This window comes from Polistes canadensis, unplaced genomic scaffold, assembly GCF_001313835.1.
Source record: "Polistes canadensis isolate GaletaPanama2010 unplaced genomic scaffold, ASM131383v1 scaffold_100, whole genome shotgun sequence".
In the NCBI taxonomy this organism is placed as follows: Eukaryota; Metazoa; Arthropoda; class Insecta; order Hymenoptera; family Vespidae; genus Polistes; species Polistes canadensis.
Window position 1 is genome coordinate 291,307 of NW_014569647.1, and position 72,089 is coordinate 363,395.

Genomic DNA, 72,089 nt, shown 5'->3' on the forward strand with positions numbered 1-72,089 from the left:
TTATTATTCTCCCTTTTAGATTTTCATTTTACTCCAAAGAGGATTATCTTCTAAGGTGTTAGAAAATAGGAAAAGAGAGAAAGAGAGAAAGAGAAAGTCAAGTTATCATACTTTTCTTAAAGGATTCTATATACCATAACTCAAGGATATACTGCGTGGAGTCTCGTTTAAGCAAATACCAGCTTGGGTCAAACAGTGAAAAAAGAGAAAGAGAGAGAGAGACACACTAGTACCATCTCGAAAGCGGATTCTTCACAAGGACTTCGTAAAATACTCCTCGGGAGACAATAAAATAAGATGACGAGATGATCGCCTAGATGCGCGACAGCTTTCTTTTATTATCTCCATATGACTTCTGAATATTATGTATATGTATTCTTTAGAAGACGTATACGGTGGATAAGTTTAACTTAGAATTTATTCGTAATATTTGTATATTTAATAATGTTTCATTTTAATTCAATAATTTTACTTGAGATATATAATATTATATTTACAACAGTAAAATAGGATAATCAACTTAAAAAGAAAAATATAATTACGCTATTAACATTTTATTTATATATATCACTATTATAAATAATATTATATTACATATATATATAAATGATTTTTGTATGATTATAAGGGATCAGCATTAGAAATAATTATTTTTAATCAATTACGAGAATAATTTCAAATTTAAAAAATGCGTAAGAAACTAACAAAAAAACGGTGATGTTATATTAAATAAAATCGATAATAATAATTAGTTACGAGGAGAGATAAAATTTCAACGTTAAACGATACGTTTCAGGTGCCGGTGATCGTTCTTATCGTACTGGTTCGGACACGGAGGGTGCTGCAACGACGGACAACCCTACGACGCCGTTTCCAACACCACCACCAACGTTGACGCCAAATCATCGACAAGCCTCACCGTTTCCTCTCGAAAGCACCAACTCTCGGCGGCATCATTACAACGGGAGCGTATCCTCGGACAGATCTCGCAATGGAAACGGTAGGGAGTTAATTAGATTCAACGAATGACGTTCACATGCACGCGAAACTATAATTACGGGATCACTAATGTTAGACTTGCTTATATTTTTCTTTTTTACGTTTATTTTCTCTTCTGACTTTTATTAACATATTTAACACGTTCAACGAATTATATTAACCAATCTATATTTGACTTTGTGTAATTTTAAATCATTTATTCAAGTTTACGTATCGAATTTTTGAATTTCTTTTTTTATCTTTTCTTTCAAGAATGCGGATAATTAATGAAGTTCGATGAAATTCCACGAATAATTTTAAAAATGAATGAACGATCAATTTAATAGATATTAAATACCTTATAGAAAATAATACAATTATATACTCTTCAATTATTTCATTATTCAATGGCAATCACGTTAATATATGAATTTTATTTTAAGATCGTATTTGAAAAAATTCGAGAACTTCCTTTTTTTTCTAATTTTTTTTTCTAATTTTTTTTTCTCACCATGAAACTATTCGAAATCGATCACGATATAGGCTATAGAAGAAAAGGCAATGGCCTGGTTGAGAATTCGAAACGTTTCGAGGTTTAGAAGCGATAGCGTCTGATCGAGAATCTTGGTATCGTGCAGGTGAAACGGTGTATGCGGCACCAAGCAAAAAGACGAATACCGGAGGAGGAGGAGGAGGAGGTGGAGGTGGAGGTGGAGGAGGTGGAGGAGGAGGAGGTGGTGGTACCTTAGGTCGAAGAACACGTCGAGGTCACGCAAGCGCCTTGAGTAGTAGCTCAACTGCAAGCGACCGCTCAGAGACCGTCGTTTTTCCTGACGAGCATTCACGTATCCATCTTGGCAATGGTGAGCCAAAACCGATAAATAATCATTTAAATTCGAACAAAATGTATTATTGTATACACCTATATCATCGATTGATCGTACTATTCACGCATGTATCGATCATCATCACTCCTGCATTATTATATCATCATGCATTTCACAAACGTTTCCAATAATCGTATTATTTATTTCTTATTACGTTCACACACACACACATACAACTATTCATATTTATTTTGAATACTCGATCTTATGATTGTCATATTATAATGACGATAATTATTAAAATTACGTTTCCCAACGATGACGATAATAATAAAAATGATTGAAGATTTATATTTAAGGGTTTATCGATTGAGATGAATATGAAATAGAGAGAGAGAGAGAGAGATGAATGCAGGCCAGTTGAAGGAATCGCAACGTAAAACTTGGCGCGATAAGTTAACGATCCATGCCTCAAACGCGATTACGGTGCTAACGTTATTATCGGCTGGTATCGAGCCCCTGGTCGAAGTTAAATCGGGTTTCGCGTAAACGTGTTTCTCGTTAAAGGCTTAATATTAATAGTCTTCCGTGTTACGAAACGTAAAGATACGATCGATTTTGGTATCTTTGATGTGTGATACTTCGATGAGATTTACGAAGATAAAGATGAGAGAGAGAGAGAGAGAAAGAGGGATTGTTGTTAAACAGATAAAATAATGTATAATAATTATCCTATTATTTACAATCTTATATTATATATAAAGTAATAGGTACTCAATATCCTCGGTAAAATAAATTACGCTTATTGATTCATTTATTTTATCGTATTTCTAAAAATCAGATATTCTATATTAAATATTATTGTTCCTGAAGATATATCTGACATATTTTATAATTAAATTATATACATAATACAATCGAAAATATTCTTTTGTACGAGAAACTTCGAAGCTTGAGATTTATTAGAAATTTAAGGGAGGGGGGGGCTCGGAGAGGGGGTGAAACACAATGAGCGTTGGAAATTTCAAGAAACTTCATGACTCGAATCTTGGATTCTAGAAATAGACTAGGGAGTGGAGGGGGGCAGGTTGCTTTCTAGGTCTACCAACACAATGCGCTAATCGACGAACTACTACATACGTTGGCTCATTAAATAACTAAGGGACTTTCCGTTTCGAAGTTGGCTCCGTTGTTGTTTCAGAGAAGTCACCGGTACTACTCCCTGGTAACTAACGGTAGCCAAGCTCTTTGCTTATAAGGAAAGAGAGAGAGAGAGAATGAGGGAAAGATAAAGAGAAAGAGAGAACATTTGAGTGGGGTATAGAAAGGACAAAGTGAGAGAGAATGAGCGTTTCTCTCTTCAAGAGAGAATGAGAGAGAGAGAGTAGGTTTCGAGGAGAGGTAACCGAGTTAGTAGTTAACAGAGAAAGAGAGAGAGAGAGAGAGCTGGCTAGTTAGAGCATAGCTCACTAGCCAAGTTAACGTGGCTTCGTCTACTATATTGTTTTGGAATGCCAGGAGGATTTAGGCCTAGCCCACCTTGGTGCTACCAACCGACTCACACAACATTATATCCCGTGTATATGTGTAAAACAGTTTTAGCAGTAAGGCTTGCTACTAAAGTATATATATATATGTGTATGTGTGTGTGTGTGTGTAAAGTACGTGTGTGAGATATAGAGAGATGAGAAAGTAGCTTTGCGGCTTTGAACCCACTGTCGAGTAGTGACCACCACGGCAATGGCCACCGACTACACTTCACCCCCCATCCTTCCTTATACCCCACCTACTTCACTCAGCCACCTACTACTATTACTACTACTACTACTACTACTACTACCTGACTTAACTTTTAAACGAAATTTCGCGGGCATCTCGTTTTCGAGGATGGCTCTTATTCTAAAGAGAAAGAGAGAGAGATAGAGAGAGATAGAACAGGAAAAGCTCGTCTAGCTTTCTAACGTTGTTAGGAAATTCTTTCGTGATAATTATAATGATAACAGATCGAATGTTTTCGTTAATATATTATACTTATTATTTACTTATTTATTATCGAGATATATTATAAGAAATAGAAAATATTATAGTTTGGTCACAAAACGTTTAACTACGTAGATGAGAGATTTCTCGTAACGTTTCCGAATAACACGGGACACTTTTGGAAAGCGAGGAATCGACAGCGGGCATCGAAGTTTCGGACGTTGATGTATCAGTAACATGGGAACTAGCGATGTTACCATGGATCTTACAACTGGTATCGCGTGCGCGGAAACGTTGTTACAACGGTTGACACGAGTTGACGGCGACTCCGGCGTATGCCGATAAATTCGCCGCTTTTGTTACGAACTCTCAACGGCGTCGTAAAACCGTATATTATCCTGTTGGAAAAAGGATCTCCTTCAAAACCATTCGTATATTATAAACGTATGTATTAACCATAACGGGTCTGATTCTATATACAATGTTATTACACGTAATACCAATCGGTTAGAGATTGACATTATCGATTAATATTTTTCGTAATATACGATTTATTTCATGAAATTATTCGCTATTATATTATCAACAATTTTTAAACGCGTTTATTACAAATTTTCTTTTTATCGATGAGAAGAAAAAGAAAATCATTTTCCTGTGTTATAATATCAATTAAACATTTTCTAAAAATCTCGTGTGTATACGTGTTGTAATAAATCTATTAAATGAAAAATATAAGATACATATATACTTAAACGCAGAGTTAGGGTATATTACTACATTTATGTCTGACTGATTTTAAGAATACTCTACTTAGGTGCACGTAAGGTGATGTTATTATAAGTTTCTTAGTCGTGATTACCGGTATATCGTAAGCAGTAATTCGAGTCTGAATCTCCAATGGGGGGATATTGCTCGGAGGAATGTCCCTGCGGTCTAATGGAGGCATGTCGCGGCATCTATTAGCAAATGGCTCCCAACGGTCAGGGCTTACCCACGTTAACCTCTTGTACACCGCCAGCAGAAAGACGATTGATATTACATTAGACCGTCGGAGTCTAATGTAGGCCAGTCGAGTAGCACGTTATTGAATTGCCGAGCTAGCGAGTGTGCGCGCGAACACACGAACTCACACGAACATACGTACATACACATACATACACATACACCGTGTTCTCTCACCGGGAACTCGGCACAGTTGCGGTAATTTGTCACCGTAAATCTGTTCGGCCAGTAACGTATAGCTGAGTAATACGTGTGGACGTGAACCGCGCGTATTACGTACCACTGCTTTGAACTACTACCATTATATTATTATACTATGCTAGAAAAAATTTGTTTAACGTGTCCGAGGATTTTAGATGATAAAATCTAATTCATTTCGTTTGGAACATTTACGATGATGATTTATGATATATCAGTAATGTTATTGAATCGATTATATGATTACAAATGTTTTATTTTTTTTTTTACGTTGTTTCATTAAATATGAAAGATAAATTGTAATTGTGGGGGCGGGGGGAAAGGATAGTTGAAATTCATTTTTATTCTTTTTGTTTTTTATTTCTGAAATATTATTATGCGAAGAATCTTATTCATTTTCTCACGTTCTCTCGTAGAAGTAAGTCACGTTAGTTAATCGCTTTTCCAGACTATTTTTTTCCCCTTTTTTCACGATCTTGGCAAAAGATTCTCAACTTCGTTCTTCTTTCGAGCGACAACGAATCTCATTTTCTCCGAGGTAAGAGTTAGGAAACGAAGAGGAAGAAGAAGAAGAAGAAGTAGTAGTATAAGAAGAAGAAGAAGAAGAAGAAGAAAACTCGGTTATCAATTTTGAGCAAGGCGAAACGTTTTAACCGGCAAGCGTATTCGACGAAAATGTTGAGAAGCAAGGGGTGGAATGGGGAAGGTTGGCTGGATTAGTGCCAGGCTCGATCCGAGTAGGAATAATTTTAAGTACCACTCGGAAACTATGCCAATAGTCCGTGTTCGCCATTATCGTTACCAGTGTTCCTTCTTCCGGTTTCACTATTCTAACCGAGGATCTATGAAGATTTTATTGCTCTATAGAAAATTCTTTTTCCGTTTAGCAAGCTCTACTGACACACTTTTGAAAAAGTTAACTAACCGATTGGGTCTTTACGGAAATAGTATTATTTTCTTTTCTTTTCTTCTTTTTATCTCTCTCTCTCTCTCTCTCTCTCTTTCACATTCTCTCTCTCTCTCTCTCTCTTTCTTTCTAGATTTAATTATTTCTTCGTATAGTAACGTCAAACGACGAAAATCCATTTATAGAAAATAGAAAGAGAAAGATACAGAATAGAGTAAGGAAAGGTGAAAACGAAAATGGCTGACTATCGTACGAAATAATTCGTATTTACATGAATATGTATTCCCCGACGTGGAGAAGGCGTTAGAGCATCAAATCGAATTAACGGGGCGATCCGCTAACCGCATCAAGTCACTGTCGGCCACCTTGCACTCCCTTGCAATGTCTGACTACTACCCTTCCTACCAACTACTACCACCATTACTACCATCACCATTAATACTACTACTACTACTATCATCCCACCGATGAAGGTGGTATCACCCGTTCGAATCAAATGTCAGTGATATGCCGCAACGTACGATCCGTAATTGGCTTCCACGGTTCTCTCCTACCTACCTACCTATCTACCTACCTACCTACCTACCTACCTACCTACCTACCTACCTACCTTCATTCCTTCCTTCCTATCTACCTACCTACGCGTCGTCTCATGCTCCTTGATGTTTCTGATTAAATTTGGAGAAACGAATCTCTCTCCACGATCGGTGGTGCATCGACATTACTTCGACTTTAATATCAACGTTAGTGTTCATCGATACACGTCATGCCCTTTATATTCATGTTCGACCACGAGATTATTTAAGATTTGAAATTTGCATCGTAAATCCTATTAGAAATTGTCAATATTTTATTAAATAATTCTCTGATATGTTATATATATGTGTGTGTATATATATATATATATATATATATGCAAAGTTGATATTTCGAGTATTTAAATATTATCTCTAGGACGAGAATCCTGGGTTATAATTGCCGGTAGAATGTAATTTAGTAGAACTCAATGATCTATCGGCGTTCTAACGCGAATAATACACCCTTCCCGTTTAATGAGAAATTTATATAGTTCGAATGTATACACATAACAGGAATATGACGATATAACGGTTAATTGATACTTCGCTTACAGATTGACGAAGCTTTCAACTGCAATAGAATCTCATTACCTCATTTCCACGTAATTTGATATCGGTTATATACTGATCTATAGAAGATTATACACATGAACATTGGTGCTTGATTTTAACGATTATACAAAATATATATATATATTAATATCACGTATAAAAATAATTATAAAATTACATTTCCATCATCTTTAGAACTATCACGTATACTAAATTTAATCGTATTATTAATAGTAAAGGAAAGTATCTTATATTTCTCGTGTTTAATAAATCCTTATTCGAAAAGCGAAAGTTTTGATCTTAAAATAATCTAACGAGCAAAAAAATAAATCAAACATTGAAACAGTAAAACTTTGGTATCCAACATTTTTCATAAAAATACATTCTTTCCTAGATATATACATATTGGAATTTCTCACAAATGAATACGCTTTATATAGTAAATAATACATATATAAATATACGTGTATAAAGATCATCGAGAAATAAATATTTTTATCCAATTTCTTTTCCTGTTTGCGAGAGAGATTTTTAACGAGCAATAATAAAACAAAGAAAAAAGAAAAAAAGAAAACCAAAAAGAAGAAAAAGAAGAAGAAGAATAAAACAAAGAGGGAAAAAAAAGGAAACGAAAACGTAAAAAAAAGAAAAAGAAAGAAAAAAAAAAGAAATATAGAATGAATTTATACGCGTCGTATATAAGCGAGTGCTTCTCGAATGGCTCTCTAGCAATCCAAAGGAATTCGTTACGATTGGCTCCCGATAATCGACTCTCGAAAGAGAAATGGATAAAAATAATGGATCGTTCGTCGACTCTCGAACGATGAAGCTCACGATAAACCGGTAGAAATTGTCCTCCGAGTATCCGTAGATGGGTTATCGATTTTCTAATTGAGCGTTACAGGTGTTTGCAGAGTCCAAGAGGCTACGTAGCGAATGGTTGAGGAGGAGGGCTGGGGTTGGTTTAGGTAGGTCGGTAGAAAAGGGGAAAGAAGAGGGGATGGGTTAAGAGGGGTGAAGAGAATTGTTCAATAACTAGAACGAATGTACGTATGTATTCCGAGAGAAAGAGAGAGAGAGAGAGTAAAGTTGTCCGAGAAACGCGATTGTCCCCGGCTGTAGCTGACAGAAACGCATTGCGCATTTCACGGTCCGCTTTAATTAAGCAATTATTACTGCTTATTGCAGTAGGTATCGACCTTGCGCTTTTGTGTCATCTCCGTCGTCGCAACATAACGTAGTTTGTTTTATCTATTTAATACGAACGTGCCAAAAGTCAAATAATTTGATAATTTTCTTTCGTTCTTTTCATATTTAATCAAATAAATTTGAGTAACGATCCATCATTCGTCGTCATTTTTCATCTATTCATCATCTACCACGTGGTCAATCATGTTTTAAACGTTTAACTATCGATATAGAAAATAATACTAATTTTTGCATGGTCGTTGTTGATTCAACATCAAACATTGAAAACATTTTCATATTTTTCATCAACACGATATGTATATTTGCACGATCTTTCATCGTTGTCATCATCATCATCATCATCATCATCGGATTCATCATATCGATCATAACTATTATCACACGCACGCAGGCACAATATCGAATTTTCTACTAGCACTAATGCACTTTTGTCTCTCTGCACATTCACCCATGGATCTGCACAGGTCTCTCCAGGCCTATTTACTTCACAGGTATGTAAATCGCTATTGGTGATACGCGTATACAAACCACGTTTTCTCGTTTCTCTTCTATTGTGTTCCTTTTAATTTGTCTTTACATCATTGTCTTTGTCGGGAATTTAATAAAAATCCTATAAACTATCTTGAAAGAGAGAGAGAGAGAGAGAGTGAGAGAGAAAGAGAGAGTGAGAGATAATTATTCTGTAACATTGATTCTCTTTTTCTTGTTTTTCTTTACATAATTACCATTTACGTCAAATAATAATGAATCATGCGTTAATACGGTGATTACGTTTGCAATTTATGTACCCATATATATTTTATATATTATCTTTGTGTAATTTAACAGAGAAATAAAGACAGAGAGAGAGAGAGAGAGAGAGAGAGAGAGAAGTATATCAAAATCGAATATTCATTAACAAATTGTATCCATTAAGCAATATTAAAAACCTTATCGAAATTTCATCCGATAGAATATTAACGATCTCTACTCAGCCATTTCTCGTTTAACCAAAAGTATTACATTATAATAGTAATAATAAATTAGAAACTTCCACCTAAATACAACCTTATCAATGAAAATATGCCATAGTACAAATATCACCCACGAATATTGCTAAATAAAAATCTTAAATACATTGCAAGACAATACTGAAAATTAATAATACAAATTAATCTACATATTGAACGCGTTACCATACCCAATGACTTAAATATAAAAACAATAAAAACAAAGACAAAAAAAATACTTGTAATAAAAATAAAACACAGAATACGAGTAGAAAATATAATTATAAATAATTCTAACGTTTATAACACGTCATCAATAGAAAATACATTATGCCTCTTTATAGAACATTTATAAAATTTATTAAATATATATTTGTCAAAAAGAAAAGAACAGTCATAATAAATAAACATGTCATAACGCGTAAATTTGTAGACACTTAAACAAACCCATAAACGAAATTCCTATAGCCTACTCTTAGTAATGATCCGTAAAGAAATTTCCTAAAGGGGAGAAGAAGAACCCTAAATTTATTTTCATATATTAATAATAATAATAATAATAATAATAATAATACGTGTAGAAGTGTACGTATGTATTAAGCCGATAACATGTCTCTCTAGCTTTCTTGAATAATTTTCTTAGAGATTACAACGCTCACGTAAGTTATAACCGTAATGGATTTTAATCCGCAAGACCCGGCACCGAAATTCCATTATCCGGCATCAGAGTTACCGCAAGCAAGTTACATAGCTTCGCGAAAGCGCGATAGACCACTGTATTGCAGTTAACCTTGATTTACAATAATGCGCTCTGTAACATTAACAACCTCTAATGGTTACATATTGCTTCAATTGTATGCATATATAGATATATACATATATAGATATATATATATATATAGATATATATATATACAATACTATAGGTTTTGTCGTGCTTATGTACACATGACATAGATACGCACACGCACACGTACACACACATACACGAATGTATTTAATATGACATCGGTTTGTAACGTCGGCATATATGCAGTTACGACTAATTCTACTTGCGTAAAGGTTCAGGAAGTTCCCCATCTGTAAGAAAATCAACTCTTGATATTATTTCATTTTAATCTTTATTTTCTTTTTTTTTCTCTTATATAATATATATTATTATTATTATTATTATTATTATTATTATTATTTATTTATTTATATTCACTTAAGAGATAAATACTGTAGGGACGAGCGCGAGGGGAAAAAAATTGGGATAATTCGTTTAGAAATTTTTCGCATTCCTTCGTTTATAGAGAAAAGCATTTTCCGTTGAGAGTGGAAAGGAACCAGTACGAGGAAAATACTTTCCTTGTCTTTAAATGCGCGCGAATGCGAACGGACGGACCCGCTTCTCCAGGTTCTTTTGCACTCTTTGCGTTTATGTAACTTTAATTATTCGTTGGAAGGAGTTCCTTACGAGTTTGAACAACTTTGTAAGTAACTTGACTACGGAAAGCCCTGAGGGCTAGCAAGGTAGTACGGTGGTGAGAGAGAAAGAGAGAGAGAGAGAGAGAGAGAGAGAGAGAGAGAGAGAGAGAGAAAGAGAGAAAAGAAAAAACAAGGGAGCAGGTCAGAATTGGAAAATTTTTAGTATTCCGTTAGAAAACTTTTTAAACGTTCTAATTTGTTTATACGCGAAGCTTGGTAAATGAAAAAAGACGCGGTCACGTTTTTATTACGCAAACTCAACCCTTAACGAGGTATAATAATTATTATATTATATCTTTTATACCTATCGCGCGCGTGCATCAATCTTTTTTCTTTTTTGTTTTCTTCTTTTTTATTCATTTAACCTATCTTCCGATACCAACGTAAATATATAATATTATTTTATATATAAACTCGTATATATACACAAAATTTTGATCGCACGAATTCCGATTGAAAGGATACGATGGAAGATAAAAACAACGATTACCTCTCTCTCTCTCTCTCTCTCTCTCTATTATTTTCTTTTACGTATTGGAAATACTTGTTTAAATTATAAAAAATAATGAAAGAAAAAAGAAAGAATATAATATAACAACAAAGATTAAATAGTGTTGAATTATCGTCGACAAAGTTGTGCACGAGTCCCATAACAAGGTCCCACCTCGCGTTTTAATGATTAAAACATTTAATAACAGGGTAGAGAGAGAGAAAGAGAGAGAAATTCGCTTTAATTATAAATAGATCCTTAATTATTCGCTGACTCCCGTTTTAGTTCTATTCAGCAACGAATCGATATTACTACTTACGTCACGAGATGTAACGATAAAACTGGATTAACATAGGTGTGTGTCTGTGTACACACGCTTATGTGTACCACCAAGCTTATCAGTATTGTTGCTCGGGATTGCATCGGTTGCAGGATTGTTGCTCTCACACATTATAATACATTGTGCGTCATAGCAACGTCATAAGTACTCATATCCATATAATACGTATACAGACATATATTATTGCATTACATATATATAATATATATATTAATAAGTATATATATTATTATAGTTATACATGAACGTAGGACTCACCTCTCGCGTTATTTTCGGATAATAGCGGCCTCGCTCTAAAATGAGAGGAGGGTGGGAGGGAGGAGGAGATCGATGCTCCAATTAGACTATTTCCTAATTACAAAAGCGCTCGTTGGCGCATTCTTCATGCTCCCTCGCACTTCTAATAACGTCTAATCGATCCCCCGCCCTCCCCTCCCCACTCCTCCCTGCCCCTTCCCCTTCCCATGCCTGTTACGCTTCGAACTACATAAAGCAGCAATAATTGCGAAGCTCTCGATTGTCGACGTCTCGTTTAATTATTCTGGATTAGTGGACATTGCGAACGTGAAAATGCGAGCGAATGTATAAACAGGATAGAAAGAGATAGATAAAGAGGGAGTGAAAAAGTGAGAGAGAGAGAGAGAGAGAGAAATAAAACAACAACGATTAATGTGAAATTTAATAGTACCACCATTTACAATGTTTTATTGCAATAATTTACCAATTCTCTATACTACAACGATAACACGAATTATTATAACTAACCTAACGAATATTTCACTCTCTTTCTCTCCCTCTCTCTCTCTCTCTCTCTCTCTTTCTCTCTTGTTATTAATTAACTAAATGATATAGATTACGATTATAACGATTATTATTTTCAGACACCGGAAGAGATTCTCCACCCGAACCGGCACCACCCGAAGTACCACCTCGTGGTCCATCTTTACACGCAACTCATACCTTACGTACTCAACAAACTCGAAACGGATGTCCACCGAATGCAGTAGGAAATTTTACCATACCAACGGATCAGATACCGTCGGAAACATATTCGGGTGAGTTTCGAATAAACATATATATATAATATACTATGATAATATTATACAATATATTTCTCAAGGTTTAACACGAAACGAATTTATCATCCAACTAACAAACTGGACTTATCTTGCGAACGCGTGAATTGTTTTCATTTTTTTTTTCCTTTTTTTTTTCTTTAATTGAAATGATACCTCAGAGAGGAAAAGACAACAATATATAATATGGGAATTTAACGTTAGGAAACGACGTTTGGCTTTCGAGCCACAACGAATGTTTAATTTGCACAGAGCGTATCAGCAGCCCGTTCTCGTTTGGTTATCCAAGCGTTGAGGCTGCGTTCTCTTTCTCTCTTGGTGCAAGCCCGCCCGCTCCCACCCAACCCCTCCCTACACACCGTACGCGGGGAATCTGTTTAAACTAATGGATAGTAGAGTAGGGGTTATGCATTAACGCCCCCGTAAATTCATTGCAAATATACTCGGGCGTATATTCGTTTCTCTATATTTCTAGGTACACATACCCCCGTTGGAGTATATCGCGACGCCGACTAAACAGTCGTTTGTACGCTCCCGCAATGCTCTTCTCGAACATTTGATGTGTTCGCGCGCGCGCGCGCGCCCGCGTGTGCTCGCGCGCACGAGCACGAGCACGATTTACATAGTACATTCGATTCGCGTTTAACTGCTGTCGTAAACACTTCTACGATAATAGGGAGCGAGGGTATTAACAAGTGCGGTTATCGGTTCGCGTTATTTCACCCCCGTTACCTCTTCCCTCCCCGCCCTCCGCCCCCTTCCATCTTGCTACTACTTCTCGCTACCCTGTCATAGAATGCAATATACAGTAATAGTGGTAACTGCAACTCTCGTTTGCAATTCTCTCACTCTGTTTTTTTTTTCTTCTTCTCCTTTCCCCCGTTGCCTCTCTTTTTTTCACCCCTCCCCTTGCCCCTTCTGCTCTGCTCTGCTCTGCTCTGCTCTTTATCCCATTTCCGTGCATTTCCATAAAATTCCGAAAAACGTATATTTTTTCGTAAACGTGTAAAAGAAGGAAACGCGATATATTGTATAATACGTGAACGAGATATTTGTCAACCTCGTGTCACAGGAATGTTTAGAATTTTTTTTTCGATAGTTGTCGAAGAGTAAAAATGGATTAGGTGGCGGGGGGTGGGGTGGGGGGTTAGAGTACAGGAAAGGAAAAATAAATCTAGAAAAAATAGATCGGAGTTACGTTCTACGTGGAATAATATTTACGGAGATAAGATTTGATAAAAAATGAAAGAGAAGAAAATAGGAGAAGAAAGAAAAAAAAGGAAAGCAAGGAAAATCAAGGAAAAATGTCATAAGTTTTTATCTTTTGCTTCTCCTACAGTACCCTCTCACCTCTTCCTACCTTACCACCTCAAGAGTTAATCGGATCACGAGTCGGAAATTTTTCTATCGATCGATCGTCACCGTTCGTTCGTTCGAGGTAAAAACAAACAAAAAAATCAACAAGAAGGGGGGGTATAGTTATGGTGGCTTTTTGGCTATGGGTATGAATCGATTTGCGTTCACACTATATATTTTCCACACTATGTTCGTATATGTGTACGTAACTGTTCTCTCTCCGACCCCTCCCCTCCCCCTTCCCCCACCACTCGTCCTTGTTGTATCTGCGATACGTTATTCGAAATAAACGCGCCGGTCGGGATTTTGTCTAGAATAAAAATCGGTCCTTCCGTCCTCTGTAATATCGAATGCATTGCATTTCCGTCCAGGATCATCCGAATTTTATGGGACACATTGCACGGCTATATCGGCCGTGCATGCTTCACTCTGCTTACATGTGAATTTATTGTAATGCATTCTCGATAAGCCGTATTGTTTTACGAAGCGCAAAGTTTCATTGAATGCAACGTTTTTGGCCTGCACTCTTTTTATCGTTCGACTACCACCAACCTCCATCCCCCTCCCCTCTCATTCCCTCACACACCGCCACCCCTCTCCAACCCCCCTCATCGCGTATTGTTGTGTGTTTTTATCGTATAATAAAAGAGAAGCTTACGGTCAACTTCGTTTGAAATTTTTCATCATTTCGTTCATTGCTTTTGTTTTTTTATTTTTTTTTTCTGCTCCTCTATCTTCTTTTTATTTTTTATTTTTCCCTTATTATAAACGTGACCAATGTTCATTATTCGTAATGGTGTATTAATATTAAATATACGGAAATAAAATTGCATAAATACGAGATGATAAATAAGCACGATGTAATGTCTTACTGATCCTTTGTTTTGCTTTTTTCCCTTTAAATATAATAACTATGATAGAAATGATTTTTCGATTTACGCGTCTCGTTTAATAAAATAGATCTTTTGAAATGTACGTACGTATATATGTATGTGTACGTGCATCAAAGTTAATATTCTGTAATACATTTTTCGTTTAAAAATATTTTCAATCGTACGAGAAAAGTGTAGCGCGAGAAGATTATGATTATTAATATTATTATTATTATAAAAATGTAAGCGTAAGAAAAAATTGATATCGACATAATGCGTTTCACAAAATATTTAATCTTTAAAATAATTTTGGCACATTTTCCTTCTTCATATTTTTGTTAAAATTCGAAGAAAATTCTTTAATAAAAAAGAAAACGTGGATTTCAATACTCATATAATTTATCCCCCTCTCCCCCGAGATTAATATTTCTGATGAAATTTTAGAATGTACAAAAAAAAAAGAAAAAAGAAAAAGAATGATAATCACATACGTAATAGAATAATGGAAGTAGATAATTAATATCAATTAATAATAACTCGGCGCTAAAACACATTTGCTAGGCGATCGATTAATGAAATGATCGCTAACGTTATTATTATTATATTAATAATAATCACTAGCACCGTATCCCGTCGTCGGTAATCATAAATAATTTCTTTCTCGCGACGAATTAAACCTAAGAGAAATTTCATTCGACAAATTTTGTCCAATAATTATACACGATTCTCAAACTCGTATTTCTATTATACGAAATAATAATTATCGTTGTGAACGATTACTCCGAGATATTGTAATTTATATCTTCTCAAAAAAAAGAAAAAAAAGTAAAAAAAACAAATACGAAACAAAATGATCTAAAAAATGAATTTAAAATCTTTTCATACCAATTTTTTTTTATATCATATTATTAAATTTCCAAAGTTTACATATAACATTATTCACGATATATTTGGACTTTTGATTTCTCATTGATACATAGATTACAAACCAAGTTTGAAACGACATCGATCGAATGTTAAAAGGAGGTAGTCATAAAGAACGATTCTGTAAAAATATTCTCAACGGAAAGAAAAAGAGAGAAAGAGAGAAAAAGATAGATAGAGAGAGAGAGAGAAAGAGAGAGAAAGAGAGAGAAAGAAATAGAGAAAAAGAGGAAGTAGAGAGAAGTTTTATTACGTCGAAAGGGAATCAGAGTAGATGGAATCGGCGTAGTAACTCGATTTCGCATAAATTCCCATCGTCGTCGTCGTCGTCGTCGTCGTCTTCTTCTTCTTCTTCTTCGTCGTCTTCTTCTTCGTTGAAATCGTAGAAGTCGTCGGTGAAGACGCTCCGTGTATATAATGGTAGTGGTAAAAGTGGATAGTGGAAGGACGAGATATGAATTTTCGTAAGAGCTCGTATCACTCTCGACGTTTGTTACTCGTAGAACCGAGGATACGCTAGCACATAGCACAAACCGCAATTTTTCGAAGCACGGTTATGAAAGAAAAGAAAATCTTACGTAGGTATATATGTGTCTGTGTCTGTATATGTGTATGTATGTGTGTGTGTGTGTATGAGGGTAATACCGTGCTTCTTGTTTTAGCTTAAACGATCATTTTGCGAGAAAAGAGAAAGAAAGGAATTCATTGCACACTCGGGAGACTATCTTTCTCTTTCTCTCTCTCTCTTTCTTTCACATAGAAGAGGCCGTTATCGTCTAGGGTGTTTAAATTTTAACTATTCCTTCGTATCTCGAAATTAGAAGAAACAAAAAAAAAATATATAATGTCTTTATTCCCTTGTGAAAGCTACCGAAGGTTACTTCCGATAAGAAGATTGTGAGAAAAGTCTTTGATAGGGTAATAATATTGTCGTAAAATTACGTATTTAAGTATACTCGAGGATTCGATATTAAATGATATTTTTCTTTTTTTTTTTTTTAATCTAAATTGATCGATCTCCATTTTGTCGATGAAAAAAGGAACGTTAAACTTTTGTCTTCTTTTATTTGGGTATAGATTGTAATCGATAAACTAGAATATATATAATACTCAATTCTGTTTTTACATAAATTTGATTTAACTAACACCGATCCAGATTCTAAGATAAAAATTTTGATTAACGTTTAATGTTTGCTGATTTTTCTTAGGATTGATATCTTGAATCTTCTATTAAAAACGTATCATATTCTATGGAAACGCGTATCTATCGTGTAAAAAACAAAATTAAGTGTATTACATTACATTATATAAAAATATGAATAACAATCCGTCTGTTGAGTTAGATAAAATAACTTAAAATCATATGGTAAATGTTAAAGCTAGTAAAGTAAGTAAGATGAGTCGTTTAATGACACCCTCTATAACTTCGGTGTAAGTTCAAGTGGCCGTCCGTAGTTTTGGTAAAGTTTGCTAAGAGAGAGAGAGAGAGAGAGAGAGAGAGAGATAGAACATACACGCGAGAGTATTTCACCGTTCGTGTTTTGCTCGTCGTTCCTTTACGCCGCTCACGACTTTTGTGTACGAGTATAACTCTCAACGTAGATAATTGTGAGAAATAACTTCGAACTACCACGGTAAACTTATTCCGTCCACTTTAATTCTACGACGGTGATCCTTGGAACTTATCAATCGTCACGCGTTCAAATTAACGAGTAAGTCGAAAGACTTTATCGTTATTACAAATATGAATCAAATATTCACGATTTCGCATCGAATAAAAGACACGTAAATTCTCATCTATAATAAATATAATATATAAGAAAAATAATAAAGAAAGAGAAAGGAAAAGTAAAGCAAAAAAAGAAAAAAAGTATATAAAAATGTATACAGAAATAAATTGAAATATAAAATTTTAAGACGAATTTTGTTGTTTCTCCAACTATTTCGATATAATAATACAATAACAAGAGATACGTCAAAAAAATATTGTAATATATATATATATATATCTCTACGTTAAAGTATTTTCAATTTGTTAAGAAGTAGTTTGGAAATGAAAGTTGTTACTTCTTCTTCTTCTATCTGAAACTCAACCTAACCGTAGAACAGTGTAAGTTCTTCCACTATCCTGAACACAAGGACGAACCCGACGAGCCAGAGCCAGAGCCCGAGCCAGAACCACCACGTTGGTTGTTTGCACACGCTAAGAGTGGGAAGAAGATAGGAAAAGGGACGGGAGTTTGAGGGGTTGGAAGGTGGAAAAGGAAGTGAAGAGGGTGGGGTCGAAAGGCGGGCAAATGTTTGCCTTCTTCTGGGCTTTCCCGGCTTCACCCGACTAATGTCTCGCCGTTGGCAACGCCCGTTCGCTAAAGCGGACGGAAATTTTATTAGTATAATCGTCGTATTAGACGCGAACGAACGAACGAATGGTTGCGCGCGCGAGCTCACGGGGTCGTTACACTTAAACGAAAAAAGTATGTGTATAAAGATCGATCGTTCAAAAGAGAGAGAGAGAGAGAGAGAGAGAGAGAGTGACCAAAGATAGATAGAAAACTTCGATGGATATATTTGTTTGGTCTCTTGGGTATGAAACGGAGACATCGTCACACTAATATTCGATAATGGTCAACGATTTTATCGAATAGGGGTGGGAGGTGAGTTGGGGAGAGACCTCGAATGGGAATAAAAGTTTCCTTTTCTTTTCTTTTTTTTTTTATTTTTTCTCTATATTGTGTGATATATTTTTTCGAAGAAAATATATTTTCTCGTCATATACATATATATATTTGTCATAATGATATCACACAGGAATGAGAATAAAATTCTTTTTGTTAGTTTGTTTATTGATTATTTAATTATACTCCAATTTAATATATCCCTTGTTATTTAATTAATATAATTGATGAGACCAGTTATATATATATAAGAATTTAATTAGGTAATATAAAATTTCAATCACGCGTTAGCCATTACTCGAAGTTTATTATTACAAAGGTTTAACGTGGTTTAACAATATCGTGAAATACCAGATAGTAACAAACTCGAAAGATAAATATCGGTGATTGTTCGAACTCCGTAATGGCGCAAGGTAAAGGTCGTATTTCTTCGTGGTTGGTGGGCGTTCGTCGTAGACCCATATTAATTACTGGCTTGCTAATTGTTACTTATTAGAGAGTAAGCCGGGTACGGTTCGACACGCCATACCCTGAACTCTGTACTCTGTACTTTCCCTCTCTCTCCCTCTCTCTCTCTCTCTCTCTCTCTCACACACACACACACTTTCTCTCTCGTACTTGCTTCCCTTCCTTGTTCTTGCTTGCTTCTAACCTCATAACATTGCCGATTAAATCTTCTCCTATGTGTCGAGTGTCGAGTATCGAAGAAGGCTAAGAGTAAGAGAAAAAGAGAGAGAGAGAGGAAGAGAGAGAGAGACGACGACAGTCTAATCGAAGTGTAGCTACTTACTTTTGCCACTGGCACTTTCTACCAAGCTGAAAACTTGGCGTGATTCAAAAGTTGATAAACTTTGAAACATTCGATTTTGTTCTCTCACTCTCTCTCTCTCTCTCTTCCTTCCTCTAGCTTTTAAATGATTTCCTTCTCTTCTTTTATTTCCCTTCAAGTGTGTCCGATTAATCAACGTAAAATATCGATCGTATTTGTAATAATTATCGAGTTATATTAATTATATCATTTAATGTAAGACTTAAAAGAAATGTATGACGAGAGTTCTTTATTTTTTTTTGGAAATTAGTATAAAAATAAAATAAAAAAAATAAAACGGAAGATCTCTTTCTCGCGAATGTGTTCGGACGTTAAGGAGAAGAGCGAAAGGTTAAAACGCGTTTCTAGCAAAGTGTTTCGCGTCAAACGGTATCGTCCCGAATATTCATGAACGAATACGATGGGCACTGATAGTCGTTCGTAAAGTAAAACGTAACTCTATCATCATGGAGATTTTCTTGCATATTCATTCTCACCGGAGTTCCGCGCCGTTTACATATCGTCGTCTGGGTTACAGTAGTACAAGTCAATTATTCCTCTACCCTCTTATCCTACATAGATAGTATGGTATATATATATATATATGGTATATATATATGGTATATATATCTATCCTTCTTGTTTTCATTCTCTGTATGACGATGTCGATGCTCGTAGTTATCGAGATAGCGGTATGTTAACATTCCTCTCGTGGAAGATTTAATGAGCGGTGCACCATTCGAACGATTCAGGAAGTTGCACTTTTTGCTACATGAATCTTCGTATTCGAAATTAATCAAGTCACGGTACAGATGAAGTTAATATTATGATAATTATTGTTATAAGTAGAAAAGAAATTTTCATTATTATTATTACTATTATTACGTGTTGGTTTCTTGTAAATAAAAGTATCTATATACTGAAATAATACATCATTTATGTTCAATCAAAATTCACCAACTAACATTTATGTTAATTTGAATTACTGTACTTCGAACAAATTTTTATTAGGAAAAAAACACAGGTTTGGGAATAATTCATATTATTTATGGTATAATATTCTTATTTTCTTATCGAACAAGAGATGAAAGTGCAATTAGTGATATTTGACTGAACATAAACGATATGTTCGTCGAAACAATGAAAACCAAATATTTCAAAACTATCCAATATCGAGGATGACAACATTTTATTTTATTTTATTCGTTGTATTTATTCTTTCATTTTCAACTTGATTATCTATAGTTTTTATATGTACCAACTTCGAAACAGGCTGCTAAATGATTTTCGTTCGTCGGATTAACGTTAATGTAATTACCCGATCTAATATCAATTTTGATCTCTATAGAATCTCTATCCCTCTCTACCTCTCTCTCTCTCTCTCTCTCTCTTTCCCTCGTTCACTCTCGTTTTCATTTTCAAGATCACAATATATCCAAGCGTAGGGTCGTAGGTAGTTGGGTTCGCTTTCAAGGTTGCCTTTATTCCGCTCGATTTATGTTGAGCCTAAGGGAAGCAAAATGAAGAAGGAGAGTGTAAATGGTATTACAATTAAGCGTTAAATTAATTAATAGCTTTGGCGTTAGTCGCAGAAAAGTAACTATACCGATGTTGTTAAATAAAAATAAATAAAACAAACACTTCTCTGAAGCACGCATGGATACACAAACAAATCCACCAAACACGCACAAAAAGAGAATAAGAGAGAGAGAGAGAGAGAGAGAGAGAGAGTAATAAAAAAAAAAAAAAAAAAGAAAAGATAAACAAACGGAAAAATGAAAAAGAAGAAAAACAAAATGTGGGATCATCGAACGTGTTTCCGCTTCGGAGGATCACGCACGATCTGTTTACGTGAGTCTGGTAAAATGGAAAAACGAGGTGCGTACTGTTCGAGCTATCGATTACAAATTACTCCGTGCGAATTTACAGCGCAACCATCTGCGGGGTTGCGGGGAGGGAGGGGGTTGGCAGTACCCGCCGCCGCCGCCGCCGGCCGTTTTTATTATTTAACTGCGATGAACGTAACGCGGTAGAAGTCATCGACCGTCCGATTTTCCGTCTGTCTGCAAAACGAAAACGAACGAGGAAGAAAGAGTGAGAGAGAAAGAGAGAGAGCGAGAGAGAGAGAGAGAGATACAGAGAGAGAAAACGAGCAATTGGGGATGGGATCAAAAATGTCAGCATCGTCGTTACTCGATCGCTCGTTATCGCGATTATTGTGCGTTTTCGGGGGAAAGAGGGTAGGGTGGGGTGGGGTGGGTAGCGAACAAACGTGCCTGGGAGCGGTCAACGGGGATTGAAAGAGGATGAGGTGGGTTTGAAGGATAGAGAGAGAGAGAGAGAGAGAGAGAGAAAGAGAGAGAAAGTGAGGAAGAGGATGAACGTCCCGACGCGGTACCGTGTCGATGGTGAACACTTTGATTTTGCTTTTACAAACTAACCGACGGATACCAGGGGAAACGCCAGGATAAATACAAGATTCCCATACACGCATATTTACATACATACATACATACATATATACATACATTCCTAGCAAAAGCCACTTCATATTTTCGAGCAAATGAATAAACTTTCCATAGCGACCAGCAGAGCTGCTTCCTCTGCATTAAACAGGGCTAATCCTACAAAACTGGGTATAGCAAATGCATGGGACACTAAGCTAGTCTCTAATACTTATCTACTTCTGATTATTCAAGTTTATATCATTTTCCTTCTCTTCGTTTTCATTTTTTATATTTAAATAAACAATTATAAACGCAATATCATTATTATTTTTGGATTATATTATTAAGATAATTATATTACGAATTTGATTAATATCGCGAAAGATAATAATTTTAATCTAATTTATCTTTTGCATTATATATATTTAACATCCTCCATTCTTTTGTGTTCGTTAATATTATTATATTACTATTATTATTATTATTATCTTAATAAGTATTATAAGCGTATAATTTAAATATTGTAATATCTGGAAAAAATAGATAGGGGAATGCATCATTCGATTCAATTAATCGATTAGCCATTAGAGCACGTAAAGAGAATTTACCACTGCAGGAACTACGACTAACTCGCGGTTTCTTTCTTTTTTTTGTTTTTTTTTTTTCTTTTTTTTTCTTCCTCCTGCAAAAATGACTTCGAATCCTTTTACGCTCTACCAAGTGGCTAATCAGACTCGACCGGCTAGCTCGCGCTAATTACCAGCATCGTGATTCGTTTGCTAATCGTTTTTTAATCAACCAAGTAGTCGATAGATACTCGCGAGTGTCTTTTTGTGTTCTCGTTGAAATTTCTCTCTCTCTCTCTCTCTCTTTCTATATTTATCTATTTATCTTGTGGTTTTATAATCAATTAAAAAAAAAAAAAAACTGGAAGAAAGAAATAAAAGATTTTGGTGACTAACTATAAGTGACTGGTATTACCAGTTCTGAGCCAGATATTTGTACAAATGTGTGCTGCGATAAGAGAAGCGCATTTCAGAAATAATTCTCGGTAGGCTTAAACAAAATTCTCTCTCCCTCTCTCTCTCTCTCTATCTTTCTCTTTTACTCTGTTTCGCGTGATACTCTGGTTCCTATAAATCCTGAACTCCGTTGCCCTTGCTCTATCCTTCCTTTCACCCCCCATCGTGTTCCCTTCATTGTGGTACCAACCGGCATAACTCAAACTGTCCTCGTAGTGCCGAGCAAGGCTTGGATTTAACGCGAGATCTTATCATCGAGACAACAATAGCACTGGCTTCGTTCTCTTTCTCTCATTCTCTCTCTCTCTCTCTCTCTCTCTCTCTCTCATTCTCTGTCCTATTCTACTTCTCTTTCTCCTTCTACTCTCTTTGTCGACATTCGAAATACTTATCGTGGTCGGTGGTCGACTTGTAGCGGCGTGCCAACCCTGAAAATTTATAATACATTCGCCAAAGTGTACCTGGTTGCTTAGCTAAGCTCTCCTGTGCCAGGTGTCACGAAGTCACGCCGAAGGTCCTTACGACGTGGTTGAAATTCCGTGGAACGGTTTCGACAATTTCTTCGAATCACGATGTATGCACGTTGAAACGAAAAAATTATTATCCCCCTCGCGTGGATCACTTAATTTTCTTATATGATTTCATTCGTATGATCACTTGTCACGATAAGATTATATTATCGTTAGTTTGAATGCATTTTATTTGTTATATTACGATCTATCAATGTTATTAATATTTTTACGATAGATTTGAATATTTATTATTAACGTTGTTTTATGAAAATAATCTAATATAGGGAAAATATCTGAATTTGGATCGCTCGATATGAGATTTTTATATTGTTGATCGATAAATTTATTCGAATAAATGGATATACGATTGAAATGTAAGTCATTAAAATGACGTCTTGTTCGTTGATATTAAACACGAAGAAGGGACACGATCGTCCGATGTAAAATTGCCGAGGGTGGCAAAAATACGAGTTGAACGACTGGAAAACTAATAAGTGTCGGAGAATGCAAAATAGCGAGACACGATTAATATCGAGCTAGAAAGAAAGCAAGAAAGAGAGAGAGAGTGAGAGAGAGTGGAAAGAAAGATAAAAAGTTAATGCACGAAACACATTACGCGATTATCGAATTCACCGGTAGTCTAATCGATAATCTTAGCTGGTGGAAAAAATATTAAAACGTGCCGGTCGAAGAATAGAAAGAGAAGAAGAAGAAGAAGAAGAAGAAGAAGAAGAAGAAGAAGAAGAAGAAGAAGAAGAAGAAGTGAAAAGGAGGAAGAGAAAAAAGACATAGCCACTTTTTCGGTTGAAAGCAATTTTCAGCTTAAAGCTTTCCACACCGGGGCTTTCTTTATGGGTCTGATATATTTTTTCCAATAATATCATTGCAGGAGGACGCGACTAGCTATGGGTTGAACGCGTCTCGCTTGCAACAGTAGTAGCTAACCGAAAAAAAAAGAGAAGATAAAGAAGAAGAAGAAAGAAAAAACAAAAAAGGAAAGAAAGAAAGAAAGAAAGAGTATAGTTCGCAATAAAAATCCCGTCAACTTAGGTAAATTTTGCACGAGAAATTAAAGGAAAAAAAAGAAAAAAAAAAAATCGTAATTTAATTTTCTTTCGGGAGGAAAAAAAAGATTGAAAACTTTTAGTTTGTAAAATAAGTAATTTTCTCATTGATATCGTGATATATTTAAGTAACAGGAAAAAGAACAAAATTGATTTTTCATTCGCGTATATAAAATTGATTAACAGCTTAAAGCATGTAACTGCTAAGAGAGCTATACTTCTAACAATCCCTAGACACAGAACTACTTCGTTCAAACGCAATCGTCTTATCTCCATTGTCCCGTGACTTTGGCGTACTTAATAGGACCAACCGAATTCCAGGGATGAGCTCTGACGAGGGAGCAATAAGAAGGTGCGAGAGACATCGCCGTTGGGAGGGTAAGAAACTGTTTGTCACGTAATTAATTTGAGATCAGGAAGGCCGAAGGTGGAATTCGGGACAAGAAAGGTAGAAAGGAAGGAGGAGTGATGGAACGAAGCCAGACAAAGACCAAGAAGGTTACTAAGATCACCCACGTATTTGTTCTCAAAATGAGAAAATAAAAGATAAAGTTAGAGGGAGATAGGAAAATCTAATAAAAATGGCGATAACAAAAAAAAAAGAAAGAAAGAAAATAAAAAATAACAAGAAAAAGGATATATATTTATACACAAATAATTAATATTATACTTATTTAATTGTGTCCCCTTTTTTAATATTAATTATTCGTTTTTATTAAAATACCCGCGTTTTTATTATAATTTTCAAAGTTATTCCGTGTTATTTCATATAAACCACGTGGTCCTTGTATTATGATTCACAGATTCGTATCTTTCTTTGTTAACGTTCTTAAATAAATAACGGTGCTTAAAAAAGTTTAGTTTAAAAATACGGAGGCGTGGTGGGCATCGCGTGGGATAGCAATTTGCACGCAGCTCTCGGTGGAGATAAAAAATAGAAAAAAGGAAAGAAGAAGAAGAAGAAGAAGAGGTGAGAGAAAGAGATAAGGAAAGTGAGTGAGTGAATGAGAGAGAGAGAGAGAGAGAGAGAGAAAAGTTGTGGTCGAGGAATGAGGAAGCAAAAGTAAGTAAAGGTGAGAAAGAAAGAGAGAGAAAGAGAAAGAGAGAGAGTGTAAGAGAAAGAAGGAAAGTAAGTGAGAGAAAGAAACTACTACCGTCCGAGAAAACTTGCGACGGGTATTAAGTCGTGCGCGATCCTATTAAACTTCTGTAAATCGAATTTTCCTTTCCTTGGAAAAGCAGTGTTTCATGTAAGTGGATTGCGGAACGATTCAATGAGCATTATTATGCGCGCCGTAATGCGACGCGAAATAGCGAACGGCAGGAAGCGTCGTTGAAAGGAAAGCGCTCACGATTTATCCCATTTAACCCCCGATTGAAAAGGTTTTCCAAGGCCTCCGCGTTATTATTATTCGTTTCACAATACCGTCACCACTACTACTACTACTACTACTATTACTATTACTGCCATCACTGCAAGCAACCAAGTTGAATTATTTTTAAACTCGATCGAGAGAAATTCCTACGAAAGAGAGAGAGAGAGAGAGAGAGAGAGAGAGAGGGTGTGTGCAATGTGCATTTCAATTGACGCGTTAGAAGTAGACTCATCATTCAAGTTTAAGTTCGATTCAATGTCTATGATCATTTACTCTGTTGGTCATTTTAAAATGAATAATGTTTATAGAGAAATAACAAACACACTTCTTAGGTGTTATATAGAAATAATAGAAATTAATTTTCCGATTAATTTTATTTTCTTTTAATACTTTACAATTGTATTGTTAAATATAATATCACGTTATAGGTGTAAAGAGTAATATTTTTATATTATAGAGAAAAATAAATACGATCGATCAATAATATCGATATTTTTATATCACTTCGGATTATTTATAGAAAATGAAAACTTTCAAAAAAAAAAAGGTAATACCTCTTATAAATAATTTATATTCATTATACTATGCCCATGAATTATTATGAATAGAATAATGAATAAATTTCAAATTTCACATTATTTGACTCGTCACGTATAATATCAATATATGCGCTCGTGTTTGACACATATCACTGTAAAATATAGGACAGAAAAATACAAGACACAGAAAGGGAAATTCAGTCAAACGGAGAGGAAACTTTCACCACGTGCTACTTTTATCAAAACAATACTGTTAAATCTAGGCCACTGACGTAGCACCAGCAGCAACAACAACAACAACAACAATAGCACCAGCATCATCACCACCATCACCACTACCACTACCAGCAATTGCAACAACAGCAGCAACAGCAGCAACAGTAGCATGACGAGGTCATAATTTAAAATGTATATGCAGCAGGAAAAAGTCACTTTCGCTACGTCACGCGGCCAATGTGCAACGAGCTACAAAAGTCACGTCGACCAATCCAATTTCGATAGGAGATATCCGCTTTCACTGACATTCGAGGTATAGAGCTATACGTGGCAACGATTTCCAACGGAGAAAATAAATTCGGTTCTAGCAATATCCTCCTCTTCCTCCTCATCCTCATTCTCTCTCCCTCCCTCCACATATGTATGTATATATATATATATATATATATATATATATATATACAACTACGGAATCGTTGACGACGTTGTACGAAACGCCACGCTGATTCCGTTTGAGAACGTAATATCCATGGGGCTCGTGATACTTTACGTAATGACGTCTCCCTATCTTTCGTTTCTTATATTTTTTATTTTTTATTTCTTTTTTTTTCTGTATATATTATATACGCTATTTTCATATGTAGGATGTCCGATTATTAAACTAATTTTATATGTAAGTCAATATCTCATTTCTTTTTTTGAATATTGGAATATATTTTATCTCGTCTTATCGAATAAAAGATTATTTATATTTTATAAATATAATCTTTGTATATATATTCAGATCAATAAATACGATTACGTTTTAAAAGTAAACATTTCGTTATATTCTAAAGTGAAAAATTCATAGGAGAATGATCTCGTACTCGTATTGGAGTAAAGAAAAGTTAATAGTAGTAGTAGTAGTAAATTTTTGTTTTCCTTTTTCTTCTTCTCTTCTTCTAATTATTATTATTATTATTATTATTATTATTATTATATCTCTTCGAAGGATTTCTCCTCGAATCATAGATATTATCTCGTTTTTTTCTTTCTTAGCTTATCGACGACTCGATAAATATTCAACTGGCAAATAATTGAATCCTTACAGTGAATCCCCTTATAGTTGATGGTGCGCTGGTGATGGTGGTAGTGATGGTACTGCTGCTGCTACCGGTCGTTGTCTTCCGCTTGAAGAACTTCATCGGCAGTATAGCGGAGCTTCTTGCGATACTCTCTTTTGTTTGGGTACCATGGAAATACACTTTCTCGAAATTAGTTGGCCGACGGAATCACGCAATAAAGTTTCTCCTTCCTAGACTACTCGCGGGATAAATTTCAAAGAATAACACAAAGCAAACGATGATTATTCCCAACCCCTTACCCCCTCCCCCGCCCCCGCCCTTACCCTTTTCGCTTTTATCGTGAAGATGATAGTTGTGGCAACGTTGGTGATGGTGTTGGTGGTGGTGATGGTGATATTACTGTTATTGCTGCTTCTGTGCTTCTCGAAACGGGTAAACAGAAAACTTATCGAGAGATTTGAACTTTCTTAGTCGTTATATTTCTCTCGCTAAAATTAATGTATTCCTCGTTCATCGTCGTTGAAAATTAATCAAGTCAATGTTTTGCCGATGATCATCGCCTAAGAAAAACAAATTTTTAATATAATTTTTTATTTCTAATCTTTCTTTATTTCTTTCTCTTTAATATAATATTTAACATTCACGCAATACGCGTAGCGGTAAAAATAAGTGACTCCGATGTATAAAAGTCTCGAAACAGGAATAAAAATAATTCTTTATAAAATAACGACTGGTGTGTATTATTATTATTACTATGAGTAAAACAAAAGTACATCTTTTAATTAATCATCAATCTTTATATATATATATATAAAATGATATATAAAACTCGTTCAGGTGAAAACGACGAAGGTAATACAATTAGTAACGTGTACCAGGAAGATTACAGAGGAGTTAACAGGTCCAGTGGTAGGGTGGTGGTGGTGGTGGTGGTGGTAGTGGTGGTATAGGGTCGGGCACGTTTTAAATAACGATTAGAATGAACTATTATACGCTTATCGCGAGCTTACGTAATGTTCCGTTAGTAACGATCATAAGTTGCATGCGGGACCCGTCAGAATCCCAGAGGTGCTGGCGTGACCACATCGCGTATTCAGATAATAGTGACCCGTACGTATGTACATGTGCGCGTGCGCACGCATACTTATAGAGAGTAAGAATAAGAGTTAGTGTAAAAGAGAGAGAAAACATAATGTGCCCATGCGCAATTAAAGGGTTACGCGATGTTATACTAGTTTTCTTTCTCTCTCTCTCTCTCTCTCTCTCTCTCTCATTCTCTCTCTTATTCTAATATTTACTTTTGCATATATTTACAAATTTATGTCGACCGTAAAGATATAAATATATGATCCAAAGTAGATGTATGTATTGTTAGCATAACAAAAGTTTACTTGAACACGTTGAAACTTAAATTTCTCGAACACGATAACACATTTCTCTTTCTCTCTCTCTCTCTAACTCTTTCTTTCTTTCTTTCTTTCTATCTCACTTTTATGCATATTTTTTATAAACCGAGTTACGAGTTCATTAATAAATTACTTCGACGATAACGTCGCAAGAAGCAACAACAAAAAATATTATATAATCTTGCACATCAAATGTGTTACGTGAAAAAGTCATCAGTAATTAAACGCGTTAATGGAAAAGTACATAAGTAGTGCTTAAATAAAGAAAAAAAGTAAAAAATAATAAAGGAATCATAAAAAAAAAAAATTCGTGACAATTTTTCAATCATCGAACTTTCCCTTCTTTTTTCTCCTGCAATAAAATCGTATATAGGTGCATCCTCTATAAAACAGTCATATCTCTCTCTCTCTCTTTCTCTCTTTCTCTCTTTCTCTTTTCTGTCTGCTGCGTATCCCCTGAATTAATATTCGTTGGCTTATTTCATTTCGAGCCGATCAAGGTGTTGCGTTCTTGAAATTCTCAGCAAATTGTATCCCCCCACCCACGCCCCTCCCACTCGTTCCGTTTCCTTTTCTCTCTCTATCAAGGTACTATTTTCTTCATCTATCCATCTATCTTTCTCTTCACCATCGTCTCTTCATATTATTTCCGGCTATGGTCCTTCTATCACCCACCCTTCACTCCCCTCCCTAAACCGTTATCCACATTCTGGAAAATTCCTATATATCGCACATATAGAAGGGTGAGTCTGGAAAATAAAGAAAGGGAACGTTATAGAGGGGTTGAAAGAGAGAAGAGGAGGAAAAAAAATAGAAAGAGAAAGAGAGAGATGAAAAAAACGTCGATATAATTAGTAGAAATATTCGTGGCATTGAAAAGAGGGAGGGGAGGGTGGGAATCCTTGAAAATAATTGAGACAAAACATTGCCCCTTCGAGGTTCGACTTTTCTCTTTCTCACGTAGATAATTTATTTCTCCATTTATCTATACATATATATATATATATTATATACACACGTATACCACATACATATATATATATATGCCAAGCACATATTTATGTGGCTATACACATCCATCACGTGGAATCTGAGCAGCAGGAAGTTATCCGAGGAATGCGAAGCGTCGTTATATCTTTCGTCGGGAGATTCTCGAGTGAAAGTTCGCGTGCCCGTAACCGTACCATACTCGAACGAATCTTTCTCGTGATTTTACCGGCACGTGCTGCCAAGTTACGCTTTAGATAATAACATTCGCAACTTTTGGTAATGTTCATCGTTCCTTTTGTGATCGTACCATTGTCCTACTTATAATGTTCAATTCAAAGAAGAATATTAGGAAGGGAAAGGCTGAGGAGAAGGAGGAAGAAGAGGAGGAGGAGGATAGTACACTATGTACTATTGGGCTTCAATCCAAAATCTTTTGGCAACGTTAGGATCATTGATACGTACTTTCTTTGATTCTAACTATCGTAATAATGACTGTTTGTTTCTAGGGAATATAATCATTTCTTTCGATACTTGCTTCATAACAATCGATGAATTCGATATTATTGAACATATTCTTTACAAATAGAAAGGAAAAAGATGTTGAAAAGTAATCGAAAAGAACTGAATTTCGTAGCACGAATAAAGAAAAATAAATAAAGAAAGGAAGAAAGAAAGAAAGAAAGAAAGAAACGTCGTCGATGGGTTGAGGGTGTAGGGAAGGGTATGGGGGTAGGAGAGGGGAATGATTTTCTTCTTACTCTCAAGGAGGTTGCTCGGCGAAAAGGGCGTTTAAACTTTCATGCTCGGGAAATCGTGCTAGGGCGATTTCAAGTATGCATAGGTTAATCAAAAGGTTGGGGGAGTATGCCGGGATAAGAAAGAAAGAGTGGGGGGTGGCGGAGGCGGGGTTGAAAGAGAAGGGGAAAGGAAAGGATAAGAAGGAGAAGGAGTTTGAAGGTAGGACTACGAATTTCGATTTTCAAGATGAGGAAAGGGTGGTAGTAGAGTTGCATGAAGAGAGGGGATGACTACTCGCTAGGGAATACGTTGAAGGTGGTTTCTTCTACTAAAAGACTATCGTGAAATCTTAAATGTATATATATGGTATATATATATGTGTGTGTGTGTGTAATATCAGGCGAGGTTTCCTTCGTTAAACCACTATTCGACGAGTTAAAATATAATGGCAATGCTACTACGCCTGTTTGTCACTCCCAAAGGCTAAAGTAAACACTACGATACAGGTAGAATCAAGCTATGCATAGAAGATTATTCCTTACGCCCATCCTTAGAATAAGATATCGGCAGTTTTCTGCAAGGCAAGGACCTCTCACTAGCTCCCTTGAGTACCTCTCGCGAAGATTACCGTCGACGATACGCCTCTGGTCATTTTCTTTCTTACCTTTTTCTTCTTCTTCTTTTTCTTTTAGAATTATCTCTCTCTCTCTCTCTCTCTTTCTTTTTTTCTCTGACTTTCTTTGACTTTCTCGTTTCACGTTTAACCATTTAATGAATATTTTCGAACTAGAAAATCTCGAAATTCATGAACGTTCTACACGTTCTGTCACGATAAACTCCAACAGGGAAATAACTAGATATTCGTGGTGGCCTTTCCTAGAAATATTCTATAACTTTTTTTTAAATGTGTGTGAATTCTCAATTGTAAAAAAAATTCTTAGAAATGTTTTTAGCAATTTTACAGGATTCTAATACCAATTTGTTATTTAACGTTATCACAAATTTCACTTGGTAGATTCTTAACGAATGAGAAATATTTTAATCGGTCACGCAGAAAATTGATGTTAAAAGGGATTTCTTTAAGGATACGTGATATTCGTGTGTACGTGCTAGTATACGTGTATTATGTAATATATGTTACTGCACAGCTTTCATGTATCTTTCTCAAAGACTTTCGTGCAATTACATCGGACGGGGTTGCTAATTAAACCGTAAACGAATGGTGGAACGGGGTAAATGTGCACGTATTATATTTGAAAGTTAATCGGTGAGAAAGAGAAAGAGAGAGAGAGAGAGAGAGAGAGAGTATAAAGACAAGCTGTCTGTGCAAACACGATGCATTCGGTATCGGGTTACTGAATGTTTGCATGGTGTACCACTGAAAGACATAGCGGCCACAACCGCAGGATTTTGGTTGTCGTCTTCGTTGCCGTCTATGTTTCAACATGTAGACATTACAGCTAGCGATATTTGTCTTACTTCTATTTTATCATTTTTTTTTCTCTTATAATTGCAAATTAAATGATTCGTTAATAAGATAGAATAGGTGACAAATCTTTTTTTCTTTTTTTTTTTTTATGTCGTCCCGTCAAAACTATTACACAAAAAGAAAAAGTCGATCTTTATCTGAAATAATTAATTAAATTATTATTATCATATTTTTTTTTTCTATAAAGAATTTTACGACAACATTATAAGCATAATTTTTTATTTAATTAACGTAAGAACAATTATCCGTATTCTATTTAAAACCAGTCAAGATTTCAACATGGTTCTCACGTCGAATTTTGATTTACGCCTTGCGGAGACACTCGAATGACAAGATAGTCGCGTCAAGTTTCGCTAATGGGATTTACATCTTGCTCGAGTTTAGTCAGCCAACAAGATCCATGACTCCTCTAAGATGCACACGTCGCCGTTCTTCGTCTTGTTTGACGAACAGTGCACGATGTAATAATAATAATCATTATAACTCTGTTCCTCTTATTAACTTGCTTCCGAAACTCAGCTTTCTCTCTCTCTCTCTCTCTTTCTCTCACCCACTCGCTCACTCACTCTCACTCTCACTCTCTTTCTCTCTTTCTCTTTCTCTCTCACAACTTTCGTATCACTTGGAGACATCGATACGGATGCCGCTCATTTCGAACGACATTAATTAAGATAGACTTTGCTTATGCAAGAGAACCTTTACTCGCTGTACAACATCAGAGTACATTTTCTCTCATGTTATTATTATCATTATTATTATTATTATTATTATTATTATTTGTTTGGACATGGAAAAAGAGTGTGAATTAAAAAAGAAAAATAATATAAACATAATTTTACTCATTTTAGTGTTTTTTCCCAAACGTTTCATCATTGTAGTCACAGAATGGTGCTTGCAAAAACTTTTGCAATAAAATTGTAAATTCGATTTAAAGAATATTACGAAGAATCGTTGAACTTTGATCTTATAAAAAAAATAACTTTTGTTTCTTTCGTTCGCGTATGCGAGTTTGTGTGTATGCACGTGTTAGTGTGTATGTGTATTAAATTCGTGTAACGAGAGGAAAGATTGAATTCGACTTGCAAACACGAGAGACGAGATCCGATCGATATTTGTGTGTACGCGGCCGCTTTATATCGTACAATATATAAAAGATATATACAGAAGTATGCATTTATATGTGAATTGTATGTATATAGAAGAATACATACGTAGATACATATATTATATACTTTATATAGGATTCGTCTGGTGTGTATTTTAATATGCAACAAGACTCCGTGCATTCCAGCACAGATTTTAACCTTTGTACGTGAACAAAGCGAACGAGGTCGAACAAGGTCGAACGAGGTTCAGTTCAGACGCTATCGTCGTGCTTTATGTTCCTTCCTTTCTCATGGTTTTTTTTTTCTTTTCTTTTCTATTCTTTTCTTTTCTGTTTTTTTTTTCTTCATATTTTTCTTTTTTCTATTTTCTCTTTCTCTTTTTCTTTTTCTTTTTCGTCAGAAGTACCATCGAAGATCCAGATACATATTTTTCCACAGAAAACGAGCGACCGACACAAACGTCGTCGTCGTCGTCGTCGTCGTCGTCGGTACTTCGTTCACTTTTTGACAAAGCTCGAGATTTCGAATAACACAAAAGAAAAGAAAAGAAAAGCAAAGATACAAAAGGAAAAAAAAAAAGCTAAAAAAATAATAATAAACGAAAAAGGAAAAAAAAAGGAAAATAGATCACCCGTTGAAATAATCCAAGTCTCGTTTGCGTATACGAAAAGAGAAATGCCAATTATCCTTTGAAGTAGTACTTACGACTAAAAACGAACTTTATATCAAATGAACGAATATATTTCGCGTAGCTCATATTATTCTAGAATATTTTCGTATAAATAAACTTTCGATCATCATCATCATCGCACGAAGGGGGGTGAGGTGGGGTGGGGATCTCGAATTATAAATAAAATCCGAGACAAAGTGAATAAAATAAAAAATGAATAGAAAGAAAGAAAGGAAAAAAAAAAGAAAAATAAAGCAAACAATTGCCAGTTAGTACAAAGGATCTAACGATGAAAGCGAATTGCTAATACGTAAGAGTTAAAAAGAAAGAAAGAAAAAAAGAAAAAAGAAAACAGAAAAGAGTTAAAAGAAATTTTGTGAACGTTACCCTTGTTTCGGGAGGACACATTTAACAGTCAAATGGGGGAGAAAGAGGTTCTTTCGGTCGTCCCCCCTGGCCCTTCCTTCCTTCCTTTCTTTTATCTTTTTTTTTTCTTTCTTTCTTTTTTCACTTTTCCTTTTTTCTTCCCGTTTTTTTTTTTTTTTTTCGTTTTTCATCGTCGTTAACCGTCTAAGCCAAAGCTCCATGAAACTCTGAAGAGCAGACGGTCGGGTTCTGCCTTTTGCTTTTCGCGCGAAGGATTAACTTCCATCCGTCGACGGTCCGTTTGTTCCTTCGTTCCTTCCTTCGTCCCTTCATTCCTTGGTTCCTTCGTTCCTTCGTTCGTTCATTCGTTCGTTCGACCGAAACGAACGAGCTTTTTCCGTTGCTGTTATAGGAAAAGAGAGGGTGTAATACGGTCGAGAAAAAAAAAAAAAAAAAAATAGCATGAGAAGGAAAAGAGAGAGAATAAGAGAGAGAGAGAGAGAGAGAGAGAGAGAGAGAGACCAAAAAAAAAAAGAAATCAAGCATCATGGCTTTGATAAAAAAAAAAAATAAAGAAAAAAGAAGAAGGGCTGCCAGAAGCTCGCGTCTCTTGTACGAAAAACCGCGTTAAAGTATTCAACCCCCCTTTCCCGCTCCTATATCCCTCGAAGGTAACGTACAACTCTCTTTCTTTCCTTTTCCACTTACAAGCCCATATATAATTCCCCCCATACGTCCATGCCCGGCATCATACACTCACTTATTTTTGCGCTACAACGAACGCTAACGAAAACGCTCATGCCGTTGAGTTTAACTTCGGCTCGGTTCAAACGAAGATGTGCCGAGGACACGTGTATGAGTATATACATATATATATATGAGAAAGAGAGATAGTCGAAGGGTGGAATCGAAAGAAAAAAAAAATCTCTAATACGAAGGGAGAGAAACGTTAGCAACCCCCAACGTGGAAAGTGTGTGTGTGTGTGTGTGTGTGTGAACACGCTCGGATAAATTATTACTTTCGTCATGGAACGTGTCCTTGGCAATATCTGTGCTAATAGGAAATCACGAAGGGCTTTTCAGGGTCTTGGTCTTGATCTTGGTCCTTAATCTAGGATACCAACATTTCGTTTGTTTTTTTTTTTTGTTCTTTTTACCGGCTTGGAAAATAACTTTCCAAGCTTGTCCTTTCTTTACCCCTTTTCTTTTTTCTTTCTTCCTATCGTATCTTCTTCTATTTTATTTTGAACGTCGGAAAAAAAATGCGAGACCGAAAGACCGAACTTACTATTAAGTGCTAAGAAAAAACTACTTTTGTCTCTTCTTCGGGGTACCCCCATACTTTCGTCCTTCCCTAGCCCACCTTACTTCGAGTACTCGTCGTTCCCCATGGCGATACCAAATCATTCCCCTTTCCATAAGACTCACCCCCTCTCGACCTTTTTCTTTTCTTTTCTTTTTACACGTACGTACTTAGATATCTACTACTATTTTCTCCTGTTTTTTTCTTTTTTTTTTGTTTGAATTCTTGATAGAGATATATATATATATATCTAACATTCATAGGAAATCGATTTTTATTTCGATTAGGAACGACGTTCTATTATTATTAGTCTATTCGTTTTATTGTTACTGTTGTTGTTGTTATTTTCTCATCGACTTTATTATTTCGTCAATGAATCGATTGAATTTAACGGAGATAAGAAAAAATTATCGACGTATCATCCCTCCCCCAATTTATTTCTATTTCTCTCATTTTTTTCTTTGTCAATAACGATGGATTATTTACGATAGGCATTACCCTATTCGAGTTATAGGTAATAGTATGCGTATTGGTATATAGCCGTTATATAAAGAAAAAAGAAAAAAAAAAAAGGAAAAAGGGCACGACGTGTAATATTTTTTATTACACGCGAAGTAACACATAAAAGTTTTTATTATCCTGGTCGAGACGAATCCAAGGGAATCGTACTAGACGTTTCATTAAATGTTTTCTATCTCCCTCTCTCTATCTCTCTCTGTTTCTCTCTGAATTCTATTATCCACGGTTCGACTTATGACTCACGGCTTACGAAAGGGAAGAAAGAAAGAAAGAAAGAAAGATAGATAGAGAGGGAGAGAGAGAGAGAGAGAGAGAGAGCTCACCCCCCGACAAATTAAAACCGCCATGGGTAAATTAATGTAACCCTCGGTGCGATGAACGTGTCTAATAAAACAACGTACCGTACCGTGTAATGAGGGGTAGTATAACGGATTTAATATTCCTTTAGGCTATATAGTTGATAGATATAGAGGTCACTGGAACTTTACCCTCTTTTTCACTCATCTCTCTCTATCTCTATCTATCTATCTATCTATCTGTCTCTTTCGTTTTTTTCTTTTCTTTTTTTATCGTACAATTTTCATCCGAGATAAATCTTGATTGGAGAAAAACGATTGGTGAAAGGTTTAACAGGCCAAAATCAGTGATAGGTTGAACGTAGTAGGACTGGACGATAAAATCTCGGCGTACCATTGCTGACAGAATGGATTTACAGTTCGCAGCAGAAAATTCTTGAGGAAGGATGAGAGTGGATTGATGTTGGCTGAGGACCCCGTACAAAAGGAAAGGGGGAAAAAAGGGAAGAAAAATAATGTGCCGTCTGATATAACTGGACGGAGAGTCAGATGGTTACTCTCGCAGTGTGACGAATCGTGGCTTTCTCGCACCTTTACGAGATAGTATGCCTTTTTCTTTTTTTTTCTTTTCTTTTTTACTTTTTTATTCGATTTTCTCACTCTCGACGAAACGGTAGAAAAAAAAGCTCGAGATAACTAGTTGCTCTTCTATATGCCTTTTTGAACGGTACTGAGGATAAGAGTGGAATGGAAAGAAGATTTGGTGTGAACGAGAAAGAAAGAATGAGAGAGAGAGAAAGAGATAGAGAGAAAGATAACGGCCAGAGAGACCCAGAAACCTTTTTGGTAACGGCTCTTCTGCGCCATAAATCTTTCGTGTATTAAAAATAATTGCTTTAAACCACTCCGAGGTACGCGTTTATGCTGTACTTTACGTCTCTAGCTAGTCTATGTGTAAGTATATATGTATATAATATATAGGAAGTATGTATACATATATTTATATGTGTATATATATACATTTATATACATATATGTATATAAATATGACAGAGAGAAAGAGAGGGAGATAGAAACGGTGGTGAATTTCTGTTATGGGGGTAGGAAGAAAGAAAAGAAAAAAAAGAAGCATTGCACGCCATCGTATTATCTATAGGCCGAGCGAGCGAGTGAACGAGCAGCCTTGCATACCAGTCCTCTGTCCAACCCTTTTCTGGGTTCTCCCTGCCCGTTCTTAAATCTTTTTAACGAGAGTGCGAGCGAGCGAGCGAGCGAACGAACGAACGAACGAACGAACGAACGAACGAGCAAGCAAGCAAGAGCTTTTCAACGTTCATAACGACCGAACTCGGCAAAAGAGTGTCTACTTTTTCCGGCTTGTCCCTCGGCGCGGACCCGAGCGTGAAAATATCGTACCCGTGGTTTAATTGAAAACGCGAGCGGACCTTCTGAAGCGTCTCCCTAGCGGAGATTCCGTGCTTTCGTAGTATAATGCGAATGCGAATGTGTGATTTCCTTTTTTTTTTTTGTTTTATTTTTCTTTTTCTTTTCTTTTTCTACCGAAAAGAATGAATGAGAGTGAGATGCGAAATGATGTTCTTCTCGATGAAATCTTTTTCGCAATTGTTTCTCGTTCGATGCACATTAATTTGCAACATTGTTTATATAATATTTCTTCCAAATTGTTTTTAACGATTAACGCGTGTATTCGGCGACGGGGTATGGGGTGTGGAGAGAATTTAATTTGAAAAAGTAATTCATAAATTTTGAACCGGTTAAACTTGGTTCCACGTGTACACGTTTAACCTTAAATAATTGTATAATTCCGTTTTATTCGTGAAATATGTGTAGATTAAATAGTAATATGTATATATGTATTCATGCGAGTGGCGAATAGTTAGAATATGAAATTAGATATTACGATGAATTGTTAATTTTGTATTTATATACAATATATATATATATTTAATCCTTCCTTTAACCTTGTTTTTTTTTTGCAGTTAAAATTAATATTAATAGGAATATTTGTGTCTTACGTTAAACGCGTTAACTCGTCATTGCTCGATTTTTAATTAAAGAATTTTTATCACATTTATATGAACAAACGTAAAGATTATTTCTTCTTTAACTCCTAGCGATGACGAAGATAAAATGACTCGTAATTTACTAGAGTGACTACGTTCGAGCAAAGTGAGAAAGGGAGAAAGGGCGATTTTCGAAAGCCGACTGACTGCTCACCCTTCGCCGAAGGGTCGGCCGTCTCTATGATTAATATGACAATACCACCAGGATTGGGACAATTTGCGTAACATCGGACGAAATTGATCTGGCGGTCTCCGGAAACCGTTCGTAGCAGACCCTTCATTTCCTTCGTAGAAGCGTTAATTACGGCCATTCGTTAATATTATAGTTATCAATCTGTGAACCATTCGAGGCGTGAACTGTAACTTTTTTTTTTTTATTTAATTTTTTTCTTATTTTTCAACGTTACTTATTACACAATTTTCCCGTATTCCCATATTTTTCTTCTTGCGTTTAAAATATACAACAATTTTTAATTAATTGCCAATTTCATTGAAACCTTATTTATATAATAAATACATTAATTAATATTATATTTTTCCGTTGCTCTTTCTCTCTCTCTCTCTCGCTATCTCTCTTTTCTTTTTCTTTTTTTTCTCTTATATATATATATAGAGAGAGATAACAGAAATATTGTGATAAATTCTGTTAATGTCAGAAATGCAGTAGACCCGATTTATTTCTAGTATTCAATTTGAAAAGATAATAATAACCGTGAGTTCGAACAACTTTGTTGAATAGTAGGGCACGACGGTGTAACGATGTTACATAAGTAAAATCAACAGTAAAATGGAACGAAGGAAAGAGAGAGAGAGAGAGAGAGAGATATTGATGCAAAATACCGATTTAATTTACCTTTCTACGATTTAATTGCAACAGCCAATTCCGCATTCGGACTTCGTAGATTGTTCTGATTCTTTTTGAGAGCAGCCGACGTTTATTCCGTTAACGGGTTCTTCCGGCGTTTTATTGGCTTTTAAAATATCTAAAAACGTCAAAAAATAGTTTCGAATCTCGGATCGAAGTCTTCGTTGCTCGTTTAAAACATAGTACAACGATTATCCAATCATTTCTTTTCCTTTCCTTTTTTTTTCTTTTAAGTTATGAATATATTTTTATTCGAACACGCGAGATGAGATCATATTTAAAACGAATACTTCAATATTTTCAAAATGCCTTATTCCTAACGTCTTCCAAGGGAAAAACCTCACAGCATTTTTACGTTAACGTGTATGCGAAATTATTAAGCTACATTTTTAACCACTTTCTCACTCTCTCTCTTTTTCGTTCTCTATTTTTGAGATCGCATTCCGCGAATAATCTAAAATTTTTCCCCGTGTTAGTGGCAAAAAAACAGGGAGAGTTTGCAATTTTATCATGCCAGGTGCCGCATCTGGTCTGTGTATCTCCGGTTACGCGGTTAACAGGATGAATTTTGTAAAAAAAAATGGTTAACGTTATAATGAGAGAACGTGTGTAAATGTCTAGTCTAGTCTCTTCTCTCTCTCTCTCTCTCTCTCTCTCTCTTTCATTTTCTCAACTAGTTAAGTACTTCTCATATCGTTTCATCGTTAAGAAAATATTATTTTATTAATGTTCTCTATTGGAGTGTAATTTACTTGTTACAATTTTGACGAATTACCGATAAATCGATTTATATCGAAATGATTTAACGTTAGGTTTTATTAATACACATTATAAATATATATATATATATATAAAATAAATATATATATATATATATATATAAAAATAGGGAATATATATATATATTTCCCTATTTTTTGATCTCTTTCGAGTTCGATCTAAAAGAATAAATTACTGGTGGATCAAGCTAACGATTAAATTATAATGGTAAAGCTCTCTCGCGATCCAACCAGGGTATTAATGTCCGTAGATGAATCGTTCTATTTGGAGAGCTTTACCGTCGTTCCAAATACACACACATTCACATACACAAATGAAGAGAAAGAGAAAGAGAAAGAGAGAGAGAGAGAGAGAGAGAGAGAGATAGAGACAGAGAGAGTCATAAATACGCATATGCATACATACTTCTATATATAATACATATATATACATATCTATTTTATGTTCCACTATTCGCGTTGAAAACACATGTTCAACGTACATCTCTCGACATATGTGTACGTGTGTGTACGGGTGTGTGTGTACTGCCACACCCGAGCCTGGCACTAAAGGGCTACCCGTCATTAACGTTTTCCACCTCTGTTTGCTCGTTCCGCAGAATATAGGAGAAAAAGAGAGAGAGAGAGAGAGAGAGAGAGATAGAGAAGAAAAAAAAAAAAACCTGGGTAAATGCATGTACTCGATAACGTTCTCGGGTTTTCTATTTTCTTTCTATTCCTATCTATCCTTCTTTATGTAAGATGATTCGCTTCTATGCCAGAGAATATTATTTCTATTTTATTTGATTATTTTATTCCTTTTTTTTTTTCCTTGAATTCATATTAGAAAGTTATTTGAACAATTAATGTTAAACCGCGTACGCGCCTAGGTTCGGAAGATCCGATTTAATGATTGAACAAGGAAAAAAAGCAAGAAAGAACTTTCGAACTTCAATTTTCAATCCGTTTTTCCTGTTCAAATAACGATCTAATTTTGGTAAAAAGTTTATAACGTTACGTCAAAATTGATCGCGTTCGTTAAAATATTCGGGAAAAGTTCAAAGTTATGTTATCGCTTAACGTCGTATTCGGTAATGATCATTAAAAAGTCATCGAGTTCTACGAGCAAGTAGCAAAAGCGGATTTTGATCGGGGAATTGATCGTGTAAGTAATAATTTAGTATAAATTCTATCAGAGAAAGAGAAAAATAGAGAGAGAAAGAGAAAGAGAGAGAGAAAAGATGTTGGAATTAAGTAGTAATATCGATATTTGGTCTGCCTGTCGATAACAAATTTATCACATAAAAACTTTTCGATCCGATAAAAGAATCTACGATGAATATTAACCTATTCGAATAATATCAATTCAATTCGATAATCATTATTATTTTTTTGGATTTAACTAAAAAAATTAACATTTGAAATATAATCATTCGTCGTCTCGTAAAAACCAAAAAAAAGAAAAAGAAGAAAAAAAAAGCAACAAAATATCAAAGAAATCATTACGATCGAAAATACGGAACAAATGGGTCGGGGGGAGAGGAAGTTTAGGAGGGGGACGAAAGAGAAATTGAAAAAGATTAAAGAAAGTGACGGGGGGGGGGGAAAAACGTGGGGAAGAAAAAGTCTTGTTGGTACTAACAGAATAAAGGAAAAAAATGGTTAGACGCGTTAAAGAAAAGGTGTTTCTCGTGAATGCTTCGGGCTATACTACGAGAAAACCAAGAACGATGGTCGTCGTCTACCCAAAACGTATTCGACCCCTTCAGAATACGCGCGTTAGCGAGGGCATGATAATTTGTGCCGTGACAATCGTACCCACGGGACCGCTTTTCCGTCGTTTGTTGACACGCGCGTGAACCTTGAAACCAAGGAAGAAGGGGTTGGACACATACATACACAGACAAAATAAAAAAAGAAATATATTATACTCGGTTAAATCTTATCTTTGTTAATAAATGTTTAAGTCCAATCTTTAATTAAACATTTTTCTATAAATTATCTTCTATTTTTGTTGTTGTCTATTTTTAATATTAATTTCTCTATATATATATATATTATAATTTGCTTTATATTACCGTAACGAGACGTATTAATTGATACGAACGCTAATAGTAACCAACATTGGAAATTAGAAACGTTTATGAAAATGAAATGCGAATGTTCTATAGGTAAAACATATTTTACACATATCTACGTATAATATGTATATGTTTATATATTTATATATATAGAAATATATACGTGTGTTTATACATAACATATATATATATATATGCTATTATGTGCCTAACTTACCGCAGAATATTCGACATTATCCAGACGCAACCATATTGTCGAGATCACGAAGCCCACCAACGAATTTTAATCCTATCGATCGATTTCCCAAATCGTATGGTTATTCGAGCGTGATATGACTATACGAAGGGTATCCCTAATCAACGGAGGAACTTTATAGATTATCTTGATGATCCAATTAAAGAGTTAAATCGATTTGACTTTTTTATATTCTTTCTTTCTCTTTTCGATTTAAATGTGTATACGATATTATAATATAAAAACAAAAACATAATGTGAATATTAAAGATTTATTTTAAACTATCACTTTTTTTTTCTTTTTTTTTACGAATTAAACACACATAACTATATATTGTATTATGAAAGACGATGTTAAAGGGAAAAGTGATACGTTCTGTGTGAGTTTAATCGAACTTAGACTCTCCAAGTATTATCTATCTCTCACAGACCCACTCACTCACTCACTCATTCACTATATCTATCTATCTATCTATCTATCTTTCTCTAGGAAGTAGAACTCAAGAGGAATATGGATGGCCATAGAGAGCTGTTGCTTGTCATGGAATACCTAAAGCTTCTATCTTCTATCGTACAGCGATATGCTTCGACTCCCTAACATTGAGTTAGGTTCTCGATCAGTTGGACATTAAGACTAGCTCTAATAGAGTATCAGAGAGAGAGAGAGAGAGAGAGAGAGAGAGAGAGAGAGAAAGAGAGAGATAGGAAGCAAAATATATAGAGAGAGTATCATGTTGAGAGTCGCTCAAACTCTCTTCAATAGATGCTTTATTCTCCTATGTTTGTGCACGTACATATCTCTAATACAACTATAACTTCAGCAGTTAATTAAGAAAGATGCTATTATTTAACCTAAACTCGACTAACTTTTGAAACTCTAAACATGGCTTCGCTACTTTTTATATTACTACGTGTATATACCAATATATATATATATATATATATATATATATGTATATATACACGTAAAGCCGTTTTAAGTTTACTTCCCGGATCTCTGAGAGCGTAACGCAAAGTAACACGGTCGTTTTACACTAATTACCCTTTCGAATTTCAAGCCAAGTTTTGTCCATCCAATGCTACTAAATTTCTTGTTCAAGAGTTTAACTCAGAAAAGAACTTTTTATTTCTATCATTTCAATACGAGTTTATTATATCTAATATATGAAAAGGATTAAGGAAAATTTAAAAGAGAGATATACAGTGCGGTAATTAACTATTAAAAAATAACCTTAGAGTAATATTCTTAGGGTATAGAATTATACATATAATATATATAAATATCAATTAAAAATATATTTATTATAAAAAATAGGAGAGAGAGAGAGAGAGAGAGAGAGAGAGAGAGAAGAGGTTGCAACGAACATATGTACGTGCATATGTCATTTTGCCACTTGTAATAATTTACGTAACGTGGTAGAACGAGCAACGTTGACTCTAATTATACATCGCTCGTTAATGTTCCTTATAAAAAATAAAAAGATATTATCCATACGAATCGTGCTACGAAGAAAAAAAGAGAAAGAGAGACAATGCGAGAGAAAAAATTAACGAGAGATAAATCGTTCGTCTTCGTTTAAAATCATCTATATAATATACAACCGATAAATTTAACAATATATTTTCAATCAAATTAGAAAATGTAGAATGAAAAAAATTGAATGAACGGAAATAACTAATGTATATTTGATATTAAAGAAAACAAAAATTGAATGATTTAATCAGTTAATTACACGAAATGTGATTTCGAATCGATCGGAATGATCTCGATTGGAAGTTAGTCAACTGATGGACAGTTATCGAAGAATAGGATAAGATCAGGTATCCGTATTCCCGTTCCAATATACATGAATGATAAGAGATGTGCAATGTCCGTTTAGTAGGTACATACCTAAACACGTACACGTACGGTACAACAACAAGAGATTGTGTTACAATAGAGTAATGCGGGCACCCGGTAGATGTGCTATATTTTGATATAATGCGAGTCTCTGCCGTTTATATGTGTATGCTTTTATGTATGCATGTGCGTGTGCGTGTGCGTGGTCCATGCAAACGTCCAAGATCATGCTTGACTAATATATACGTGTGTATTTGTGAATGTATAGACGTGTATACGTATACATATATATATATATATATATACATATACACATACAACAAAGAGAGGGAAGGGGGCAGATAAATAGAGAGATAGTTAGCGAGAGAGACAGATATATGAATGCATTCTCTCTCTCTCTCTCTCTCTCTCACTCACTATCTCTTTCTCTCTATCTCTGCGTATATAAACGTGGTCTTGTAATACACGTTACAAAGTGGTCGTAGGAGGTACAGCCGAGTAGAACGAGGAAACACATCGGTATATTCTCTCGCGAGCGTGAGTCTGCGTTTAAACTGGCGGCCCATCAAAGCTGTTACTGCGACAATATGACAATATGACAATAGACGTCGTCGTTGACGACTACTACTATGATTACGACGACGACGACGACGACGACGACGACGATGAGGATGACGCTCTTGGGTTCTCTACCGATCGACTAAACACCGAAGGGTCAACTTCAACCTTTCGAATAGTATATTATGATCGGTCAAACGATCTCGGAATAGTTTCCTCTGGAACGAAAACTATCACGAATAATTATCCTTCGTTTATATTATTACACTTTGTTTATTTTACTTTGATTGATTGATTAATTGATTGAAATTATAATTCTCTTTAAATTATATATCTGCATAAAATACATAAATCAACATTTTAATTCCCGTGAAGATTTTTATATAAATATATATTTTGTTGTTGTTGTATACCTTTCGTATGGGTTAGTTGACTAAAATAAATTTATGCATAAATGATAATTTCGAAGTTGTGATAGAGGAAAAAAAAGAAAAGAATTTATTAGTGTTTTACTCGTTTTACAAACAATTATCCGTATACTGTACGCATAGAGATGAAGAAGATAGAAAAGAAGAAACAATTTCGTCGGAGGAAGAGATTTACACATGAAAATGTTACACGCAGTGAAGGTATCCGCCCACCCCCCTCCCAACCCCACATCACGCGTCGCGTTTTCCTTCTTTCTCGTTACCTTTTTTTTTTTCTCTTTCTTTTTTTTTTGTTAATGTTATTTTTGTTTCTTCTTTTTTTTTCCCCCGCTATCCTGTCACGTCTTCCTGTTTGCACGGTCGCGGACTATCCTGCTCCCCCCCCTTCCACCCCCTGTGCTAGTACTCGGGCGTCGGGTAGCACGCGATTCGCTGGCACGAATCGGAACCTTGTGTACATTGCGTACACGCCGTGGAGCTTCTGTTTGGACAACGCCGCCGATAACGTCGTTAAATTCCCTTGACGCGTGTTACCCGCGTTGACCATCGTGCGAGCTACGAACCACGACGCGTAAACTCCATTTACAAAACAATAAGATTTATTTTTGCGTTCCTCGATCGTTGTCACTTTCCCCCTTCCCCATTCCCCTTACCCGTAACTCAAGTTTTCATAACCTCCCACTCTTTTAAAAATCATATTTTCTTTTCAAGTATCATTTTTCTCTCTTGTCGTAACTAAAATATTTATATATTGGATTTTCTTCCGACAAGAAATGAAAAAGATACTTTACTTTTTAAATTGATATAATTATTACATTTGGATCGATGTCGAATTTATAACGATCCTACGTTAATTTCAATTATGAAATTGATTAACTTTGATATTCCATATTAAAAAGTAAAAGCCGTTTAATCTTGATCATATTTTATTTCTATTATTTATTGGCAAGAAAGATTATTTATTGTTCGTAGAAAAGAGGAAACGAAAATTTGTAATAAAATTTCTTACCACTTAATAAAGTATCATAGTTTGAAAATGAAATGTATGAGTAGAGGAGAATGTGTTTTAGGTATAGGATAGAATATCGTTCGTGTATGTATAGTCGAATGTTCATGCTATATCCTGCACGACCCAATTGGCCAAGTTTGATAATACAATGATAAGCACCACACCGGTATCTCTACGTATCTCTGTGTATCTACAGACATGCTATGCAATACGTAAACGAGGAAATATTACGGTCCTCGCGAGCGAGCGAGCGAGCGAGCAAGCAAGCAAGCAAGCAAGCAAGCGTGCGGCACCCGTGGCTCCGAATTACCTACAAATCCCAAAGTGCCGATATCGTTTATTTCTCTCGTGTTTGCATAATTTGTCCTACTATAAACGATCGACGTTAATTAAACGAAATCGAACGTTAAGCGTATTCCATATATATATATTTTTCCTATTTTCTCTTCTTTTTATACATTTATTTATTTACACATTTATCTTCATGATATTCCGAACGAATAAATTCTATATAACACGTATGTTTATATAATGTATATATATAAAAAATAGACAAAAATCATCTGTTTTAAAAAAAAAAAATATAATATAAAAGGCAAAAAGGTACGAACGGGAGTAGGATATTTTTTTAAAAAAGAACAAAAAAACAGAAAAAGACGTTTTTAAATTTGACCTCGTTAAAGGTAATATCTATCTAAACGAAATATCGATAAGACAAAAAAAAGAAGGTCGATTTAGCTCGAGCAAGACGGAGATCGAGAGATGTTGTTTCCTACAGAACTAAGGAGAGAGTTCGTGATAATAAAATACCGAAGAACGAAGCGGAAACGAAGGAGTCGGTGGGTGGGTGGGATAGGAGGAGGTGAGTGGGTGATCATCGGGTGAGGAGGTTGGGTAAAGTGGCGGAGAAGGGAAGGTTCGAAGCGAATAGCATCTAGGTATAAGCCCATAAACAAGATGATACGATCTAGGTGTAACGATGTTTCCAACAAAATTAGAGGGAAGCTGCAAACAACCCCGTCTCAGTTCTCGTTCATCCCCGTTTAACCTCACACCTATTACTAGTACTACTACTACTACTACTATTCTCTTCCCTTCGTCTCAGCATTGCTCTGAGTCCTCATCCCTCCCTTTTTACTCCCTCCCCCGTCCTCATTCTCCTCTACCCTATTTTCCTCCTGTTCCTCTTTCACCTCTTCTCGTTCCCTTCGTCACCAATAGTAGTTTCCTTCTCTCCTCGCCGCGTCCACCGCAGCCGGTTCGCGCCACCACCAGCAGCAAGCAACAGCACCAGCACCACCATCACCACCACCATCAACCAGCACCACCAGAGCACCGCGACAACCCTTCATTCGACTCGTTAGGGTGGCTCGAAACGCGATACCAAACAGTAATGAAAAGCCTATCCCGTGCTCTCGGTTCTCTCCTCCTAGAGCCGTTTATGCCCGGGCCTTGCGAACGCGTAATGCGTTCGTACAAGGCTCGCATTATCGATGCCTGTACGTGACAGATATCGTGGAGTTTCACAAATGAGCAATGTCAGCACGTTGTCGTTCGCTTGCTTGCTTGCTTGCTTGCTTGCTTGCTCGCTCGCTCTCTCTGTCTTTCTGTCTCTCTCTTGCTCTCTCATACAACATTATTCGTTGAACGTTTACTCCTCTCTCGTTGAGCTTGTCGAAGGTTCAAATGGTCTATATTGGTCTTAGTCCTCCCTTAAGATTTTAATCGCAACGATTAGTGTATGCCTATAACAATGATTTTTCTGATATCTGTTGTGTATAATATGTTAGTATATATTTTTACACGTTTTGATAAGAGTATTCACTTACGTTCTTTTTACGTGTCGTTATTTCTTCCAATTTTGTTAGAATCGTCGTAAGACGATTATCGTATTTTTAATTTTAATCTATCTATTCCCACGTAAATTTTTTGTCTTAAAGTTAAAATATATAGAGAGGAATGTTATTATAATGAAAATTGTAATGTAAATGACAAATGATGCGTTAAAATCTCGACTTTTTGTTAACGGAAATAAAACAACGGATATTCAACATCGACAAAAATTTCACGAATAATTAAAACATCTTTTTTATTGATTTACCCAATTAAAAAAAAAAAACAAAAAGAAAACAGTTTTTATAATGTTAAGCATAATAATGATTTTAATATAATACCATACGCGTAATATAAATACTTCTCGCGAATTTGTTTCCCTTTTTCAACAGATAAATCATTGATCGTAATAATTCGTGTTACGTATCGATTAATCATTCTTATACGATATCCATTCACTTATATCCACCCCCTTGTAATCGTATTCGATTGGATAAATTTGAAATAATAGTAGGTACATAACGATTTACCCGTTGTCAAAGTGCCTTTTCGATGATGAATAAATTATCGAGAGTAAATCCTATTCTTCTTTAGATTCGTTGTGACACATAACTCGTTTTCTTTTACTACCACACCCCTATCGTATACTCGAACAATAATTCGTAGGAGATATTTTCTTTTCCTTTTCTCTCTCTCTCTCTCTATCTTTTTCATTCACCCTGTGTTTTCTTTACTCGCGTGGCTTGTTGGAAGATTAACAAATACGTTCGTTGATTGTGCGAATCGTCTTATTTTCGTAGCTCGATCGTTAACAGAAAGAAAAAAAGAAACGATGCGTTAAATAAAGCAGATATTTCTCATCGTAGGTTTAATCTCTCTGGAAACGAATACCACCTACACCCCCTCACCCTCCCCCCTTCCCTATGTTACCCTATCAAGAATACAAGTACCTATATATACTGTAAATATGTGTTATGTATACGTCACTTACACACGTGTTCACCAACGACATGGATTTATTAGTATTTACGTTGTGCAATATGCAAAGCCATCGAACGAACGAACGACGTCGTTTTACTTTCTTTTCTCTGAAGTAAAAATAGTCCCGTCCTTTATTATTTTTTTTTCCTCTCTCTCTCTCTCTCTCTCTCTCTATCTTTTCTTCTTTCATGCTTTCACACGTGTGCAACCCTCGGGCAGCATAGTTCGTAATTAATTCGTTTGATTTATATCAGTGAAGGACTCGGAATGCTAATTCGTATTTACTTATTAGCAACGCATCCGAAGCTAGCAGTCTCCTCCATATTGTTTCACGGACTGTCTGCGTACGTTATTGGGGTGGACTTCCCTTTCTTCGTGCCCTTTATAGTTTCTCTATCTCTCTCTTTCTCTCTCTCTCTCTCTCTCTTTTTATCTCTTTTATTCTTTATCTCACATTTCGCGTTTTTCTCCGTCCCGCTTCTTTTGTATCTTTGTTTCACCAACCTACCTTCCTACGCTCTCCTGTTTATCTCTTTCTCTCTCGTTTCTCTTCGTGGTAGTAGTAGTAGTAGTAGTAGTAGTAGCATTATCTCTTCCATCCTTGTTGCACGATCCCAACGATGGCTCAGGTTCGTACAAAGGACACCACCGAATAGTCCGGAGGGTGTGCCGGGGTGAGAGACAGTCGATAATTAAAGTAGCTCTCCTTTGTTCGAACTTAGATCGATAGGTCCTTTGACGAAGTAGGTGTACGAAAGAAAATTATACGTCTTCCTTAACCCCCACCCACCAACCCCCTTGTTAACTTCCGGTTTGTTTCTTTCTACTACTGAGATACTACTACTCTCCACCCCTTATTCGAGAGTATCCATTCACTCGTCTATTATTTCTATCTCATTCTTTTTCACTTCGTTCAAATAAATGTTACTTGTTACTCTCTTTATCTATCTATCTATCTATCTTTCTCTTTGCTTTTTCTGTTTCGCGTTTTGTTTCCATCTATGTCACTCTCTTTCTCGTTACACCCGTTCTTTCTTACGTAATCGAATTTTCTAACACAAACTTCCTCGTACTCGATTTTATCATTGATCACCCGTTATAATAAATTCTCTTTTCTTAACGATGCCAATTTAACTTTCGGGAACGATAAATATCTAAAAAAAAAAAAAAAAAAGACGTAAAATTCATAGTCTATACGAAAAATAATTATCATCTATAATAAGTGTGTCATTTTTCGTTGGCTTATTGTAAGAGGATAAAATACAAAAGATAAAATATAAAAGAAAAAACAAAGAAGAATAATATGTTTTTAGGTAATCAATAAAGCATATCAGAGGGGTTTGATGAATAATATTGTTGTATTAGTGTTTGAGTAACTGACATTTTCATTGACTTTTCGTCTTTAATCGTTGATCGTACGGTCGTAAATTAAAAACGATTTCGAATATGGCCCGCTAATGCGAACGGTTTGTATGCAAAATGGTTTATGATTGCTCCGGTCTGCGGTACGCTAAAATAGATTAACGTCGTCACACATTAGTTAATGCCAATGAAGCTGCGATGACGTTAAATATTGACGGTAATGCTGCCCCTCTCGTGTGCAAACTATAAAATCTATCGGCTTCACTGAAATCCGGAGATACGAGTGCTCGTATTATTAAATCGTCACGATCGTGCAATTATCACAATGTTCCCCCGTCAGTTGAAACGATTTCGACGAATTTCCATGCGTTACCGACTTCTACTTTTACTATGCTATCCAACCTACACTATATTAGCGTTTAAGATTACGCAAACAATGCATTTTAAATAATATTAATATTAAAAATATGTTTTCTCTCAATATTTCTTTAATCATCAAACCTAAATAATATTCTCAATAATTATATTTTAATAAAAAGTAAACTATATAAAATGTTCGTGAGATTTGTAACTTCTTATAATTACTCTTCGTGGTAAAAAGATATGAAACATTGAAAACTCCTTAACGAAAATTCATGATTTACTTTATAATAATAATCTGATAATAATGTCGAGAAAAGTTAAATAAGGGTACATATTTATCTGCGACTCGATTTTATTTGGAACTAACCCCCCCCCCCCGTAACCGGTACCTCAGATTAACAACAAAGAAGCCCCTCCTACGTAAATGCATACGATCACGAACGCGACTGATTTACACATCCTTTGAACTCGATCAATTCGTACGACGGCAGTGATACCTTCTCACACCCTCTTCCTCTTCCTCTTCCTCTTCCTCCTTTTAGTTCTCACCCTTCTAACTCCCTCTTCACGTATCTCCTCCTTTGAGCAGGCACGACGAGGCATTTTAAGCAAACTGCAAGCGAGTCCAAAGAACAGAAAGAGAGAGAGAGAAAGAGAGAGAAAGAGAGAGAAAGAGACAAGGAAAGGTATCGTGAGGGTTAATTAAAGTATTTCAATGGATATTCCTACATCGAACTATCCCCCATTCGGCTTTTATTCGGCTACCCTTTCGCCGACGGACACTGCAAACAAGCGCCTCCAGCGAGAATCCAACATCAAATCTCTTTCTCTTTCTCTTTCATTCTCTATCTCTCTTTCTCTCTCTCTCTCTCTCTCTCTCTCTCTCGCTCTCTTTCTATCTATCTCCCTTTTTTTATAGATATACAAATACATATATCTATATACAACATATATATGCATCTATACACTTTGGACACGTTGTTAATACGCAGAGGAAGTTAAATATTGCCAACAATTTCAACGAGGTACTTTGTGTACACACACAAAGAAGAAGAAACGCGTTATTATCCCATTGGATATTATAGATATATAGAAAAGTATATATTTCCTTTACTTATCAAATCTAACAATAAGTGAACATTTGTTTTTCCCCAAAAAGTTTACATTCAATTATTTATTTCTTATTAAATTTTGAAAAAAAAAAATAACCAATCTCAAAATATATTCGTCCGAGAGAGAGAGAGAGAGAGAGAGAGAGAGAACGATAGAATATATTAATATTACATTTAATAAATTTCAAATCTATTAATATTACATGGAAGAAAACAAAACAAACCAAAAATAAAGAGAGAGAGATATATATATATAAAACATTTATTTGCATATTAAATTTTCTAACAAAAAAAAATAAAATAGACATCCAGTAATATTAAAAAGAAAAAAAATATACATGTATAAATAAAACCCAACCGGTATTATAAACGGAACAAACTTAGCTTACTTACTGAACGAAACTGGCTTGCCTTGCTACCTACCACACAACCTACCTTCATATTCCGTGTATTTTCGCACATTCTCGCAAAACGGGACAAAGAGATGGAATGTGAATGAGAAAGAGATAGAGATAGAGATAGAGAGACAGAGAGATAGATAAAGAGAGAGAGAGAGAGGGAGACAGAGAGTTGGTGGTACATATCTCTCATACGTGTTTGTACACACAGAGGCATGCGCGGGTGCATACATAGGAGCGGAACAGAGGCGGTATATTGGTTCAAACCCCGCGCACTCAGCGCTCATGAATATGCCGGAGCACGGTGGTTCGACCCTGCCAGCAATTCTCCTCCACCCGGTTTGAACCCCCGGTCAATCTCGCTCCGACTACATTGTATCGAGAAAGGGATGACCGAGGAGAAGAGGGGGAAACGGGGTTTAGTTGGTTGCCGGTGAAAACGGGCTTGGGAGGGGTGAGGTTGAGGGTTAGGGTGAAGGGGGATGGGGATAGGGGAGTATTGGGAATGACGGAGGACGTGTGCACGCGCGCACAAATTCGCTCGCATCCTCTACTACCTGCGAATAGACAGAGAGAATGAGAATGTGTGTATGTGAGAGAGAGAGAGAGAGAACGTTTCAAGCGTGTTTATATCGAACGATTTTCACAGGCGGGGCGGGAGAGGGTGGAGGCCTTCCTCCGTTTCCATCGATTGTTATTTCATGGATAAAGCTCGAGCACACTTGCTCGCTTGCTTGCTTGCTTGCTTGCCTACTTGCTTGCTTGCTTGCTTGCTTGCTAGCTTGTTAATTCGCGTCACTTCGATAATGTACGATTCACGAACGAAATATCTAAGCCCTCGTTTACATTGCTTTTACTTTTACTTTTATGTAAAACTACTTTTGTACCTATGCCACATATTCCCGAGCAAAAAGTTTTCTTACACTTGTTGATACAATTTTATTAATATTCTTATATGTTTTTGTTCTATCATTATCATGATATTATCTATGTTTAATATTCAGCATCATATGAAACAAGTGTGTAAGATAATTTGAAGTATTCAATTAGAATAAATTATAGTTACATATAATGTTATTAGAAACAATAAGAATATTTTGAAACGATCAATATTTATTATAAAACGCGTATAATAAATTTATTCGTTATCGTTATATTATTTTGTTTAAAGAAAATTACGATGATGATTACGCGCGTTCGAGGAATAAATTTAGTTCACTTTAAGGATCGAATATTTGTCGATCTAAATTCATTTGTTTTGCCAGTATAGAAATGGGGACAAAATAAAACTACGAGGAGTTTAACCAAACTTGATAGTTTCTCGATAAGGCGAATCACCCTTTTTCTAAGCTCGGATGCGATGATACGCGTATTCTTAAGTAGCGTCATATTCATATCTTTATCTCTCTCTCTCTCTCTCTCTCTCCTTTTCTCTTCCTTTCTTTCTTTTTTTCTTACTAGTTGTACCTTACTACACTTCTTGTTATACAAAGCGTTTTCTTTATTACCTCGTATGCTTCTATTACCCTCAGCTACGTCGTTTTATGCGGTATTCTTTCTATTAGTAGTAGTAGTAGTAGTAGTCTCGTTCAACGGATAATATTGAAATTTCTCTCAAAGAACGAAAGAATAAGAGAAAGGTGGTTAATAAAAAAAAAAGAAAAGAAAGGAGAATGAAAAAAAAGGAAATAAGTGAAAGAGAAAGAGTGAAAAATAAAGAACAGGAGGTAGCCTTGCTTTCGTATTTACTATTTCATAGGGTGTATTGTCACCCGGATAATGCCTTCCGTCCTAGTACGTTCACTTTGCTGCACTTAAAATCCTTTTTCGTGGTGAACCCGATAACGGAGGCCAGAATTTCATTTTCCTTGAGACAAGAGTAGCTCTTTCGTCGTTCTAAATTCAGTTCCACGGAGACCGCTTCTTCCCCTTCGCCTATCTTTCTCATTTTTTTTCTTTTCTTTTTTACTTCTTTCATGCTATCTATCCATCTCCTTCCATGCCGCTGCTATGTCAAATTTATCACGAACTAGAACGATTTTTGTTTGAGCTTAAAGATGATAGATTAGTTTCTTACACACAAATACAAGTTTCTTTTGATTTCTACTTTTGTTTTATTAATCGATCATTAATATTATATTTTTGTATTATACTTTAATGTAATATTTAAAATAACAAATGAATAAATTTGTTATCACGTAGATATTCGTAATTTGATGAAAATAATAGATATTGTATTTGATATATAATACATCAATTTGGGTTTATTCATTTTAGAGAATATGTATTTTTTAACAATCATGATTTTTGTGCGATTTTGTTAAAAATATTACTAGGAAATATGTAAATATTTCGAATGAATTCACGAAACTTTTCATTGTGTCAAACGCACAATCGTATCGTCATTGGACTTTTAAAGAAATTACGTTCGTCGAATCGGTTCTATCTTCTTCATTCAAGGAAGAGTATACTTACGAATATTCAGACAAGTATAAAAGATCATTTTATGATCATTTATCTTGCCAACGTTAAGAAAAACTTCGAGGACGGTATATAACGTATATAAAACGTAAGAGTCAGCAGCCGTTTTCCTAATCGACCCAAAACGGAATTACTTAGGTTAATTTCGTCTCGCGATCTATTAGCGATCATAATTCCGGATTAAATAACGAAGATTTTATCGCTAACACGGTTATATTAAGCTTATGAAATATTTTAAATTAAACCTAATATAAATATAACAGAATCTTTTTTTATTCTCATTTATAAAATATGAATAAAATAAAAATCTTAATTAGATTTAAAAATAAATAAAATAGATTTCAATAATATCGACGTTATTTTATACGATGCCAAGATAATTATATACAAAAAAAAAAAAAAAAAGAAAAATTATTTAATCATTTAAAACACGATCCTCCTACACTCATAATTAAACGTAATTTAATATTCAAAAAAAATAAAAGTATTGAAAATAAAATGGCCAAAATTAATAAAGAATTTTCTTTCGTTTCGTGTTATATGATATAATCTATCATACCGAATGAATTTCTCACTCGAACAGAGATAGAACATAGAATTTAGTCCATAATAACATAACAAAAGCCCACTAATCATCTATAAAATAGGACCGCGAGTGCTTTAAGGAAGAATGTTCTTTAACGTAAGAGAGGACAATACAAGTAGAAGGATCCCCGTCTACAGGTCGAATGTTTTTGACGGTTGACCTCGAGTGTTCTTCTTGTACTCGAAGCAATTCGAGACGATCATATCTCCTTTGAAAATCGTTCGGCGAGATCTTTGTAGTTCGGTTTCCCTCTTCAGTAAGATCCTCTCTCTCTCTCTCGTGTAGAATCGGACAACGAATACGAAGACAGGACAACTATGACAAAGAAAGACTATTATCAGGACCGACTTGAATAATCCGAACTATCTAAGAATTTTAAATGCGTCTACTTTCGTTCATTGGTATTTCCATCTGGAACATATATCGCAAAAGGTTGCATGCGATTTCGGCGTCTCTAATCGAGCTTTCGTGTCTATCATACTTGGATCGTATGATGGCTGAGGGGATGACTACCTCGAGGCTTCCTACGGTGATTAGGAAAGTTACCGTGTGCTTGAGACTCGAAGCCCGCCGTCTGAGCTTGTACTGGTGCTTGTCGACCATCTCATTCTATCTGTTCTCTCTCTCTCTCTCTCTTTCTCTCTTTCTGACACACACACACACACTCCATGTTTCGCTCTCCAATCCCCGTTCGTTTCACCTGGATATCGTGGAGCCCACCTACTAACGTCCCGCCTCATATCTCGTTGCTGTTGTAATCCTCAATTAATGCACAAGTAACGCTAACTACGCAAACTCACAAACTTTCCACACACATCGGTGCTTCTACCGAATGAGGGAGAAAGATAGAAGGACGAGTGTGTGTGTGAGAGAGAGAGAGAGTGAGAGAAAATGTACGGAGAGACTAAGAGAGTTGTTAGAACGACGCTACACTTCTACTTTCTCTCTTTCTCTCTCTCTCTCTCTCTCTTTGACACACAGACAAACACATACTAACTTCGTATTAGGTAGGATATAAACGATACGCAGGCAAGAGAGATAAAGAGAGAAAAGGAAGAAGGAGATTGCTTCCGTCGTCGTCGTCGTCGTCGTCGTCGGCGGATTACGTTATCCCCCAAAGTACTGAAACGGAGTGTTGCTTGGGTGTTGTTTACAATTTGTTAAAATTAAGACGATTTGCTGGAGCGACCGAAAAGAGAGTGATAGAGAAAGAGGGAAGAGAAAAGAGAGAAGAATCTTGGTTCTCGGTTCCTACTACCCAAGATCGTTCATGCATACCTCCTCGAATCACGATCGTCGCGTAAATCCTTTCTCTGTAATTCAGAGCGACATCGAAGGATCCCATTGCGAGTAAGCGATTCGTTTTCATGAACCTGGACAACCTTGCGTCAACCCTTGCGTGATCCTATTATTCGTATTACGTTTATTTCTTATCTTCTTCTTCTTCTTTTTATTTTTATTTTATTTTTTTTTCGTGTCTTCCTATTTTTCTTTCGCTTCAGTTATTTTTAAATGGGATAAAAGATTATCTCTAAAAATATCGATAAATGTTATATAAAATTTTGAAATTGTATTAATATACAATATATATTTATATCGAGATTATAAGTGAAATGAAAGAATACATTTGTTTGTTATATTTTGATTATATTCGTTTAAGTCTCTCTATGAATAAATATAATCGTATTTAAATTCTAACTAAAAGCTTGACGCCATTTTCGTGATAAACTATGTTTCCGATAGATCGAATCGGCGAATCGAAATCCTACGGAATTTTACCGAACGGGATCTCTAGCTGCTAGGAAAAGAGATATCCATACGCGTGAACGCACGAACACGTTCGATAAATTCCAAACAGCGGATCATGGTCGGTCCAACGAGAGAGATCGGCCGTGAGGACTCACGGGAGGATCGGAGGGTGGTAGTGGGTGCTACTGAGAGAACGTTACGAGAGAGAGAGAGAGAGAGAGAGAGAGAGAAGTAGAAGGACGGGCAACTAACTCGCTGATTAACCAAATACCAGGTCTGCTGGACAAACGTCCGAACAAACATTGGACGAGCTGTCAACGGCATGCCACCAGGATCAAAGTTCATGCCATAAAGGAAAGCTTTTATTTTCTCTTTCCTTTTTTTTAATTCCCCCTCTGATTTTTTTAAACGTCCGTACGTTCGTTCGTTCGTTCGTTCGTTCGTTGGTTGGTTCGCTTCTAGCAGTTGCAGTAACAGCAGCGGAAATCCTACCGAGCAACGATGAAAATCATATTCGACGGGTTCAACGCGTGTTTTCGTTCGAACATCGTTTCCCCTCATCTACCTCTCTTCTACTCATTTATTCCTTTCGTATATTCGTTTTACTTTTATTCACCATCATCGTCGTCTTCGTCGTCTTCGTTTTCGTTGACTTCCTGTTGTTTCGAATTATTCGTACTATCCGACTGTCATCGATATTCACTGAACGAAACAGATCATCGTCGACGTTTTTGCTCGAGTATCTCGAATAAATATATTCAAACGCCATATACGAAACAATAGACCCATTGCGGAACAGCAGACCCAGGTGAATCTTCAAACGATCAACGATAGAAACTAAAATTGATTTGTATTGTCTGTCGCGTTCATTTAATCAACTTAAAGATACATTATTTTATTGTAAATATCTTAATAGTTTATACGATTAGATTAACATAAATAATACGTATTTAATTGTCATTATTTTCTAATTTTCTTTTAATCACAATTTGCGTATTATTATTTGACAATTTGATTAAAAGTTTCTATTAAATATCTGCATTGTAATTCGAATGATATATTTTTGGGAAAGTCAATTAAAATTGTTTACTTTTTCATTGTAAAACGAAGAAAACAAACGAAAGAAACATCGATATATGTATACGAGAACAGAATAGGAAGAGAGAGAGAGAGATTAAGAATGAGCGAAAGAGAAATGCACAAATATCTCGTTTTATGCTAATTTGGCTTTATTTCATCATGTTCTCGTGCTAAAGCTTCTCGTAGATGAATTTATGGAAATACAGTCGATGTTTAAACGGCATGTTAACCGATTCTCTTAGCTAAAGGAAAATTTGCTTCCGTTATTAATTCAATTTCGTTTAATTTCATAACATCGTAGTCATCGTCGTCACTCATACGCATAAAATGTTTCTTTCGTATTTGTCGTTTTTTCCCAACTAAGGAAAACTTTATCAACAATATGAGAATTTTCTAAAATGATCAATGTATATATCATTCTCGCAACAATTTTAATATCATTAATAAAAAAAAGTATAAAATCTCGTAGAATTGTTTGATTCTGATCAATACGATGAAAATCATCCAAAAATAATGTCGTATTTAACCATGACGAATACTTACTTGTCTCTAAATGTACCATGAAAACGGGACAAGCGAGTGATCTGTCGTTATGAAAATATGACTTGACCATCTCGTCGTTAAAATAAATCCTGTAAAAGATTTGGTCGCGCTTTTTCAAGGGTCGGGTATTGGTTAACAACGACAGATGGTCCGTGAATCTCCGATTTAGTAGAGACCAACCACCACCACCACCACCACCACCACCATCACCACCACCACCACCACTACTACTATCATTACCAATACTACTAATACCTTTAGCATCAATCTACTATCCTATCCTTACGTTCCGCAGCTTCGAAATCCGTTGGTAGGTGCATTAGGCAAGGATTTCGTAAACCAAACCGACCCATCTGGTTTCCCCGTACCCGTACCCCTACCCATGCTCATGCCCATGCCCGTGCCCGTGGAGAAACGATTGGAAGCGGGAATATTTCGGTACGGATCATCTGACCTAATCGTACCACGTGAACATTCACGAACCGGTTCAGGCTCGTTGATGGGTTTCGCGATGGGTGGATAGCTAGCTCCACGTAAACCTTCATCGCCTCTATCACGAACATCGATTAGGATAATAGCTTCGGTAATATCTCGACATTCGTTTCTTTCTCCGAATTGACTGAATAGGTTCTACATATCTGTTATACTGAAGTAATAACTTCGAATAATACGTATACATATATGAATTATTAAATAGGAATATTAATTCATCTGTCGACTTATTTACCCTCGTAACAAGAAACGTTCATTAATTAATACTATCATAAAACGATATCATCGAATTACTTTTACAAAAAAAAAATCCATATAATATATTCATTAAATTAATTCGTTCATCGAAATTGAATAGGATTTTATTTTCAAACTAAATTAAATCATACAATATACTATATATATATGACGCGTTTAGAAAAATCTCTGAAAAAAGTATATATAATATTCCTAAAGCAAACGTATCGAAAGAAAAGATATTACTGCATACAATTTTTTCACGAGAAACGTATGCGAAGATTTGACAAAAAAAGAAAGAAAGGAAATGAACAAATCAATTCAGTTTCAAATAGGACACAATGACATATTCTTTTTTTTTTTTTTTTTTTTTTTTTTTTTTTTTTTTCTTGTTATTCAATGTATGCATTTAATCGTTTTGATTGATTCGACTGAAAAAAAAGGACACGTCCGTTCTCGCTTGTCTCGTACGTTTTGAAGGAGAACGTTTCTGAATAACCTTTTTTTTTTTTCTTCTTTTTTTTTCTTTTTTTTTCCTTTTTTTCCGTGAACCGCATTACCATATTTGTTTCCCCTATTTCTATCTTTCTCCTCGTGTTAGTCATATCCTTCTTCCTGGTGTATGGACCGAAAGGAAAGGCGCGTACTGGGTAAACCCACGTGCATACGCGCTAGAATTCCGACTGACTACCGACAACATCAGCACACCGGTTCACTCGGTTCCTCCTCCTCCTCCTCCTCCTCCTCCTCTTCCTATGTTTGCAGTGGCCAGAACGGACCGGGGAATTACGACCGCAAATAAAATAAAAATGGATTAATACGAGGATAAATAAGTCATCCACGGAGAAACGCCAGGAAGTAGAGAACGTTTCTTTCTTTTTGTATATTTTATTTCATTTCATTTTATTTTATTTTATTTTACTTTATTTATTTTTTCGTCGATTCGATTTAGAGAATACCGATGTGTGTTCGATCAACAACGATGATTGTTTAAAATTTTTATAAATGTTTTTGTTCGCTATATCAAATTGGTCTGTTTTATGAGTTATATATATGTGTGTGTGTGTTCTTTTATCATATTATTAAAAAATAAATTAATATTACAATGATATCAAACATTTTTCTAATACAATGTCACAACGTGTCTAACGTTACGTGATACAGAAATGTATTTTGATTTTGGATTTTATATTCGTGATTGTGTCAGAAAAAAAAAAAAACGGAAAAAAAAAAAAAAAGAAAAACAAGAACAATTTTATATTGGTTCGACGTTCACAGTTTTTGGATATTCCATTAATGATAACACGGAAGGCAGTCATTTCCGAGAGCTCTTGTGACAACGCTTCTAAAATTACGGGAGAGAGAGAGAGATAGAGATAGAGGAACTAATTTTCCACTTGCCTTATCAATTGTGTCTTCGGGCTTATTGGGCGATGACCGGAAAGTTCTCCACAAAAAGCTCGGTTTGGTAACCATAATTTTATCACACACCTCGCTACCGGCCAGCAACCTAATAAAATGTTCGCGTGGCTTTTATTAATTTTAAAGGACGGCATATTACACGATATTAACCTTTCTCGCGGGTGGATCGCGATAAAACTATGTGGTAGTGGTGCTCTAATAATTCTGCTAACTCGTTCGAGTTCGTTGAACGACCGCTTTGAAAGTACGTGCTGCACCGTTTTTAAACTTATCAATTTTAACATTGGATAACGTTATTTCAAGAGAGTAGTAAATAATCGTCTTAATTATAATATACAATTTTACGAGACTTTATAACGATGATATTTAAAAGAATAAAAAAAAAAATAAATAAATTAGAATTATTCCTAGCTAAAAATCACATATTTAAAAAATAACGATTGTATCGATATTCAATTAACGATTATTCAGAAATTATATTGATAATAATGAAATGAAAAGAAAAAAAAAAAGAACGAAATATTATAAATGAAAGACTTACCTATACGATGTTGTCTCTTGTACGATCCGACAACGACTGACTCGTCGAATAAAAACAAACTATATATGTACGTATATAATAACTACAAAAAAAAAATCACAAAACGTAATGATCTTGTTTACACTCTACATACATATATATCCACATATATATATACATATTATTTTATAAAAGTATTTAATTAAAATAACAACAATAACAATACCAACAACAACAACAACAACATATACACGAATTTTCAAGTATAGAAACATGATTGTACAATTAATAATCGTGACAGTTGATGTCTTCGTTGTCTCTTGGTCATCCATTGGGACATACCGAATATCAGAATATTTTCTACCGAATGGAATACCCATGTTTACGACCGCAAGCTGCAAAATTGACAGCCAACCGCCGAAGCATATTATGGTGATGGAGTGCAATCGTCGCACTTCGACCGCACGATCGCTTCGAAAGCCGCTATTGTACACGAGAGAGGACAGAGACGCGTGTCTATGTACCGTTATATGACTATGACGAGCTTTAACATACATCTCTGTTCCTCTCTTATCCTTCCAATCCCCCCTTCAGCACAGCGGGACCCTCCTAAACCCCAGTTTCTGATTCTGTCTCACTCCTTCTCACTGTATTTCGCGTGAATGAGTATATAAGCTAGATAAAGAGAGAGATAGATAGAGAGTGTGTGTGTGTGTGTGTGTGTAACAAAAAAAAAGGAGTTATACAATTGGTAATCAGGGTACCATTGACGGATGAAATGATATCTGAATGGGCAAAATTAGCGTCAGCGAGCTGCGATAATTGGATGGCGATGCATGCCTCGAATTCGTGCGTGGCGTGCTGAGAGAAGAGAGAGGTAAAGGAGGAATGAGGAAGGGCGGAGGGTGGGAGTTAGAGGTGATGGTAGGTAGGAGGAACAGAGAACTTGTACCACCACGACGGGTACGCGCATTCTCGCCGATTCTGATTTGCTGTGCGTGTTTCCGCTTGTCAAAGGGTTAAATGCGTGTAAATGTCCGAGTTCGTGGCTCGTGTGATCGTATCATCGTTGCTATATACTATATTTCTATGGTATCATAGAAATATATATATATATGATAGTATTTTCTTCGTCTGGTTATTCATTATCTCGTAATTGTGATTGTAATCGATCGGAAAGAAATTGAAATGTTTTAAATAGAAAGGGTTAAGAATAAGATACGATAATCGTATCGAAATACAGATTAATTCAAATTTAAAATGCCTAATTAGAATATCTTTTTTCTTTTCTCTCCGATTCGTTCGAAAGATAAAATAAAAATCATGATATATATCTAATTCAATTGATTTTCTACGAGAGTGAAAAAAAAAAGGAAAGAAAAGAGATTGATTAGAAGGTTCTCGGTTACCATTTCTATTGATAAATCTTTCCCATTTGAAACGTTTCGATTCTACGTTCGCGAACGCGACGTCTAACTTAATTGTTAGATGTTCTCTGACAAAGAGAAAAAGAAGAAGAAGGGAAAAAGAAAAAAAGGAAAAAAAGAAAAAAAAAGGAGAGAAAAAAAAAGAACTTTTTCCGGCGGTGATGCAAGACCTCAACGTACTACCCCCTTAGGCAAAAAGTATTTACCGAAGGTGAAACCGAACTGGAGGAAGTCTGTAAGAGAGGTAGTAGAAAGAGAAAGGTTAATACTACAGGTCTTTTCGGAAAAGGATAGGTATATAGCTTTGGTAATACGGCAAATAGCCTCTTTGTCGAACAGAGAAAGGGGTATCGATTCGTAACTTTATGGTCGTACCCAGTAGTTCGCGTTTTACTCTTCGTTGAAATAACGTTTTAAAAGATAGTGCTTGTGGAAGTATGAGTATTAGTAGTAACCAAAAACGAGGGAATGTAATATATATATATAAAAAGAGAAAAAGAAAGAGAGAAAAGGATCGAAGGAAAAGGGTTCATATACTTTTTCAGAATTCTAACGATTTATGAATCTCCATGATGATTCTTTCTTTCTTTCTTTCTTTTTTTTTTTTTTAGTATAATCGATTACCAAAGTACGATTTTTATATCATATTTACAAACCTTAATGCGAAATGTATCATATGATACTTTTTATTCGATAATAAGAAACAAGAGAATAGATTTATTTATTTCAGATTAGAAATTTCTTCTTTATTCTGTCGCTACATATTTTTATTAACCATAGTTATTATTAAACCGTGAAAATCGATTCTAACTAAATATTATTAAGCGATTGAAACATTATTTTCTATTTCGTCGATATAACTTTAAACAATTTTCAATAACACTTTAATGAACTTTATTCGAAAAAGTATTTACCTATCGTAAACATTAATTACTTTGTGTAATATATGATAATATCGTGAATTTAATCACGTATACGATATTGAACTTAATCTAAACTAACCCTTAAATGATAATGACAACATTTTTTCTTGTTTTGTTTAAAATATCTTTCTTAAATGTACATTCTTACGTATTTCTCGTAGAATATACTTTCCTATAGTCGTCTTCCTTCTCTCTCTCTCACTCTCTTTCTCTCTCATTCTCCTCCTCATACTGGAGTACCGTTCTCATAATCTAATAGGCGAAGCGGTAGACGAGTCAGCGTGGTTAAGGTATTCCTTTGTGGCCGGAATATGTCTCGGCCTCGAATAATGAAATTAGAGTCGCGTTCCATTTGCGAGTCTTGCGGGGCAATATTCTTCAATTATTGGCGAGAGAAAGAGGGATCTAAAAGAGAGGAGAGAGGAAGAGAGAGAGAGTGAGAGAGCCGAAGGGGAAGAGAAATACAGAGAATCATGTTTAAGAGAAGAAAATGTATCGCGGATGTTGCAAATAAGAGAGTGCCTTTCGAGAAGAACGCCACTTGGAAAACGTGATTGCGGAAGAAGAGAAAAATAAGGCATAGTAAAGATGGGAACACAGAATGAGAAGTGGGGGGAGAGAGAGAGAGAGAGAGAGAACGTTCACTCTCGTGTAGTAGGTTCTTCTTTGGCAAGCCACATCCCTTTTCACGTAGAAAGAAGAAGAAGGATCTTGCTGCTGTTGCTGGTTCTTTCCCCAGGAACGTTTCTCTTTTCTTCTATGAAAAGTGCTCTGGCACTTCGAGCCGTCTATATTCCATACTATCGCTTTATAGACGTTGTAAAGGAAGCCATAGCTTTTTCGTAAAACTTATATATGTTTCTATGTATGTATGTATGTATATCATTCATGACTTAGTTCTTTTCACACAAGTATTTCGATCTTTCTTCTTTAATCGTTTTCTATTTCTCTCTTTTTATTTTTATTTGTTTGTTTGTTTGTTTGTTTTTTATGTTTTCTTTTTCTATTTATATCATCATAGTTTACATCAATTTATCAGAAGAAAGTAACGAACGGTATAGTCGATATACGATATTTGCCTTTCGATTTGATTTTTCCTCGATTTTCTAAATGGACGAGATCTATCTTTTCACATTTCGAAAGTGTATAAACATATATATGTGGATACGTGTATCTCTTAGTAAATACACGTGTAAAACGTATATACACTTTAGGGATAGTACAGGAGCCCTTTCAAGACGATTAACTTGGCCAATGGAATCGCTTTGATTTCATTGGATCCTATTGCCTTAAAAGGTTTCGTTAGGTACTTTAAGTGTATGTTGGATTTTTCGGGTAACGAACAATTTACTTTCTTTTTTTTTTTTGTTCTTCCTTTCCTCTTTCTTCGTGTGTGTGTGTTTTTTTTCATTCGCACGTTCAAAGATGGTCCAGAATTATCTCTTTGACGAATTATGTATATCAATGCACTCTCCCAGCATTCGTAATATCTCATCGACTAGGTCATAATGTACGTCATGAGAGCGTTAATGTATCCCAACATCATGATGCACTTTCGATTCGAATTTTACACTAATTATGTGTATAGGTTGATATCTATATATATATATATATATGTTTATAATAATCCATCGTGCGATAGGATAACGCGATTCATTTGGAAAACGTCGAGACGTCGAATGCGTGACATTATAGAGCCTCTGGAATTATCGTTTAATTTCATGCGAATTCGCTGGAGACTCGTTGTTACGTTACATCGATAACTGTATATAACAAAATAAAAAATAAATTACAATAGTTCACTGCTTGTCGTTACTCCGATATATAATATAATAATAAATAATATTACTCTTAAGAGTTATTCGTGTCATTCCACACACACAAATTTTATTTTCCATTCTCTCATCAATTTCCAAACTACATCGTATATTTTCTAAAAAGACAATAGGAAAAATTCTTTTCTAAATAATATTAAAAAAAAAGACAATATTTTTCCATCACCTATCCATAAGTAAAAACAAAAGAAAAATTCGTATAAATGTAACAGAAAAAAAAGAAGAAAAATAAATAAGAGAAAAAAAAGAAAACAAAAAAGGAAGAAAATACGTTCCTTAAATAAAAGTATCGTCGTTTTAAAGTAACTCGCATAGGATTCGGTCGGCCACGCGTGTATATAGGATTAGCCGTGGTATTTTTTAATAGTCTTAAAGTAGGAACTCTAAGAGTGAAAGGTGGATGCAAATGGAATGGTTGGAGCGACGTATAGAAGCCTAATTAAGGCCGAGTCTCCTCCGATGCGTACGTGTTGTCTGGACTACGATCCGACCGAAAGAAAGAGATAAAAAGAGAAACTAAAAAAGAGAGAGAGAGAGAGAGATAGAATGAAATAGGGATAAAGGTAGAGAAAAGGGTTGGAAAGGACATCAAGAGAAACGCGGTATGGTACCATTGCGTGGCACGGGTTGTGTCGGTGATGGTTGTGATGGTTGTGTTGGTGATGGTGGTGGCGGTGGTTGTGATGGTGGTGATGGTGGTGGTCACATATTCACGTAATAACGTAGGTAAGCGTAGCACGTAACGGTGGCGCAACGCCGCTAGAATGGCGGCTGATTGCCAGCCAGTGCAAATTTAACGCGAGATTCTCAGCGAATCTCGCGCAATGTGTATACCAAAGCGTACGCACGCACGCCATGAACGGGGCTCCCCCTTTCCACCCCTTTCCTATTCCCATCCTATCCCATTCCATCCCACCAACACCCCGTTCTTTTTCTTTATGCTTCATACCAAGAGCGAGTTAATAATTATCCTTGTAGGGTATAGAGTTTGTTCTATTTTGTTTTCTTTTTTTTATTTTTTTTTTGCGTATTTATATTTTATAAGAAGAAAATTAGTTAGAGAGATAAATGTTCTCGTTTGTTGTTTTTCTTTTGGAAGAAAATTGTATTATTTGATGATTTATGTTAATAATAATAATGATTTGTATTATTATTATTATTATTATTATTATTATTATCGAAGGAATCGTGTTACTCTTCAAAATTTCATTTCGTATATTATCTTGACTTATTATAATATTATAACTTTCAAATATTTAATATTAATTGTAAATTTTGATAATATAGAAATTATAATAAGAAATTTAATTGGTTTTGTTTTTCTTTGGATATATTTTATTTGTGTGATTTATGTTAATAATAATGATTTATATTATATCGAATGTGTGAATCGCGTGTATCCCCGTATCGTTATATTTCAAATTTTATTTCGTGTATCATATTTGAAATGTAATATTTTTAGGATATATCTACGGCGATTCGATCGTCAGGAAGTTTCCTCGTTATCGACGCTAACACGATGTTGAGTTAACGACGTTAACGATGAGATGCAGTTAGGTCCGCGTAAAACGATTACCACGTCCGAACGGACGAACGAGCGTACTATAATACCGGGATTTGCTTAATCTAACGTGATATATTTGCCAAGAGAGAGAGAGAGAGAGAGTGAGTAGACCACCGCCATCACCAAATAAAAGAAAGGAAAAAAAAAAAAAGGAAAAAGAAGATGAAATGGGATGGGAAAAACAAAAAGAGAAAGAACGAAGAAACCCTAGCCACAAACTTTATTCACCACGTGGACGTAGAGTGTGAGAGGGGGAAGAGGGGGAGAGGTATAATAATGGTATTTCATGAAATCGTACAAAAAAAAATATATATATATATACCAATTAAACCATCTCGAATTTCCAGCAGGTAATTCGCGTTGATTACGCGTCGATTCGATCGAATTCGAGCGTTTTACCAATTGTACGGAGATGTGTAAATGTAATATGTATAACTATGCATATATATATATATACATATATATGTATATATCGCATACAAATAAGTATAATTTAAATGCATTTTAGGAGAATCTTACCGATTGGAATAATCGTTATTAAACGAAACGAAACAAAAAAAAAAAAAAGGAAAAAAGAAAGAGAGAAAATAAAAAAAAAAAGCTGAACATTTGGAACCGTATTGCAGTGTGTAGTAGTAGGTTCGTTCGTTAAAAAAATTCCCCGGGTAGAGATTTTTTGTTTTATTTTAATAGAGAAGGACTTTGGGAAAAAATAAAAAAAAAAAAAAATAAAAACAAAAGCAAAAAACAAAAAAAAAAAAAAAGGTTAAAAAAAGAAAACGAAAAAAGAAAAAATATAAAAAAAAGTAACGCACACGTTACGAGCTTGTACGTATTTACGTTCCGCACTCACAGCAACGCGTTAAAACGCAAAACCAAAAGCCGCGGCTCGCGGTGGTCACGGTTCGCGATGGTGGTTGGTTGGTTCTCTACAAGAACGAGAGAAAGAGATAGATAGATAGAAAGAGAGTGAGAGAGAGAGAGAGAGTATGGGAGAGGAAACGCTTGATGGACGTGCTCGAAGTGCAGCGTAACGTAGGATCAAAACGTGGATAACAATTAATTCGATTTGCACCGCGGTGATGTCGCTCGAATTAGCCTGGGTGAAAAGGACAGCGGTTTTCGACCGCCGCCAACTTCTACGAACGTTCGTATTCATTTATATATGTACATTCATAGTTCTGTCCTGATTGTATCATCGTGTATACGTGGATATAGGAAGCATGGGCGTGAACGTGAACGTGAACGTATGCACGCAAGTATTACGTACGTCTAGTACACATTTTCCCGCCGATTTCAATTGAAATTCTACCAAAAATATATATAACATAACGGATTAAGAGATAACGAAGTTTAGATGTGTAGTGTTTTGAATATTACAAGAAAAAAAAAGACGCTGAACTTTAGAGATTAAGTTGCTGAAAAAGTCCCAATAAACGGACGAAACGTCCAATTAATCAAAACGAAGCTCTAGTTCTTTTTAATGTCCAAATTCCCTACGATACTTATATTTATTAACCCTTTGCACTCGAGACTGTTTCCGCGCGGACTATCCAGCAACTCGAATCGTTTCGTAGCGTCTTCGGTAAATTTCTTTTCTCTAACATAAAATAGGTGCACATATGTTAATTAACGCATTAAACTTTCATATTTTGATATTTAATGTATCTTTACACCTCTTTAAATAATTATAACCGCGCATCAAATTTCTGCACCATACAGAGTGGTGAGCGAGAATCACCTCTCAAGTGCAAAGGGTTAATATAACATAACTCTCTCTACGAGAAATTCTATGTTTTTGTCGTTATCTTTAGAAATATCTTTCCGAAAATTCATCTTTATAATATGCAGCGTCAAACGACGCTTCATTTGTCTCTTTTTATTTTTTTTCTTTTTTCTTTTTTGTTGCGAAAGTGATGCTCTAACATTTTTCATAGTTAACTCTTTCTCTTAATTTCTTTTCTATCTCTCTCTTTCTCTCTCTCACACACACATACACACATACACACGGACACAGCTCGTCTATTCGACGCAAGTTCGCTTTTCATAATTGGCCCGCGGCATTTTCTGCGGCTGGCACGCTAATGAGCGGTGTATTGGCAGCCTGTCTAATTTATCTGTGCCGGTGCGTGTGCTGTTGCTGCTGCTGCTGCAGTTGCAGTTGCAGTTGCTGTCGTTGCTCTGCTATACTCTGTTCTGCTCACACCGATGTGTTATTGCCCGCTACCGTTTTCCCGCTTCTACCACACGGGCGATCGATTATCCGGCTTAACCGCCGCGTAATGGGCAACGTGGCTTTCGTTACGAGAACCGTTCCGACCGCTGCCGTGTCGTTGCTCGTGTGACCATTTCTAAACCCGTATGTGTAAGAGAGAGAGAGAGAGAGAGAGAGAGAGAGAAAAAATGGCCATAGGTGTTACATGCATTGTAATAACAAAGATAAATGAAGGATGATTAACCCGTCTCATATATGGACGCATATATGCGTTTGGTAAAAGTTGCCAGTGTCGACTATCAACGCATAGACGTGTTTGTCAATAAGAATGGAAAATAATGTAATGTTTCTTAGAGTATTGATTATTGTTTTGTATTTTGTATCACGTGAAAATTATATATAAGAAATGAATATTTTATATAATTATTAAATATGATTTATTATATTAGATTTTGGGGTAATATCAATCAACTGAAAGAGTTGTGGTAATAATAAATTATTTCGTCTTTAAAAAACACTTTAGTTAAAAGTATTCAGCACTGAAAGGGTTGATTTTCGATTAAATACGATTATAACGTAACTTTATCACGTTCCGGTAGCCTATCGTGATTTGGTTGAGTTTCTCGTGACTGAGCACCTCCTACTCAAATCACTAATTGTCGATACGTCATAACGTAAAACTGAACTTTAACTGTAATCATTTTATCCTAAATGTTAAAATTAATAAAAGATATGACATAATGTGGTCTATATTTTTAATATATTTCTATTTTTACTCTTTGCTCTCTTCATTTAAATGTTCTATTAAAATTCCAATTTAAAATCCTATTTAACTCGAACAAAAAGAAAGTAACCTATATCTGGTTGATGTTCCACCCCCTCGAAGCATACCACCCCGTCACCCAAATATGGATGAAGTGGCGATCAACGTATTAAAGGTCTCAAAATGTATCAATATCTTTGATTTATAATCTAAAATCTTTTTATTTTTATTACGAATCATTATATTTTTCTTTTTCGTTTTACCTAAACGATACTTTGGAATAGAAATAATAGTAAATAATCGTGGATAAATCAAGTATACGTCGGAATAAAAAGTTTATATTAAAATTTAAGAACTGATCCGAATAATAGGAGAATTTAAATGAAAGGGGAAGAAAAAAGAAACGAAAAAAAGGGGATAAAAAAAAAAGAAAAAGAAACTGCAACTGATCAGTGCTCTATTTATTTCGAAGTAAAGGGGGAAGAGAAAATACGATCGATGGATCGATCTATCGATCGTACGTACGTACCTACGTAGGTAGGTAGGTAGGTAGGTACATTCGTTATCGCTTAAATCGTATTTTCGTTTCCCATCGAAGACTGGTAATTAGAGAATGGAGAATGGAGTTCGCGACCGCAGAGGATTCACGCGACGACCACCACCACCACCACCACCATCACTACCCTTCTAATATCGATTCGTATTTCTCGTGGATTAAGGACAAAATATATGCCGCCGTAAGTACGTTTAAATGCGTTTGTTAACCGTGGGGAAAGTATGTGTGTGTGTGTGTGAGAGAAAGAGAGAAAAAAAGATGTCCTGTATCTTCATAATGGACAATAATTCATCATGATCTCTTACAATACAATCATCAAGGAATGTATTCGAGTTTATATACTTTGACGGATACATTTATTACTAATCCCACGGAAATAACATGTTTCCGATAGATAATTGAAAAAAATTTTTTCCAATTTTTCTTCAATCGTATGTGTTCGTAAAAGAAAAAATGAAAAATGGTCCTATTAATCTTCTTTACTCTTCTTAACGATCTAAAAAATATAAATGAAAATGATACGCGTTGTAAGATTTGTGTTTCGTTCGAAAATGATTTATTCGCGTTACATTGATTCAAATTTTACGAACAATTTTGTATTGAGCATTAACGAAATGCATACTAATTTTCCTTTACAAAATGCAAATCTGTTCTTTCTTATTAAAAATTTGTTCGACTAGCAATAACTCAGATTAGCATAAAGGGGTTTAGTTAATGAGTTTTGGTTGAACATAAACGATATCTTAATATTTCGTGAAAGACCGTTAAATTGTATTATTAATGGCCCTACAAAGCGGTTTTCTCATCTCTGGTAACGGATATTTGCGAGCGTATATACAAGATACATTTTCGAGTATAACTTCTGGTAAGTCTCCTGCGGCCTAATTATACTCTAAACGAAAGACTACTACTCTAACAATTGTTATGTATAACCTACGTTTGGCCTAGATCTCATTAAAAACGAAGCAAATAATCGTTCTTCCTCATTTTTCATTAATCCTAAACCTACCCCTCTTCAATAGTTGTCATTCTTTTTTCCAACATATTTCTTTCAATCTTTTTTACGAGAAAAATTCCGTATATATATTTTATTTTATTCTTTATATACGTTTTTACAAAAAGGAAAATATTATTCCCGTGGAATAACTTATCTTTTTTTTTTTGGAATAAAATAAAAAAACGTATAAACCGTGAATAATAAATTAAAAAGTAAAAAAAAAAGGGAAAAAAAAAAGAAAATGTTCTCAAAGCGAATAGCAATTAGGATTATTGCTGTTACGACTTGGGCTTCCTTTTGGGTACAGGAAGAATCTCGTATGACGATAGTACGGGACCCTCGTTTTATACGCCATGCGTGCGTTAGTGTGTATCGCCTAATTCGGAACCCTCCGGGCACACGGTATTTGATTGACGTTCGCTACACTGAAGCAAGGAA

The 72,089-nt window shown here is 35.4% G+C and overlaps 1 protein-coding gene and 1 long non-coding RNA gene across 2 annotated transcripts in view; one reads left to right on the plus strand and one right to left on the minus strand.

The window, feature by feature from the left end:
* LOC106787423 overlaps positions 1-13,112 on the plus strand; it is a 217,659-nt gene extending 204,547 nt beyond the window's left edge. Inside the window, exons 5-8 of the mRNA XM_014749766.1 lie at positions 797-1,000; positions 1,617-1,676; positions 12,402-12,575; positions 13,072-13,112. Of these exons, the coding sequence (XP_014605252.1) occupies positions 797-1,000; positions 1,617-1,676; positions 12,402-12,575; positions 13,072-13,112 (479 nt within the window). The remainder of the gene's footprint in view (positions 1-796; positions 1,001-1,616; positions 1,677-12,401; positions 12,576-13,071) is intronic.
* Positions 13,113-32,996: 19,884 nt separating this feature from the next.
* Positions 32,997-56,792, minus strand: LOC106787424. Its single transcript, XR_001381780.1, has 3 exons — positions 55,718-56,792; positions 54,011-55,643; positions 32,997-34,639 (listed from the first exon to the last, which is right to left on the minus strand). It is a non-coding gene; the product is annotated as an uncharacterized LOC106787424 (long non-coding RNA).
* Between the last annotated feature and the right edge of the window lie 15,297 nt (positions 56,793-72,089).